The 71056-nt window shown below is 45.7% G+C and overlaps 6 protein-coding genes across 8 annotated transcripts; 3 read left to right on the top strand and 3 right to left on the bottom strand.

Moving 5' to 3' along the window:
- Positions 1 to 34680: 34680 nt before the first annotated feature.
- LOC123412274 (vegetative cell wall protein gp1-like) lies at positions 34681 to 36311 on the bottom strand. Its single transcript, XM_045105221.1, has 3 exons — positions 36069 to 36311; positions 35186 to 35965; positions 34681 to 35097 (listed from the first exon to the last, which is right to left on the bottom strand). Exons 1-2 carry the CDS (start codon positions 36250 to 36252, stop codon positions 35202 to 35204), a joined length of 948 nt encoding a protein of 315 aa, XP_044961156.1. The 5' UTR covers positions 36253 to 36311; the 3' UTR covers positions 34681 to 35097; positions 35186 to 35201.
- Positions 36312 to 40133: 3822 nt separating this feature from the next.
- On the bottom strand, positions 40134 to 42348 carry LOC123412275 (splicing factor 3A subunit 2-like). Of its 2 annotated transcripts, XM_045105224.1 has the most exons (4): positions 41353 to 42348; positions 41192 to 41275; positions 40895 to 41086; positions 40134 to 40802 (listed from the first exon to the last, which is right to left on the bottom strand). In XM_045105224.1, the coding sequence occupies exons 1-4, from the start codon at positions 41510 to 41512 to the stop codon at positions 40729 to 40731; spliced, it is 510 nt and encodes a 169-aa protein (XP_044961159.1). In that variant the 5' UTR covers positions 41513 to 42348; the 3' UTR covers positions 40134 to 40728. The 2 variants fall into 2 exon arrangements, with proteins under 2 accessions (XP_044961159.1, XP_044961158.1); XM_045105223.1 differs by having other exon boundaries at positions 40895 to 41275.
- A 149-nt stretch (positions 42349 to 42497) lies between these two features.
- Positions 42498 to 46495, top strand: LOC123412276 (probable LRR receptor-like serine/threonine-protein kinase At3g47570). The gene is made up of 2 exons (XM_045105225.1): positions 42498 to 45596; positions 45713 to 46495. The coding sequence occupies exons 1-2, from the start codon at positions 42857 to 42859 to the stop codon at positions 46063 to 46065; spliced, it is 3093 nt and encodes a 1030-aa protein (XP_044961160.1). The 5' UTR covers positions 42498 to 42856; the 3' UTR covers positions 46066 to 46495.
- A 789-nt stretch (positions 46496 to 47284) lies between these two features.
- On the top strand, positions 47285 to 49476 carry LOC123412273. The gene has a single exon (XM_045105220.1). It carries the CDS (start codon positions 47908 to 47910, stop codon positions 49237 to 49239), a length of 1332 nt encoding a protein of 443 aa, XP_044961155.1. The 5' UTR covers positions 47285 to 47907; the 3' UTR covers positions 49240 to 49476.
- Positions 49477 to 55749: 6273 nt separating this feature from the next.
- LOC123409734 lies at positions 55750 to 57516 on the top strand. Its single transcript, XM_045102594.1, has one exon. It carries the CDS (start codon positions 56120 to 56122, stop codon positions 57380 to 57382), a length of 1263 nt encoding a protein of 420 aa, XP_044958529.1. The 5' UTR covers positions 55750 to 56119; the 3' UTR covers positions 57383 to 57516.
- Positions 57517 to 57643: 127 nt separating this feature from the next.
- LOC123409735 (protein RMD5 homolog) lies at positions 57644 to 61321 on the bottom strand. Of its 2 annotated transcripts, none has more exons than XM_045102595.1 (2): positions 61086 to 61321; positions 57644 to 59103 (listed from the first exon to the last, which is right to left on the bottom strand). In XM_045102595.1, the coding sequence occupies exon 2, from the start codon at positions 59067 to 59069 to the stop codon at positions 57909 to 57911; it is 1161 nt and encodes a 386-aa protein (XP_044958530.1). In that variant the 5' UTR covers positions 59070 to 59103; positions 61086 to 61321; the 3' UTR covers positions 57644 to 57908. The 2 variants fall into 2 exon arrangements, with proteins under 2 accessions (XP_044958530.1, XP_044958531.1); XM_045102596.1 differs by lacking the exon at positions 61086 to 61321 and having other exon boundaries at positions 57644 to 58888; positions 58959 to 59051.
- Between the last annotated feature and the right edge of the window lie 9735 nt (positions 61322 to 71056).

Here is a 71056-nt window from a genome sequence, read left to right as displayed (position 1 = left end):
TGATGTGAACAATAATAAGAGTGCTCGTGCATTGGACTAAGCTCGAATCTGCAAGCAAACACAAAGGAGAAGACAAAGTAATATGGCTCTCTGACTGATAAATAGATATGCATGCGAGAGCCACTAAACATTGTAACCATAGTCTTCTACCTTGACCCAAAGAAAAAGAAAACTATTTACACGGGAAATCTCCCAACAAGCAAAAGAAGAACGAGAAATCTTTTTGGGTTTTCTCAAACTAGACAAACACATGAGAAGAAAACGAGAAAAATAAATAAACTAGCATGGATGATACAGTGGCAAAGTGTGAACACCGACTAACAAAGTGAAAGCGTAAGCAAGAATATAAAGTCGGTGAGAAACACGTACTCCCCCAAGCTTAGGCTTTTGGCCTAAGTTGGACTACTCCCAAGGAGGGAAATAACCATCTCCGGGGTACTCCGGAGTGTACTGAGGGTGCCACTGTTGTGTGAGCTCCTCTGGCTCCCACTGATAAACTGGCGTCTGGTACTCGACTGGTAGCTCGGGCACGGGCGCCTATGGTGGTGTTATGCCCCAATATGCGTAGATGTCCAAGGGAATAATAATGTACCTGCCTAGATGAAGATTGAACAAAGAAGGAGCAGACAAAGTAATAGTCTGACGAGTACCCTGACTAAATACGAGGTTATAAATCATCCTCTTATTTATATCTTTATCAAGAAAGTTATGGCGAACCATGCTATCATAATCAAGATATCTCTCAGGAAGAAGAATATGTTCTTCCTCATGCAGTCTAATAGGTATCTCAAACTGTCTAGCAAGACGGGTAGCATAGATACCTCCATAAACAACGCCTTTAGAACGGTTGGTGTTCAACCGTTGAGCTACTATAGCGCCCAAGCTATAAGTTTTATCATTATAAAGGGCTTCGCGCAAAACCGCAAGATCTGGGGAGCTAAGGGCCCCAGCTTTCCCATGGCCAATCAAACATTTTCTCATGAATAATGAGAAGTACCGAAGCACGGGAAAATGTATGCTAGCAGCTCTAGCGCAAGACACTCCTCTCTCCTCTCCTACAACAATAGTATCAATAAAAGCCTCCAAGTCCCGTGGACGAGGTTCATGAATATCCCCAACATAAGGTAATTTGAAAACATTGCAAAAATCCTGAAGTGACATGCGCTGGGGGATACTTATAACTTGAACCCAACCATAGGAGGGTTCTTCCTTGGATAGAAGTTAAAGCTTTGCATGAAAATATTAGTGAGGAGGAGGTATTGCGGACACTTATCTTCAACAAAGGCGGTAAGGCCTGCGTTCTCCACCAAGTAGTAAAATTCCTCATAAAGTCTGGCGGCGCGTAAGAACACATCACTTGGCCACTCGCACGCTCGAACTTCTGCAACTCGGGGGACCGGATACTTGGGTTTCTTCTTCTCCTTTTCATCATCCTTGGGGTCACGGCTTGAAGAGCCTCTTAAGAACCTCCTCATCTTTTCCTTTTTCTTTCTCTAAAAATTTCTGAAATTTTTAGTAACTCTAAGGAAAAGTGAACAAGACCCAACGAAACTCGTAGCAACTACTCCTACAAGTGCCTAGATGCCATATCACGCATCAAAACTACTTGGGACCAGCTAAATTTGGCATGCAAAGCTCAAGAACAGGGTCACCAAGGCAGCAAAAATATGCAACGAATAAGGCATTAGAGCAAAAACTAATTGGACCAATGGAGGAGTCACATACCAAGGAACAATTCCCACAAAACAGTTTGGTGAATGGGGCTTTGCACAAGGAGATCGAAAATTGCAGCAAGAAGAGCAAGAACACGGGTTTGAGTTGTGGAATGATTTTATCTGGAGGTAGGAGAAGGAGATGGGAGCTGGAATAAGTGGAGGGGGGACACGTGGGCCCCACAAGCCTGGTAGGCGCGGCCAGGGGTGCCCGCACCTCCTGGGCTTGTGGCCCACTAGTGCATCCCCCTGACTGGCTCTCCGTCTCCGAATTTTTCAAAAATTCCAGAAAAATTCATACTTGATTTTCAGGGCATTCGGAGAACTTTTATTTTCGGGACACTTTTCTACGGGACGCAAAAAGCAGAAAACAGGAGAAACTAAAGCTAAATCTATCATTTTTCTTCTAAGCAACCGAAGGTAAAGGTTTGGAACAGAGGGATGTGACTCTCAGATTCATCCATCTCATGGTCATCAAAAGAAATCCGTCAATGAGGTTGATCAAGTCTCCTTGACAAACTTTTTTTGAATCGCGTAAAAACGGAGAATTTTCGAATAGTCACTAGGTTACCTCAATGGGGATGTGCATATCCCCAACAAGAAAATCATGCTTCATCTTAACAGTAGGAATAGGGCATTCCAAGCTCCCAATAAGAATCGATGAAGTTTTTTCAATACAATTGATGCAATGTACTCGATATTGTTTCTTCGGAAAGTGCATTGTATGCTCATTACCATTGACATGGAAAGTGACATTGCCTTTGTTGCAATCAATAACAGCCCCTGCAGTGTTTAAAAAGGGTCTTCCAAGGATGACCGCCATGGCATCATCCTCGGGAATATCCAGAATAACAAAGTCTGTTAAGATAGTGATGTTAGCAACCACAACAGGCACATCCTCGCAAATGTCGATAGGGAAAGCAGTTGATTTGTCGGCCATTTGCAGAGAGATTTCAGATGGTGTCAACTTATCCAGTTCAAGCCTACAATAAAGAGAGAGAAGCATAACACTAACACCAGCTCCAAGATCGCATAAAGCGGTTCTAACATAGTTGCCTTTAATGGAGCAAGGTATAGTGGGCACTCCGGGATCACCTAGTTTCTTAGGAGTTCCACCCTTGAAGGTATAATTAGCGAGCATGGTGGAAATCTCAACCTCGGGTATCCTCCTCTTATTACTCACAATATCCTTCATGTACTTAGCATAAGGAGACATTTTGAGCATATCTGTCAAACGCATTTGCAGAAAGACATGTCTAATCATTTCAACAAATCGCTCAAAATCCTCATCATCCTTTTTCATGGATGGTTTGGGAGGAAAGGGCATGGGTTTCTGAACACATGGTTCCCTTTCTTTACCATGCTTCTTAGCAATGAAATCGTTCTTATCGTATCTCCTATTCTTAGGTTGTGGGTTATCAAGATCAACACTAGGTTCAATCTCCACATCATTATCATTGCTAGGTTGAGCATCACTATCTATATTATCATTAGGCTCATGTTCATCACCAGATTATGTTTCGGCATCAGAAACAGAGACATCGTTTGGACTCTCGGGTGTAACAGCAACATGGTTGCTAGCCTGCAAGTTTCTATCATTTTTCTTTTTCTTTCTAGGATGACTAGGTGCCTCAGTGCTAACTCCTTGAGAATCTTGTTCAATTCTCTTAAGATGACCCTCTGGATACAAAGGTTCCTGGGTCATTCTACCGCCTCTAGTGACGACTCTAACAGAATTTTCATTCATCTCATTGAGCAAGTCATTTTGAGCCTTAAGTACTTGTTCTACTTGAGTAGTAACCATAGAGGCATGTTTACTCAAAAGCTTAAGATCATTGACATTTCTATCCACACAAGCACTTAAATGACTAAGCATGCGAGCATTCTGTTCCAATTGTCTGCTAACATAATCAATGAAACTTTGTTGTTTGGCAACAAAGTTATCAAATTCATCCAGGCATAAGCTAGCAGGTTTATCAAAAGGAATATCACTCTCATTGAATCTACGAAGAGAATTTACCTCTACTACTTGTGTCGGGTTATCAAGACCATGGATCTCTTCGATAGGTGGTAGATTTTTGACATCTTCAGATTTAATGCCTTTCTCTCGCATAGGTTTCTTAGCTTCTTGCATATCTCCGGGACTGAGGAATAGAATACCTCTTTTCTTTGGAGTTGGCTTCGGAGGTGGTTCGGGAATAGTCCAAGCATTCTCATTGCACAAGATATTATTCAATAGAATCTCAGCTTGTTCCATAGTTCGTTCCCTGAAAACACAACCAGCACAACTATCTAGGTGGTCCTTAGAAGCACCGGTTAGTCCATTATAGAAGATATCAAGTATTTCATTCTTCTCAAGAGGGTGATTAGGCAAAGCATTCAGCAGCTGGACAAGCCTCCCCCAAGATTGTGGGAGACTCTCTTCTTCAACTTGCGCAAAGTTATATATTTCCTGCAAGGCAGCTTGTTTCTTATGGGCAGGGAAATATTTCTCAGAGAAGTAGTAGATCATATCCTGGGGACTACGCACACAACCAGGAGCAAGAGAAGTGAACCAAGTCTTAGCATCATCCTTTAGCGAGAAAGGAAACAACTTAAGGATATAGTAGTGGCGGATCTTTTCCTCACTCGTGAATAGGGTGGCTATATCGTGCAGCTTAGTAAGATGTGTTACAACCGTTTTAGACTCATAACCGTGAAAAGGATCAGATTCGACTAGAGTGATGTCGGGACCCTGATCCTAAGCCATAGGAATCCAGCCTGTAACACATCGCATCCCTTTGCGGTCTCACGCACGGTTAACTCCACGGCTGCAGCCTTACCTTAGCCGGGACCGTTTGCGTCTTTTGACTCACGTATGCAATAGTGTTGCTAGCATTCCAATGTCAAAGAACCCGGATCGACATGTCTAGTCATAAACAAAAGTGGCAGTACCGCACAAGGACAGGCATACATGACCCAACAAAGCAGGTGTCGGTCATCAGCGATCGTAGACGAGTCGTAGCAAGCTACAAGGACTCCATTACGTCGCATGACATTTCCCCGAAGGGGACAGACACAGCAGCTAAGAAGGACACATGCCGGTCAACCAATGTGTCCGGAGCAGTAGCGAACTACCAAGGCTCGTTGGATCACAAAGCGGCATTTCCTTGTAAGGAGTGCTACTAAAGTTCATGACTAGGTAATCGAACCCCATACATATCAAGTACGACACACGTACGCATGGCATACCGATATGTATAGATACATCGATGGCATCACAACATAACCATAAACATACAAGCTTTATTCCAGAGGCTCGGAAGAGCCGCACATATAATATTACACATTAAGGGTCTCACGACCCATAATAGCAGTCATTCAGTTACAAGCCAGCGGAAGAGTTTAAATTGTCTGAGTACAGACAGGGGCAACTAGAAGGCACATGGCCTGACTATACTACAGACCCAGCGTAGGGCTAGATCGTAGCTGGGACACCAGCTACTCGTCGTCGTCGATGTCTACGAAGAACCCTCCATTACGTTCATTAGCAACCTCTGCAACATTTATTAAGCAAACATGAGTACGAAGGTACTCAGCAAGACTTTAGGATAACTAACTACTCATGCAAGGTATCAAAAGGTATTGTGGGGTTTCATGCGGAAAGCCAGCATTTGACTCGTGGCTAGACAACTTGCATTTTTAAAAAAAATTGACAACTTGATTTCTCGCACACGAGTCCACTAACACCACAACAATACACTATCGTGGAATCATTCCGTCTCCATACGGAAATGCCGTCCACGACACTCACGCTTATCTTGACAATTTTATGAGTAGCCATTGAAGTTATCTATGAACAACATATGTCTCCAAGTAGTCCATATCCGCGGACGTGGCTATTCGAATAGATCATAACCCTGCAAGGGTGTACTTCGTCACACACGCTCTCACCACTTATCGCCATGTGCACGTCATGCACCTCGGCAACCTTCAAGCGGAAGCCCAGCGAGGGAGTCGGCCACGACCGTTAACCACACTAGCACCTAGTCCAGGTTTATCACCTATCTGAGAGTAACCCGTACGGAAGTCCAGCCGAGGTTTCCGCCACGTCCTCAAACGATGTGCGCAGGGTTCCCAAGCCCACCATCCAGGTGCCACTTGGTACACCATGCCACTGCCTACCGCATCACGGCCCACCTCTCAGGTCAGCACCATGCACGGCCTCCAGCATTACTATAAACACCAGAAACTACTTGCAACTCCTGGACCGAATACTAAGCGATTAATAGGCCGAGCGGGTCATATTTCAGGGCCCAGCATGTGGTAGTATCTAGTCTTGGATTACATACACAGAACTCAGTTCCTATGGACGGTTCCAATGAAACAACCCGCCATGTACTCCTACACAGCCTTTCACCGGTACCTTTACCAAATCAGGTTCAACACACAACCTATGCTTACCGAACACGTTCTCACAATTCTGTTCATCTCCCAGATGACAGACCATACACAACTCTAAGCATAGCATGCATAGCAGGATAAGGCACATCAAGGCGCAAGCAACTACCAGGTATGCTAGGTTGCAAGGTTCGGCTATTTACTGTGACAAGGTTAGGTCATGCAAAGGAAGTGGGTTCAACTAATCGTGGCAAAAGCAGTTGAAGCATTTGATCCTAATGCAATAAATAAGTGCAGGAGAAATAACATGGGAATTATCGAGATGATAAAAAGGGTTGCTTGCCTTGTTGCTCAGAGGAGGGACAATATCCGTCAGACGGATATTCGGTGGAATCCGGGGGTGCGGAGCCTACCGGAATGAATGGCAACAATCAATAACAATCATATGCAAACAGGATGATGCATGAACATGGCTTGAGAATGCAAGGTGATATACTAATATAATCAACATGTATTAGGTTTGAAGTTGATTTGAATCACATTCAATTATCAATTCAAACGGGGTATTCTCGAATACCGATTTAATTGATTTGACCTGATGCTCAGATCAACTTGATGTTAACATGCATGAGATGTCATGTTAGGGTACTGATTTGTAATTAGGACAGTGTGTGATCATGTCATTCATAATGAAATTTGAATATTCTTCCAAATTCCATTTAAAAAGTATTTATAACAATTGGATTAATCATTAATTTACATGTTTGGGTTCTGTAACCTTTTCAAACATGATTGAAAATAGCATATTCAGATTCCTTGAATTTTTCTGATACTTTTTCATATATAAATTATTTTCATTGGAGTTACAGATTAATTTCTATGAATTTTTGAAGTTTTAGACATTTCTAGAATTATTTCTATACTGGAAATTCTCTTTATTGCATCAGCCTGACGTCAGCAGGTCAGCCGACCTGTTCAGGTCAAACCTGACAAGGGGGACCCACTGGTCAGCCTCTCTAGGATTAATCCCGCGCTGACCAGCCCCTTAACTACGTTGACTTGGCCTTGGGCCCACTGTCAGCGAGAGTTTAAGCCCCTAAACTACTGGGTTACCTTGGCCACGTCGGCCCCCACCGTAGTATGACCGGCGGCGACCACGGGCGCGGCGAAGGGCTCGCCGGAGAGAGCTAGACGGCGCATCAGCCGTCGGTTTTGGGCGCAGAAAGGAGCTACGGGTAGCTGGTGCAATGCCGCATCTATCTGGGGTGGAGCTGGACCCGGTGGTCACTGGAATCCTTGCCGGCGACGAGGCCAGCGGCGGCTACGGCTCGGGCGTCGACGAGAGTGCCGATGCAGGGGGCTAGCGAGCTGGGAGAGAGGGCCTACGCCATCTACAGAGCTCGAGGAGCTCATTCCTGAGCTCGGCCTCGCGAGCCGAGTACCACATCGACGGCAATGACATGGCCGGCGACGAGGTCCTTCGGGCTCCGGTGGCTAACGTGGTTAGAGGAGGGGGAAGGCCTCGGGAAGAGGGGGAACAGGAAGAGGAGCTCACTGCGGATCTTGTGAGACTGCCGGCAGGGTCGGGGAGGACCAGGAGACGATAGATCGACGGCGGCCGGAGCTTCGGGGAGAGAGAGATCCGAGAGGGAAAGGGGATTGAGAGGCCTAGGGGAGAGGATAGAGACGCGGGGAGAAGGATAAGAAGACGCGGGCGTCGCGCTGGCGCTCCTGGAGGCCTCCAGCAGCAAGCAGGCAGGCAGGAGGTGGCCGGCGCGGCCGCCGTGCTCATCTTCTCCCCTGCCTTCTGGCAGGAGGAGGAAGATGACCGGGAAGCCCCTGGTGGGCTGGGCCCGCGACAAATAGAGGTAAGGGTTTTATTTCTCTTATTTCTTTCTATTTTGTTTCTGTTTTGCTGACTATTGTTTTGCTATTTATTTCAGCTCCAAAATGGTTGTAAAAACTATTTTAAACACACCTGAATATTTGTTGTAATATTCCCAACCATTTCCAAAGTTTTCAACATTTTTGAAAATTTAAAGTTTCTGTTTTCAAATTTAATACTTCAAACCAGTAGCTTTTGCATTTATTTAAAATGCTTAAAGTGTCAAGAAAATAGTTTTCTCCAATGCTCATTTACTTTCATGATTTATCAGAAAGTTTGAACTTTTCTTGAGGACATTTTGGGTTCATTGATTTTAACTAGTTTTTGAGATTTCCTTTATTTCAAGAGGTGGCTAGGGTTTGAGTTTTTCCCTCACCTCTTTCTTTGTTCTTGTTGGAAATTCTTAGATGCAAATGCAAAGAAGACATGAGCACAAGACTAACTTGCTTAAGGGTTAGGGATGTGACAAGTGATTAACTCAGGGTCGACAGAGAATTCATAATCCTTATCGGTCACAAAGATAGGCGAAGTAGAAAACTTCGGGTCGCATTTCATCCTAGCGTTCAAAGATTTTTCTTTCCACTTGCGCAGTAATTTCTCAAGATCATAGCAATCCTTACAAGAAAGAAAGTCCTCAGCTATATCTCCCTCCATAACATAACCCTCGGGCATATCAGGCAATTCATATCTAGGCGAGCTAGTTCTAACAGTTGAAATAGCAGGTTCTACTTCAATAATCTCAGCAGTTTCAGAAGTATCATCACATCTAGCAGCAACTCTAGCAATTTGTGCATCAAGGAAGGCACCTAGTGGCAAAGCAGTATCAAGCAAAGCATCATCACAAGAATCATGGATAGCAGAAGTAGCATCATCAGTTGAATTTCTAGCAGGAGGTCGTGTCGCAAACTTACTCATAATCGAAGGTGAATCAAGTGCAGAGCTAGATGACAGTTCCTTACCTTTCCTCCTAGTTGAGTGCAAGACTTTAGTTTTTGGATCTCTCGGATTCCTCATAGTGATCAGCAGACGTAAATCCCAAGTAACTCAGAGAATAGATCTATGCCTCCCCCGCAACGGCGCCAGAAAATAGTCTTGATAACCCACAAGTATAGGGGATCGCAACAGTTTTCGAGGGAGAGTATTCAACCCAAATTTGTTGATTCGACACAAGGGGAAGCCAAAGAATATTCTCGAGTATTAGAAGTTGAGTTGTCAATTCAACCACACCTGAAAGACTTAGTATCTGCAGCAAAGTATCAGTAGCAAAGTGGTGTGATAGCAACAGTAGCAACGGTAACAGTAGCAATAGTGACAGCAGTAGCGAGAGAGTAACAGTAGCAACAGTGACAGCAGTAGCGACAAAGTAACAGTAGCAAGGACCAGTAGAAAAAACTCGTAGGCATTGGATCAGTGATGGATAATTATGCCGCATAACATTCATCATGCAATAGTTATAACACGGGGAGATACGTAACTAGCTCGAGTTCGTTAATGTAATGTAGGCATGTATTCCGTATGTAGTCATACGTGCTTAGGGAAAAAAACTTGCATGACATCTATTGTCCATCCCTCCCATGGCAGCGGGGTCCTAATGGAAACTACGGTATATTAAGATTTTCCTTTTAATAGAGAACCGGAACAAAGCATTAGCACTTAGTGAATACATGAACTCCTCATACTATGGTCATCTCCGGGAGTGGTTCCGGCTATTGTCACTCCGGGGTTGCCGGGTCATAACACATAGTAGGTGACTACAACTTGCAAGATAGGATCAAGAACACACATATATTGACGAGAACATAATAGGTTCAGATCTGAAATCATGGCACTCGGGCCCTAGTGACAAGCATTAAGCATGGCAAAGTAGTAGCAACATCAATCTCAGAACATAGTGGATACTAGGGATCAATCCCCAGCAAAACTAACTCGATTACATGATAGATCTCATCCAACCCATCACCGTCCAGCAAGCCTACGATGAGATTACTCACGAACGGTGAAGTGCATCATGGAATTGGCGATGAAGGAAGGTTAGTGATGACGATGGCGACGATCTCCCCTCTCCGGAGCCCAAAATGGACTCCAGATCTGCCCTCTAGAGGAAGAACAGGTGGTGCCGGCGCCTCCATATCGTAAAACGCGATGTACTCTTCTCCTTGATTTTTTCCGGACGAAAGGGACTAAATAGAACTGGAGTTGGAGGCGGCGGAGCCCTGAGGGCCCCACAAGCGTGCTAGGCGCGGCCAGGGGGGCGCGCATGGTGGGCTTGTGGGCTCCTTGCTCCACTCCTCCGGTTCATTCTTGCGCCAGTATTTTTTATATATTCCACAAAAAATTCTTGTAAGTTTCGAGGTCATTCCGAGAACTTTTATTTCTCCGCAAAAACAACACCATGGCAATTCTGCTGAAAACAGCGTTAGTTCGGGTTAGTTCCATTCAAATCATGCAAATTATAGTCCAAAACAAGGCTAATAGAGTTTGGAAAAGTAGATACGACGAAGACGTATCATACCTCATCTCACACCTAAGGGTACACCACAAAAAACGGCATGTCAGAATGGAGAAATCGAACCTTGTTGGAGATGGTCCGATCAATGATGAGTTAATCGGATTTACCCTTGTCATTCTAGGGATACACTCTAGAAACTACAGCTTTCACACTTAACAGGGTACCATCAAAATCCGTAGACAAGACACCACATGAGATGTGGACTGGGAAGAGTCCTAGTTTGTCTGTTCTAAAGATTTGGAATTGTGAAGCATTTGTCAAGCGACTCATGTTGGACAAGCTTACACCCAAGTCAAATAAATGCATATTCGTGGGATATCTGAGGGAAACCTTGGGATACAGCTTCTACAACCGAGAAGAGAACAAAGTGTTTGTTGCTCGGAATGGGTTTTTCCTAGAGAAAGAGTTTCTCTATCCAGAGGCAGTGGGAGAACGGTGCGACTCGAAGAAATTCTAGAGACACTCGAGGACAACTGGGCTGGTGATGAGATCACATTGAAGTCGGTCAGGGAACCTGTAGTGGAGTCGGCACAGGAGCCAAGGAGGTTGGATAGATTGCGTAAAGTGTGTGATGTGTTGTTGCTAGAAAGCGATGGTAATCCTAGATTTTGAGGAATGCCTTGAGGCCATGAGATCCGAGTTAACGTCCATGGATGATAATCAAGTCTGGGACTTGGTCGATCCGCCGCCTGGCGTAACAACCATTGGTTGCAAATGGGTCTTTCAGAAGAAAACCAATCTGGATGGAAATGTTTAGATCCACAAAGCTCAGCTTGTCGCTAAAGGTTATGGACAATTTCCAGGAATTGACTACGACGAGACCTATTCACCGGTAGCGATGTTGAAGTCGGTGAGCATCATACTAGCTATAGCTGCATATTTTGATTATGACATATGGCAGATGGATGTCAAAACGACTTTCCTTCATGGAAATTTAAAGGAGGATGTATACATGATACAACCCAAAAGTTTTGTCAATCCAACTAATGCTGGTAAAATATGCAAGCTGAAGAGATCCATTTATGGATTGAGGCAAGCAGATCAAAGTTGGAATATTCATTTTGATGAAGTCATCGTTGACCTCTGTTTCATCAAGAACCAAGAGAACTATCGTTTATACAAGAAGTCTAGTGGGAGCTCGGTAGTATCTTTGATCTTGTATGTGGATGACATACTGCTGGGAATGATGTTTCCTTGCTGAATCACGCAAGGAATCATTGAACGGCAAGTTTTCAATGAAGGACCTCGGAGAGGCAATGTACATTTTAGGCATTAAGATCTGTAGAGATAAAATGAGGAGGCCGCTCTGCTTAAGCAAGAGCACGTACATAGACAAAGTGTTTAAGAGGTTCAACATGAGTGAGGCCAAGAAGGGGTTCTTGCCCGTCTCACATGGTATAAGGCTAAACAAGACTCGGAATCCTACGACTTCTGATGAGCAAAACCGGATGAGTAGGTTTTCCTATCCTTCGGCAATAGGATCCATCATTTATTGCATGCTATGTACACGATTTGATGTTACCTATGCAATGAGCTTAACAAGCAGATACCAGGCCAACCCAGGTGAGAGTCACTGGGTAGCAGTAAAATCTATCTTGAAGTACCTGAAAAGGACTAAATAGATATTCCTAGTTTATGGAGGTGAGGAGGAGCTCGGCGTAAAGGGTTATGTTGATGTTATTTTCCAAACCGACATGGATGATTGTCGATCGCAAACTGGATTCGTGTATGTCATGAATGGAGGAGCAGTGAGTTGGACGAGTTCCAAACAAGATACGATGGTCGACTCCACAACAAAGGCCGAATACATTGTGGCTTGTGAAACTACAAAGGAAGGTGTTTGGATTCGGAAGTTCCTGGAGGATCCCGGGATGGTCAAAAACGTTGGACCTTTATTGCAATAATTCACGTGCCATCGCACAGGCCAAGGAGCCAAGGCAACATCACAAGACCAGACACATAGACCGAAAGTATCACCTGATACAAAAGCTCATACAGAATGGTGTTACTAATTTATGCAAGATTCACATCGATGCAAATGTCTCTGATCGTTGACTAAGCCGCTTCCACAACCCAAGCATGAGGGGCAAGTTAGAGCTATGGGCATTCGATGTCTATTTGATTGATTCTAGTGCAAGTGGGAGACTGTTGGAGATATGTCCTAGAGGCAGTCATGTATGATGATATTTCCTATGTGTTTATGAATAAAGATAGTCCTTGGACATTATCAATGATGTGTATTAACAAGTGCGTGACTTGTTTGTGAGACTATACATTGTATGATGACTGTCCTAACTGGTCCCTAGTCGAAAGAGTTGTGTGGACGCTCAACCAACTAGACTAGCATATGATGCGGTGGATGGTTCGCTCTCACTGCCATGTAGCATTGGATGCTAGCAGTGATCTGGTCGGATTTGACGTAGTTGTATCCGAGTCGAGATAAGGTCTGAGTTGGACAGACCCAACTATGAGACGCAACGTTAGGTCATTTGTGAGTCTCTAGTACAACATATGTTCTATGTCCTAAGGCCTGAGCTGGCGCATGTGCTCGAGATAGTGACAGACTTGCTTTGGGCCGACCAAACGCTACTCCGTGACTGGGTAGTTACAAAGGTAGGTTTCGGGCTTGTCCAGACCCATGCTGCGAGACGTGGTCGAGCAAGATGGGATTTTCCCCTCTGATCAGGAGAGATATACTCTCGGCCCTCGGGTGATCTAACCTAGATAAGCATAGCCATGCGATGAGGATTATGAGGTAAGCCAAATATTGGTCAGATTCACCGGAACGAGAAAGAGGTCGTGCGGCAACAAGGATGACCATGTTGCCTTGAGCACGACAACGTATATTGTGTCGCAAAGGGAACAAAAGTATGAAGTACAGGTTCTCCTAACCAGCTTTGTTGGACACTTGGAGTCATCACGCCTTGCTAGAGGCCGCTACCGACTAGCCGAGTCGGACGTGGTCTGACTCGCGACCAAGTGAACGAGAAAATAAAGGATCGCGCGCTTAAGGAAGGAACACCTGGGCTTTAGGGTCCGTGCGAGGCCCAAGAATTGAGCATGCGCCGAACGCCTATACATAGTGGACGTGCGTCACACTTATTTAGTTGATCACTTCGGTGCAGTCATTACGGCTTTGCATGTGTTGAAACTAGCCATCTCCACTCACCACCGCCGACCGTGTGATCCGGACCTAGCAGTCCGCCGTATGGTGTTCCTCGTGCACGCACGGATACTGTTAGAGGTGATGCACCTGTGCCGCTCCGTCTAACCTGTATGAGGGATCTGGTGACCGTATGTTCGAGGGAGATCGGACGAGGAGGATACGGACCACGTGGACGCGCTGCCACATGTACTTTCGCTACACGGCACTTCACATCTAGTGGTAACGATCAGTGATCCATCTCCGTAGCATGTTCTTTGTTGTTCTTAGCGTAGGAAAATTTTAATTTTCATGTGATGCACCTATGCTAGAACCCAACAAAAAGTAAATAAATGTACTTTTGTTGAAATAATATTTTATAAAAATAGTTTTTGGTCCTATACACATGTCATCGTCATTGGGCAAGAGTTTGGGGTCAAGGAGAGGAGTTGTAGAGAGATGAATTATTTTGGTGATTTAAAACACAAGCAATCACATAAGCATGTTGCAGTCAAATAAATCATCACAAGTACTCAAAAAAACTTAATTGGTTCCAAATTTTCTAAAAACATAATGTGGCAAAGTGGTACAAACACAGGGTGTGGCATAAATGAGTTGGGTGGTCAATCATTTAAGCCTCTATCTTCCTATGTGTCCTATGAAAACAGGATCTCTAAAAATATGACTTGAGTATGATAAATCATAGAAGAATAAATGCTAGTTGAGTATGAGAACTTGTCAATAAGAAATGTGTTTAAATATGATTATCCCAACGAATCACAACATAGTTTATTGATTGTCAACAAAATTTATGCTTCGTACTCCAATATTTGTGAATGGAGCGTTACTTGTTTATGAGAATATATATGATAAAATGTTTGCTGCTATGCTAATATTCATGATGATCTCATGTCTGTATTCAATTTTTATCGACTTCTCCCTCTCAACTCATGTGGTCATTATTCTCGAGCTCGGCTTTCGCTTGAGGATAAGCGGGTTCTAAGCTTGGGGGAGTTGATACGTTCATTTTGCATCATGAATCTTTATTGATATTTGTCTTATTATTGTCCATTATTCCCTGTTATTATGTAATTCTTATGTCTTTTCTCTCTCAATATGCAAGGTACATTATGAAGAGGAAAGTATCTCAAAACTGGAATTCTCGACCGAGGAACCGAGAAAAAGGCACAAAAATCAAGTTGCTCCAAATGACCTGAAACTTCACGGAGATTGTTTTTGGGACATATAAGAAATTTTGGGCCAAAAATACACCGCAGAGGGGCATCCACCTAGACACAAGCCATCAGGCCGCCCCCCAGGCCGCGTCGTGATAGCTTGTGGGCGCGAGTTGGTCCTCCGATGCCCCTCTTCTCCTATATGGTGTGTTTTACCCTAGAAAAAATTGAGACATAAATTTTGGGACGAAGCACCGTCGTCTTGAGGCGGAAACCTAGGCAAAGGCCCTGTTGCTCTCCGACAGAGTGATTCTGACGGAGGGATTCCTCTTCGGGAGTGGGAAATGGAAGCCATCATCATAACCAACGCTTCCTCCTTCGTGGGAGATCCAATCTTCATCAACATATTCACCAGCACCATCTCATCTCCAACCATAGTTCATCTCATGTATTCAATCTTTGTCTCGAAACCTCAGATTGGTACCTGTGGGTTGCTAGTTGTCTTAATTACATCTTGTAGTTGATGCTAGTTGGATTACTTGGTGGAAGACATAAGGTTCAGATCCTTAATCATATTTGTTACACCTCTGATGTTGAACATGTTGATGAGGTATGAGTAGCTAATATTTTTCCTGAGGACATGGGAGAAGTCTGGTTATAAGTAATCGTATAAAGTTCGCATTTGTTTGATATTTTGATGATATGTATGTTGTTACTTCATTTGGTCGTGTCATGTGAACGTTGACTTCATGAAACTTCACCATGTTAAGGGACTAAAGGAAGTCATTGTGGAGTAACAACTAGATGATGGGTTGCGAGAGTGACAGAAGCTTAAACCCAGTTTATGCGTTAATTCATAACACTAGTAGAAAACAGGGCTACAGTTCGGCCCTGGCCAGCCCATTAGTCCGGGTTCTTCAAGAACCGGGACCAATGGGGGGTATTAGACCCGGTTCGTGAGCCCAGGGGGCCGGCCGGGGCCTTGTGGGCATTGGTCCCGGTTCGTGTGGAACCATTTGTCCCGGTTCAAGCCACGAACCGGGACCAATGGTCCTCGCTGCTGGCCCACAACCTTTAGTCCCAGTTCATGCCATGAACCGGGACAAATAACTTGCCTACATATATACCCACCGCCGCGGCAGAGCACTCCATAGTGCTCTGTTTTTGTCGAGCCGACGAGGGGGGCATTTGGGTGCTCTAGTTCACCTCCTATGCACATGAGGTGTTCGATGAAATGCCCGAGCCACACTAGTTAAGCTTTCTCCTCTCGAAACTCGACCTCCGAGCTCCATTTTCAACGAGACTTGTCTAGATTTAGCGGTCCGTCACGCCCCGTCCCCACCCCGTCTTCACCGCCGTTGATCGCCTGCGCCGATCTCGTCGCCGGCACCACCGTGGTGAGCCTCTTGTTCTTATCTTCTTTCTGAAAGAAAAATATTCTAACTTCAGATAGATACTTGTCTAATTTTCTTACTTTTATTATTCCTTGTTATTATATAGTGCGATGGTTTTGGTATCCGCCCCCGTCGGCCCTCGTCCTGTCTATGATTCAGATGTGGTATATATTATCTTTTCATAACTATTTTGTTCATTTATTGTTTATGACAATTATGATGACCAACGTGACATATATTTTTAATCTAGGAGGTATGTGAACCGAAAATTCCAACCCACCTAGAAATGCTTCTCGAGAAGTTAACTTTGGTTGAAAAATAAAACAAATACTTGAAGGAAAAATTGAAAATAATTGAGGATAAGAATATGGAAATGGAGTTGCATGTTGCCGAGGTCATTGACGATCGCAAGATGAAGATCGATGCGATGCGGTTGAAGATGGATGCAATGCGCTTGAAGATGGATGAAATGCGCTTGAAGATTAGGAATATTAGAAAATATGCCATTGATAAAGAGGCTTGGTATCATTATGTTGTTGGGTCAATTGCTACCTTACGTGCGATTTTGATCGCGTTTGTTGTTGCATTTAAATGTTTTACATAGTTGTATGTTGTTATGAGAGAACTTTATGAATTTATTTTTCAATAATAACATTTGATCACTATTGTGCTTTGGTTTTAATGTGATGATGAACTTTATATATACTTAATTTCATAATAGAGATGAACCGCCAATGGATGTACGATGACCGATGCACTTTGGAGTACATTACGAACCGGGACTAATGCCCGAGTCGAAAAGGGTTGTAAATTGATGATGTGGCTTTGAATGGTGCATTTTGAACACAGAAGAACTATGGAGTTCAAATAAGTTCAAAGAAATGAAATCCCTTTGTAACAAACGAGTTTCCGTATGAAACCCTCATACTTCGAAAGAGATTGTCCGTTTTGTACACGAAGTGCATCCAGTTTTTGTCGTAACCCTCTCAACTTTCTCGCACATGCTATGTTGGTGAAATGATGATACCATGCCAACTTGGAACCTTTTCAGAGTTCATTTCAAATGCTTTTCAATTTCATGGTCTTATAGCTCAAAATAATCAGTAAATGCATGAAAAATAACAAATGAAGTTAGAAAGGGTTGTAAATTGATGATATGGCTTTGAATGGTGCGTTTTGAACACAGAAAAACTATGGAGTTCAAATAAGTTCAAAAAATGAAATCCCTTTGTAACAGACGAGTTTCCATATGAAACCCTGATACTTCGAAAGAGATTGTCCGTTTTGTACACCAAGTGCATCCAGTTTTTCCCGTAACCCTCTCAACTTTCTCGCACATGCTATGTGGGTGAAATGATGATAACATGCCAACTTGGAACCTTTTCATAGTTCATTTCAAATGCTTTTCATTTTCATGGTCTTGTAGCTCAAAATAATCAATAAATGCATGAAAAATAACAAATGAAGTTAGAAAGCGTTGTAAATTGATGTTGTGGCTTTGAATGATGCATTTTGAACACAGAAAAACTATGGAGTTCAAATAAGTTCAAAAAAATGAAATCCCTTTGTAACAGACGAGTTTCCGTATGAAACCCTGATACTTCGAAAGAGATTGTCCGTTTTGTACACGAAGTGCATCCAGTTTTTGTCGTAACCCTCTCAACTTTCTCGCAGATGCTATGTGGGTGAAATGATGATACCATGCCAACTTGGAACCTTTTCAGAGTTCATTTCAAATGCTTTTCAATTTCATGGTCTTATAGCTCAAAATAATCAGTAAATGCATGAAAAATAACAAATGAAGTTAAAAAGGGTTGTAAATTGATGATGTGGCTTTGAATGGTGCATTTTGAACACAGGAAAACTATGGAGTTCAAATAAGTTCAAAAAATGAAATCCCTTTGTAACAGACGAGTTTTCATATGTAACCCTGATACTTCGAAAGAGATTGTCCGTTTTGTACACGAAGTACATCCAGTTTTTGCCGTAACCCTCTCAACTTTTTTGCACATGCTATGTGGGTGAAATGATGATACCATGCCAACTTGGAACCTTTTCAGAGTTCATTTCAAATGTTTTTCAATTTCATGGTCTTATAGCTCATAATAAACAGTAAATGCATGAAAAATAACCAATGAAGTCAGAAAGGGTTGTAAATGTATGATGTGGCTTTGAATGGTGCGTTTTGAACACAGAAAAACTATGGAGTTCAAATAAGTTCAAAAAAATGAAATCCCTTTGTAACAGACGAGTTTCCGTATGAAACCATGATGCTTCGAAAGAGATTGTCCGTTTTGTACACGAAGTGCATCCAGTTTTTGCTGTAACTCTCTCAACTTTCTCGCACATGCTATGTGGGTGAAATGATGATACCATGCCAACTTGGAACCTTTTCAGAGTTCATTTGAAATGCTTTTCAATTTCATGGTCTGATAGCTCAAAATAATCAGTAAATGCATGAAAATAACAAATGAAGTCAGAAAGGGTTGTAAATTGATGATGTGGCTTTGAATGGTGCATTTTGAATACAGAAAAACTATGGAGTTCAAATAAGTTCAAAAAAATGAAATCCCTTTGTAACAGACGAGTTTCCGTATGAAACCCTGATACTTCGAAAGAGATTGTCCGTTTTGTACACGAAGTGCATCCAGTTTTTGTCGTAACCCTCTCAACTTTCTCGCACATGCTATGTGGGTGAAATGATGATACCATGCCAACTTGGAACCTTTTCATAGTTCATTTCAAATGCAATAAAAAATCAGTAAATGCAAGAAGAATTATCAGTAAATGCAACTAAAATTATCAAAGTATTTTCTGTTAAAAAACATTAAAACCAAAAAGAATTTTCATAAAGAACTTTTTTTGTTAGAAACTTTAATGGCAAAAAGAATTATCATAAAATAAAATAAATAAGTAATTAGAAATAAAAAAAATAAGTATTTTGTTGTAAGGAGAAACAAAACAAAATAAGCTAACTAAAAAAATAAACAAAACAAAAATAAAGCAAAAAACAAAACAAAAATAATGGAAAAAATTAAAAAATAGATGTTCCTCTCCACGTTACAGCCGTGGTTGTGGCAGGCAACCGGTACCAATGCAAAAAAAGAAATAAAATAAATAAAGCAAAAAAGAAAACAAAAAAACTGGGAAAAAAATTGCCACCAACTGGGCCCCCACGGCCTGAATACGACTAGAAACCCATGCATGGGCCAGGATTCAGGCCCGCAGTAGGCCCAGAAGGCCCATCAGGTAAAGCATTACCAAGTAGGCCCGTAAGCCTGCAGTGGAGAGGAGCTCGAGAGGGGTGCGGCAGTGGGGCTTATAAACCACTGCGTGCCCCTCTCAACTAGCGAGGTGGGACTAAACTTTGGCCGCGACGCGGGCAGCACAGGGGCCTTTGGTACCGGTTTGTGGCACCAACCGGTACCAATGCCCACCCTTTAGTCCCGGTTGGTGCCACCAACCGGGACCAAAGGGAGGGAAGCGGCGGCCTTTGGTCCCGGTTGGTGGCACCAACCGGGACTAAAGGGGCATTGGTACCGGTTGGTGCCACGAACCGGTACCAATGGCTTTGCTATATAAGCCAGCGGTTGTGAAAATTTTGTCAATTTCTTCGATTCCTCCGACGACGCTGCCAGGCTGCCCGAGCTCGCCGTCGTCACCCCTGCACCCGACCACGCCGCCGTTGCCCGGCCAGACCACGCCGTCGTCGCCCCTGCCCCCCCCCCCCCCCCCGACCACGCCACGCGCCCTCGTCGTGCCTCTACCGCGCCCCTACCCGCCCCGTCGACGCCGTTGCCGCCCTTTCCCCCGTCGATCGCCATCGCCCCTACCCCGACCACGCCGCCGTCGCCGCCCTCTACACCGACGCCGGCGCCGTGCCTCTCCTTGGTCAGGCCGACGCCGCCCACCCTGTCCTCTCCTTTGTTCATATAAATGATGATTTATTTTTTGCATTTTTATAAAAATGTATATATGTATGTATGTTCTTTGTGCATATAAAAGTTAGATTTTTAGTACATTTGGTTACATTTTAGGTTAGTTTTATCTATATATGTTCTCTGATTTAGTACATTTTAGGTTAGTTTCATTTTTAGAAAAGTTTTATATATTTAGGAAAAGAAGGAAGAGAAGGAAGAATGAAGAAGGAAGAAGAAGAAAAAGTTTTATATATGCAAAAGTTACATTTTTAGAAAAGTATTATATATAGCTAGGAAGATAATGAAGAAGAAGAAATAGAATGAGAGGAGAAAAAGGAAAATAAGAAGAGGAAGAAAGGAGAAGAAGAGGATGAAGAAAGGAGAAGAAGAGGAGAAATAAATAAGAACAGGAAAAAAGAAGAAAAAGAAGAGGGGAAGAAGAAAGGAATAGAGGAGAAAGAAGAAAAAAATAGAAGATTTTTTTTCTTCTTTCTCCTCTATTCCTTTCTTCTTCTCCTTTTTTTCTTCTTTTTTTTCTTCGATTGCTTCTCTTCTATTCGTTTCTTCTTCTCCTCTTTTTATTTCTTCTTTTGTCTTCTTATTGTTTATTGGGTATGTCGTTGTCGATATACCCCTCCTGATCGAACTTCAACACGAGGGGGGTACCGATATACCCCCTCCCCGATAACATTATTTTCCCATGTATATGTATGTCGCGTCGTTGTCGATATAACCCCCTCCCGAATAACTTCGACATGAGGGGCGGTCGATATATATACCCACTCTCGACCGTGATAACTTATACCACGGGAGCACCCCCCCCCCCCTCGGCCCTCTCGCTCGACCAAAACTCTCGAGGACACCCAAACCCTAGAGAAAAAACGATGTTGGTCTCCTACCCCCTCCCGCCGCGCCCCTACCTGACAAACTCTCTCGAGGCCACCCAAATTTACCAAGTTAAAAGAGCGCTGTCGTCGAGGCCACCCCAAACCCTTGAAGCATTGTGTCGAGGCCACCCCAAACCCTTGAAGCGTTGTCTAGGCCACCCCAAACCCTAGAGAAGCAGCGTCGAGGCCACTAACATGATTCCTTATTGTGATTAGCTAGCTAGTTCTACGTTTGCCACTAATATATATCCATCTGTACCATGTTTGAAAAATAATTGACATGTTGTAAATATTTGCAGAAACTATGGATCACTCCCGAGACGAAGAGGAAGAAGCGATGTTGGGGGAGATAATCGCACAAGGAAGTGATGTCATTGCGTCGTGTCTCAGAGACACCGATGGTCTGGAAGGACCGGGTGAAGAAGAGGGCTATGTTCATGATGATCTGGAAGGACCGGGTGAAGAAGAGGGCATTCATGATGATCTGGAAGGACCGGGTGAAGAAGAGGGCGTTCATGATGATCTGGAAGGACCGGGTGAAGAAGAGGGCGTTCATGATGGCTCCGTTGACCGAACCGAGTCCGGCCAGGTATATATATATTAGTTAAGCCCGTGCTGACTAGTTAATTGATGCATTCATTGTTTTCATATGTACACATATTAATTAACTCTCGTCTTTCTTCTTTTTTCTCTAGCCCTCCGGATCGACCTCAACTTCGGTAAAGAAACGAGGCCCGAAGAAAAAGTTGCGCTCGGATGAAAGGTTTGAGATCACAGCAATCGCGTGCGATGGCAAGCCAATTGAACCCATCCGGACAAGGGATGCATTTCGTGCTCAGTGCGTGGTTCTTGTTACGGACAAGATCCCGATCAGTATTCAGCAATGGTTAAAGCCAAAGAAGGAAGACCCTGAGGTGCCGACGCCTTATGTCTCCGATAAACAGAAAGAAGATCTTTGGACAACGCTTAAGGAAAATTTCACCCTACCGCCAGAGGAGGATCCACAGAAGCCAGTTAAAGAGGAATTGATCAAGTCTCATTCTCTTAAGAAGATGGCAGAACTATTCAGGAGCTGGAAGAATGAGCTGAAAACGTTTGTCGACAAAGAAGAGACACCAGAATTCACCGGCCGGTTTGAGAAGATCAGAGATCAATGGCCCGCATTTGTGGCCCACAAGACATCGGAAAAGAGTAAGAAGATGTCAGCGACAAACAAGAAAAATGATGCGAAGAAGAAGCATCACCATCGCACGGGATCAGGTGGTTACCTCAAAGCCCGACCTTTGTGGGACAAGGCTGAGAATGAAGTGATTGCTAAAGGGGTCGAACCAGAGACATTGAGATGGCCAGACCGTTGCTAGACTTGGTTCTTCGGGGTTGGCGGAACCTTGGACCCTGTATCAGGAGAGTGCGTTTTGACGGAAGAGCAACTGCGAATACCCGTCAGGAAGCTTCAGCACTATATTGCCGCAGCACACGAAGGGCCGTTCATTCCAGACAGAGAGAATGACGAGCTCACAATGGCCATCGGGAATCCTGAGCACCCTGGACGGACACGAGGCACGCCAGGCTCCCTTCCGTGGAAGGCTGGGTTTTCAGACGTAGGAGGTTACAAAACCCAGGAGAGGAGGAAGAAAGCGGAGCATAGCCAACTGCACACGCTGCACGAAAGGGTACAAGGGCTAGAGGAATGAGAAGCAGATCGCAGCAAATGACCTGCCGAAGCTTCCCCTGAAGCTACCCCGCCATCTCAGCGGAGAAGCAGTGTGGCTTCCACCGAGCAGACTCAGCAGCTGGAGCCTATCTTCACGTGCTACCCCGTGGATGCTATCATAGAGTCTCAACATTGCTACCTTATGACGCAATGGATGACATTCAAAGTCAAGGCGGCTGTTGGCTCTGTTATACCTAATGAACCTCGCTCAACCTACCACGGCCAGCCGATTCCAGAAGGATATGCTAGGGTGATGGTGGATCAAATAACGGAAGGATTTGAGGACCTTGAGCTTGACCACCCTACGGGTGAAGGGGAGATTCGGCTGGGTTCTTCTCCGGAGACTCCATGCCTATGGCGGAAGGAGCTCATCCACCTCCCGAACTGGACGCCTTCGCCTCCTCCTCCTCCTCCGGAGAGTCAGGGCCCGCCTCCTCCGGCGAGTGATCAGGGCACTCAGCCTCCTTCTCCGACGCGTGACGGCACTCCGCCTCCTTCTCCGCCTGTGCCGGCGCGCCCGAGCATCCAGCTGCCTCCTCCTTCTCCGCCTCATCAACAAGGGTTGAAGAGACCCGCCTCCGCTCCGGCTCCTCCGGCACGTAGTCCTTCTCCTCCGCCTGGTAAGAAAGGAAAGAGAGTCGCAACCGCTCCGTCTGCTCCGACGTGTAGCAGTACAGCCAGAGGCAAGCAATACAAATACGGTCCTTCTCTGAAGCCTCTAGAGAAGTTACCATACGAGAGGAGCCCGGAGGAAAACGAGAAGATCGTGGAAGCCGAAGTGAAGAACTTCTTTGAAGGGGTGAAAGCAAAAAAACATCCACCTCCGGAGGAGAAGATAGATCCGATAAAAGCAAAGCGTACTCTGGCTGCCCTGAAGAAACCACCAAAGTCTCCGACGAAAGGCAACTATGAGCGCATTATTACAAAGTTATTTATCGAAGCGCAGCGGTCGGGAAGTACTGTCAGTGATCAAAGGTTAGCAGAACGACGAGCTGGGAAAAAAGTTGCCCAGCTCGGCGAACAAGCGAACCAATCGTTCCCCCCGCTCAACGTGTCTAGCGATATCGTCGCTAATCATCCGGGGATCTTGTTGCCCGGTACCAATCCTACAGATTACATGCCCGATGATGCACATTTTGATTTATTGGAGGTGGACGAACACAAATACGTGTATGGGAAGCCTCTTGTCAAAGATGAAAGATCTCTAACAACGATGATGCGAAGATTCCATGATTGGTACATGAAAACTTGCAAAGAGTCTAGGGGGAGTAATATTTTGACGCTGGGAGTTTGAAAGGAGCATGACCTCGTTGGACTTGAACTGTTGATGGTTCCATTTGAGGAGTTCTTCCCGTTTTTCAATCTAAAGGCCCTCGATAAATTAATGATCACTTGCTACTGCATGTAAGTAGTACTACTTCTGTCATTAAGTCTCTATATATAGGTCAGCTCTTTCATTGCATGTATTTTTAATTATCCTCACTATATTATATGCAGATTGAAGATCGTCGAATTGAATCGGTGATATTGGGTTCATTAACACAAATCTCCTAGATGCATTTATGATTAAATCTCAAGCCAAAGATACCGAGGCCAACCTGCTACAGTCGTTTGTATTGAATCAAAACAAAGCTATAATACTCTTCCCATACGAATTCCAGTGAGTGTTACTGTCTTGTGCATATTCGGTTTCCCTTATTAGTCAAGGTTACAGTAATGTAATTGATGAGTTATGCATGCGTGCGCAACTTCCACTATATTCTCCTAGAGATTAAGCTTGAGCAGGGACTAGTAACTGTCTTAGACTCGAGACAAAAAGATCCCAACGAGTATGCGGACATGACTGAAATTCTAGAGAAGTAAGTTAAATCGATCATTATCGCACCATATCGGCAACTTTGTTCATTTCCTGATATCAAGTAAGTGTTTTCTTTGTCTGACAGGGTTTGGAAAAAATTCACCGCAAAAACTCCGGGACTGCCGAAGAAGCTGCAATTTAGACACCCGAAAGTAAGTACTATAGTAGCATGTTCCACGCACCTCCTAGTGATTCAAGCGCTAGTTTCATCAATACCATTTAGCATGCTTGCTAACTATCAGTTTAATTGACCTCTATTTCTTGTAAAGTGGTTGTGGCAGGAACCAGGGAATGATTACTCTGGATACTACATTTGTGAGTCCATCCGCCACGTGACCTGTGAGCGGGGCTACTCTCACAAACAATATGACGTGCGTAAATAATAATATTCACAATTTTATTTTATTACCATCATTTGTGTTCAGTTTCATTTATTCATATATATGTATTGACCCCCTTCTTCAAATTAGATATATCGGATGCGGAATGAACTCCTACCAACAGATCGTATGTGAGGAATTCAAGAGGAATTGGCGGCATTCTTTCTTGACCACGTGATCGCTAAAGACGAAGAATACCATGTGAACCCTAACGAGTTGAATTTTAATTAGGAGATTATATTGTAAGAGATAATTATATTGTATATATGTAGCCAGTAGCGTCGGATAGATATACGAGAACTTGTTGTTCGACCAATCTCTCAGAGAAGGAGAGGTGGTCGATATCACTTCTCTTTGTATGCATATGTTCATGACGATCTTCTGTTTCCTTCATTTGCTTACTAGCTAGCGTGTCTAGTCCTCTCTATACGTATAGTATGCAGCGTCGACCAAGCACGGAGATAAGAGAGGACACTTCTCTCTATTCATTAGCTAGCTAACACAATATATGAAACACCTAAATTAACCCCCCAAAACCCCCTAAACCCCCCCCTTAAAAAACCCATCACCTGAAATGCTGACGCGTGGATGCCTTTTGGTCCCGGTTGGTGTCACCGGTTTTGCAAGGTAGCAAGTAACAAAAGTGAGCATAAACAGTTTTGCAATGCTTGAAAATGAGGCCTAGGCTCCGTACTTTTTCTAGTGCAATCTCTCAACAATGCTAATATAATTGGATCACATAACAATCCCTCAACGCGCGATAAAGAATCACTCAAAAGTTCCTACCTAGCGGAGAACATAAGAAGAAATTGTTGTAGGGTACGAAACCACCTCAAAGTTATTCTTTCTGATCAATCTTCCAAGCGTTCGTACTAAGATAAAAAGTTATCCTTTCCGATCGATCTATCCAGAGTTCATACTAAAATAACACCATAAAAAATCAGATTCATAATACTCAATCCAACACAAAGAACTTCAAGGAGAACACCAAGATTACTATCAGAGAACATAGTATGAAAACAAGCAATCAACCCCTATGCCTAGATTACCCCAATGTCACCTCGGGAATCCGCGAGTTGATGCCACAACATAAATCAAGTGAATCACTTGAATACCCAAATGTCACCACGGGTATCCGCATGCAAAACATATAGCATGTGCTCTCAAACCTGAATATTCAATACAACATAACGAGATCTTAAAGTGAAAGATTCACAAGAATAGCATGGGACAAACACCATATGATCCAACTATATTAACAAGGCCCGTGATATATCAAGATCATGACATCTCAAGAACACGAGAGAGAGAGAGAGAGAGAGAGAGAGATTAAACACATAGCTACTGGTACAAACCCTCAGCCCCAAGGGTGGACTACTCCCTCCTCGTCATGGCCTCCGCTGGGATGATGAAGATGGCCACCGGAGATGATCTCCCCCTCGGGCAGGGTGCCGAAACAGGCTCCCGGTTGGTTTTCATGGCTATAGAGGCTTACGTCGGCGGAACTTATCGTCTAGGGTTATTTCTGGAGGTTTCTATATTTATAGGATTTGTGGATGCTGGAATCATGCCAAGATGGGCCACGAGGTGCCAACTAGATATCAGCCGACGCCACGGGCTGGCGTGGCCTGGTGTCTACTGGGCACCAACCCCCCTGGTGGTTCTTTGCTCCAGTATTTCTCTTTTCTTCCAAAAAATCATCAAAAAGTTTCGTCCAATTCTGAGAACTTTTATTTCTGCACAAAAAACAACACCACGGTAGTTCTGCTGATAGTTCTAAATAAATCATATAAAGTGCAGCAAAACCATATAAAAGTATTGTAAACATAGGGAAACATGGCATGAATACTTCATAAATTATCGATACGCCGGTGGAGTCCTTTTGGCTCACCTCCGCGTCGCCAGCCGGCGGAATCCTCTGGCTTGCCTCCGCATCACCAGCCGACGGGGTCTTATGGCCCGCTCCAGCATCGCAAGCCGGTGGCTCCGCCTCCCCACAGAGGACAGAGCTTCCCCTCTTGCATCCACCTCACCCGCCATGTCGTCGGCAACAGGCTCCCCGAGTTGGAGCCGACCTCCTCGTCATCGTAACCGAGCAGGACGCCAAACTTGTCCTTCGGGATGGGTGAGCCGTCCTCCCCGTTGGCTAGAAAGTATACGTCTAGCGACGAGTAGCTCGCAATCTCGTTGGCCCACAGGCCAATGGCCTCGTCGCGTCGTGCCAAGTCGCTCCATGCCTCCGACCGCATGGTGGTCAGCTAGCCCAGGCTAATGTGTGGGTACCAAGAGAGGGTGAAGGCTAAAGACATATGGGCGCCGCTCCGTGTCACAAACGCCCCCCACGCGTCAAACCGGCCCACAACATTATCAAGCCACCTAGCCATTTGGCCGACGGGAATCTCCGCCGCCAGGTCGAGCCAGACAACCTTGATAAGGCCCTCACCTGTCGTCCAGAGCCGCCCAAGGACCACCTGTGTGTGGGTTACTCAGACCTTGCAGGCAAGGGCCACCTCCTTCATCACTCAGCCGATGCTCTTGCCCACCTCGCCCTGTCCCGACGCTCCGTGATGGCCCGGTCCGCCTATGGTTGGGTCTCTGTCCCATCGCGCGCATGGTGGCGGGTCCGTCCCTCGTAAATGGGTTGTATGTGACGTGTACCGGCCGATGCCGGACCCGAAGCAACGTCGCAAGACCCCAGGCGTCGGGGCACGGTCGGCTGGACGCCTGCCAGCTGTTCGTGTTGGCCGCTCGCATTCAACATGATGCCCGTCGATGCCCGGCAAACCCATCGACTTCAATAACGATTATCTCCGGGGGAAGCCGCTGGCCCCCCTCATGCGAAGGCCTCCGGACCCCAACGGCTTCGGGGCTACTAACAGGGATATGGCCCCTGGGTATTCCAAAACGGAGGAAACCCAACTCCAAGACATTTGGGGGCCGGCTGGCCCCCTAGGCCGGCTCATAGCACGCGGCCCATTCAACCTCCGCGCTATTGGCCGACTAGCCAAAATCGACCCGTCCAGCTGGCCCCAACGGCAGCCGACCGGTCAACCCCCGTCCCATCCACTCGTACTAGCGTACGACGATAAGACTAGAACCCGACAAGGGGCGTGCGCGGCTACAGGGTGCGTTGTTAGGTCTCACGTGGCTACAGGACCTCGTGACGCAAGAAGGGCGAGGCTACAGGAACCCGGTCACCCTGAGACCGACCGGGCGAGTCGGCCCTGTAGCACGCATGCACCTACCCACTCCTTGACGGTGGAGCGTGCTGACCACTATGGCGCATGGCCGGCAGGCCCCGCACGAGACAAGACCCAACAGTCGGCGGGCCCCACGGTCGGCTAGAGAAGCTGGCGGCACGGGCTTACCCTTTTTTCTCCCATTATTGTAACTATCCGGCTGCACTATAAAGCCAAATCTGAGTCCCTAGAGAGAAGAGCTGGTCACCTAGCGAACACTTGACACACACTGTTGGGGAACGTCGCATGGGAAACAAAAATTTTCCTACGCGCACGAAGACCTATCATGGTGATGTCCATCTACGAGAGGGGATGAGTGATCTACATACCCTTGTAGATCGTACAGCAGAAGCGTTAGAGAACGTGGTTGATGTAGTGGAACGTCCTCACGTCCCTCGATCCGCCCCGCGAACAATCCCGCGATCAGTCCCACGATCTAGTACCGAACGGACGGCACCTCCGCGTTCAGCACACGTACAGCTCGACGATGATCTCGGCCTTCTTGATCCAGCAAGAGAGACGGAGAGGTAGAAGAGTTCTCCGGCAGCGTGACGGCGCTCCGGAGGTTGGTGATGACCTTGTCTCAGCAGGGCTCCGCCCAAGCTCCGCAGAAACGCGATCTAGAGGAAAAACCGTGGAGGTATGTGGTCGGGCTGCCGTGGAAAAGTCGTCTCAAATCAGCCCTAAAACCTCTGTATATATAGGTGGGAGTGAGGGGGCCTTGCCTTGGGGTCCAAGGACCCTCAAGGGGGTCGGCCGATCCAAGGGGGAGGACTCTCCCCCCCCCCAAACCGAGTTGGACTAGGTTTGGTGGGAGGGAGTCCCCCTCCCTTCCCACTTCCTCCCTTTTTTTTCTTTTCCTCTTGATTTTTCTTCTCTTGGCGCATAGACCACTTGTGGGCTGTCCCACCAGCCCACTAAGGGCTGGTGTGTCTCCCCCAAGACCTATGGGCTTCCCCGGGGTGGGTTGCCCCCCCCCCCCCGGTGAACTCCCGGAACCCATTCGTCATTCCCGGTACATTCCCGGTAACTCCGAAAACCTTCCGGTAATCAAATGAGGTCATCCTATATATCAATCTTCGTTTCCGGACCATTCCGGAAACCCTCGTGACGTCTGTGATCTCATCCGGGACTCCGAACAACATTCGGTAACCAACCATATAACTCAAATACGCATAAAACAACGTCGAACCTTAAGTGTGCAGACCCTGCGGGTTCGAGAACTATGTAGACATGACCCGAGAGACTCCTCGGTCAATATCCAATAGCGGGACCTGGATGCCCATATTGGATCCTACAAATTCTATGAAGATCTTATCGTTTGAACCTCAGTGCCAAGGATTCGTATAATCCCGTATGTCATTCCCTTTGTCCTTTGGTATGTTACTTGCCCGAGATTCGATCGTCAGTATCCGCATACCTATTTCAATCTCGTTTACCAGCAAGTCTCTTTACTCGTTCCGTAATACAAGATCCCGCAACTTACACTAAGTTACATTGCTTGCAAGGCTTGTGTGTGATGTTGTATTACCGAGTGGGCCCCGAGATACCTCTCCGTCACACGGAGTGACAAATCCCAGTCTTGATCCATACTAACTCAACTAACACCCTCAGAGATACCTGTAGAGCATCTTTATAGTCACCCAGTTACGTTGCGACGTTTGATACACACAAAGCATTCCTCCGGTGTCAGTGAGTTATATGATCTCATGGTCATAGGAATAAATACTTGACACGCAGAAAACAGTAGCAACAAAATGACACGATCAACATGCTACGTCTATTAGTTTGGGTCTAGTCCATCACGTGATTCTCCCAATGACGTGATCCAGTTATCAAGCAACAACACCTTGTTCATAATCAGAAGACACTGACTATCATTGATCAACTGGCTAGCCAACTAGAGGCATGCTAGGGACGGTGTTTTGTCTATGTATCCACACATGTAAATGAGTCTTCATTCAATACAATTATAGCATGGATAATAAACTATTATCTTGATACAGGAATTATAATAATAACTATATTTATTATTGCCTCTAGGGCATAATTCCAACACACACCATATTCCCTCACGAACAGCTCAAGGAGCACCCTTTATTGTGACCACCTATAGTCAGTCCGACAGGACTATGGGTTTTACCTCCATCGGAGGGCCCTAAACCAGGGTAGATCCATGTCATGTGTCTCGCGCCTTCACCCGTTCCCAGACACCGCCAGCGCCCGTCGGCCCCTAACCACGATCTAAGCCACCGCCTGGCATCTGCCACGGAAATACCACGACAACTTGTTTCGCCAAAAGTGCCTGGTTGAAGGCTTGGGGGTCCCTAAACCACATCCCTCCAATCCTCTTCACTACGCACATCTTGTCCCATGTAATCCAGTGTACTTTCCTTTCACCATTTGTTTCACCGCACTAGAATTTTGAGGAGATCAAAGTCAGGTTCCGACACATCTTCTTCGTGAGTTGAAAACAGCTCATGGTGTAGGTTGGAGTAGACTGACACACGGATTTAATCAGAACCTCTCTGGCCGCCTTGGACAAACCTTGTCCCTTCCATATCGAGACCTTCCCTGTCGAGCTTTCCCTAACATACTTAAAATTACACCTCTTTCAATCTACCAACCAGTGTTGGTAAACCAAGGTACTTCTCACTCAAGCCTCCGATGTAACCCGGGTCGTTGCTCTTGTTGGAGGAAACGTCGACGCTCGTCGGCCACAAACCACGATCTAAGCCATCCACTGGCATCTGCCGCGGAAATACCAGGACATCTTGTTTCGCCAAAAGTGTCTGGTTGAACATTTCGGGATCCCTAAACCCAATCCCTCCAGTCCGCTTCGCTGCACACATCTTGTTGCATGCAATCCAGTGTACTTTCCTTTCACCATTTGCTACACCCCACCAGAATTTTGAGGAGATCGAAGTCAAGTTCCAGCACATCTTCTTTGTGAGTTGAAAACAGCTCATGGTGTAGGTTGGAGTAGACTATAACACAGATTTAATGAGAACCTCTCTCGCCGCCTTGGACAAACCTTGTCCCTTCTATCCCGAGACCTTCCCTGTTGAGCTTTCCCTAACATACTTAAAAGTACCCTCTTTCGATCTACCAACCAGTGTCGGTAGACCAAGGTACTTCTCACTCAAGCCTCCGACGTAACCCCACATGCTTGCTTAAGCCCAGCCTTGTCCTCCCAACCATACAAGTGATTTTTCAGTCTCTCACACACTCAATTTCCCATTCCCTTGTCCTACTTCCCCCGAACCAAACATGCTATAAATAAGACAGAAGCTACTCTCATTGAAGGAAACGCCACTCGTGCAAGCAACTGGGCCGTCTCACACACTAGATTCCCATTCCCTAGTCCAACTTACGTCGAACCAAACATGGTATAAACAAGACAGAAGCTTCTCTCGTTGAACGAAACGCCACTCATGCAAGCAACTGGGCCGTCCCATGACAGCTGTTTTTTAAAGGAGAAAAAGATGCACTCCTAGTGGATCCCTAAACCCCATCCCTCCAGTCCGCTTTGCTGCACACATCTTGTCCCATGCAATCCAGTGTACTTTCCTTTCACCATTTGCTGCACCCCACCAGAATCTCGAGGAGATCGAAGTTAGGTTTCGGTACATCTTCTTTGTGAGTTGAAAACAACTCATGGTGTCGGTTCGAGTAGAGTGTGATGTAGATTTAATGAGAACCTCTCTGACTGCCTTGGACAAACCTTGTCCCTTCCATCCCGAGACCTTCCATGTCGAGCTTTCCCTAACATACTTAAAAGTACCCTCTTTAGATCTACCAACGAGTGTTGGTAGACCAAGGTACTTCTCACTCAAGCCTCTGATGTAACCCCACACGCTTGCTTAAGCCCAGCCTTGTCCTCCCAACCATGCATACAAGTGATTTTTAGTCTCTCACAAACTCAATTCCCATTCCCTAGTCCAACTTCCCCTGAACCAAATAGGCTATAAACAAGACAAAAGTTGGTCTCGTTGAAGGAAACGCCACTCACGCAAGCAACTGGGCCGTCTCACACACTCAATTCCCATTCCTTAGTCCAACTTCCCCTGAACCAAAAAGGCTATAAACAAGACATAAATTGTTCTCGTTGAAGGAAATGCCACCCACGCAAACAACTGGGCCGTCTCACACACGAAATTCCCATTCCCTAGTCCAACTTCCCTCGAACCAAAGAGGCTATAAACAAGACAGAAGTTGCTCTCATTGAAGGAAATGCCACTCGCGCAAGCAACTGCCCGTCCCATGACAACAGTTTTTTTAAAGGAGAAAAAGACGCACTCTCAGTGGATCGATCCCGGTACCTCAAGAAAAGAAGACCCTCGCTGCTAGACACTCTACCCACATGGTGCTCATGGGTAGTAGTAGGGGGCGTCCTTCTTGAGGTAACAAGAGCCGGTTTTCTCACGTTTTTGTCTTCTTTTCTCTCTTTCTTTTTTTCTTCTCTTTTTTCTTCTTTTTCATTCTTTTTGTATTTATTTCTTCACTTCAATTTTTCATTTGGTTTCTTTTTTGTTTCTTATTTAGTTTTTGTTTTTTTAGTTTTCTATGTTTCTTTTGGTTTTTATTCTACACTTTTTGTGTATGTCAACAACACTTTTCAAACACACATTTAATACATGGCCAACATTTTTATGCATTTTTTGTATGCTTGATTAACAATTTTCAAATAAAAAGATTACCATTTTTCGAATACATGGTTTACATTTTTTGTATACACATTTAACATTTTTTAAACGCTTGACTAACATTATTCAAACACTTATTCAACATTTCTCAAATGCTTGATTAACATTTTTATATATATGACCAAATTTTTACATCATTTTTAATACAGGCTCAACGTTTTTTCTATGCACATTTAACATTGACAAAATGCTTGTTTAACTTTTTCCGATAATTGTTATTTTTTTTAAATTCTTGATTAACATTTTATATACATGATAAAAAAATCTCAGCATTTTCTTAATATATAATCAACAATTTTTCTTTACATGTTCAACATTTTTTGAATGCTTGATTAACATTTTTCATATATTTATTAAACATTTTCTGAATGCTTAATTAGCATTTTTCCAAATAGTTATTCAATATTTTTCGAATGCAGTATTTTTTCAATACTTGTTTAACATCTTCCAAATGTTTGTTTATATGTATTTTAGTAATATATATTTAGAATATATATACATATTAAAAAATAAAGCAAAATACGAAAATAGAAAATGTAAAAAATACAGAAAAAGAGGTTGTGGTTTCAAGCGCGGGGGGGGGGGGGGGGGGGGGGGGGGCTGGCCCATCTTGCTCGCCCACTTCAGCAAGTCGGAAGTTATGCTCGTCGAAGGCGAGGTATATGGGTGCCCCTTTCCAGCTTTGTGTTGGTAATCAAAGCCAACGTGCCTCCTTTCCACCTTTGTGTTGGTAATCAGAGCTCCATAGGATACTCTTCCATGGTTGAACACAAGGTTGATACTCCTTGCACATTTGTCTTACCACGAGCTAGGAATCTCCTTTCAGCGGCAAGCGGCAAACACCAGGCACAAAATTTACTCGTAACCTGCTAGCAACCCTTCATATTCTACCCCGTTGTTGGTCGCCTTGAAGAGGAACTAGACTGTGTACCATATCTTCTCATCAAGGGAAGACGCGAGCATGATTCCAACCCCTGCCCCATCTAGGGGGTGAATCGTAAACACACGGTACAAACGTTTTACTTATTTCTTCACCCTAATTATCTTCATCCCCCCTAAATTTCATGCCTTTCCCCTATATTATTCTTGTCCCCTATAATCTCCAACCAGGAGATTAGAGAGGGGGGGGGGGCTGGCCCATCTTGCTCTCCCCCCTTCAACGAGCCAGAAGTTACGCTCGTCGAAGGCGAGGTATAGGGATGCCCCTTTTCAGTTTTGTGTTGGTAATCAAAGCCAATGTGTGTCCTTTCCATTTTTGTGTTGGTAATCAAACCTTCATATGGTATGATTTGATGGTTGAACACAAGGTTTGATACTCCTTACACACTTGTGTTACCATGAGCTAGGAATCTTCTTTCAACATCAAGCGGCAAACCGGAGACGCAAAAGCTACTCGTAACCCCACCAACAACCCTTCATATTCTACCTTACTGTTGGTCGCCTTGAAGAGGAACTAGACCGCGTACCGTATATCCTCGCCAAGGGAGACACGAGCATGATTCCAGCCCCCGTTCCATCTAGAGTGACCGACCCAATAATCGTAAACACACGGGTACAGACGTTTTACGTACCCCTTCAATGCACATCAGGCATGTCGGGCTGCGAATCTGCCACGACGACAGCAATTTGCATTGAGGTAGATAAGGTGGCATCCTTGACCAACCTGCTTCATTGCCGGTGTTCTCATCTACAGCGTGCTAGCAGCGGGAACCACCATGGACCGAAACAAAGCTTTGATGTCATAATTTTTTGTTGAAGCTAGACAAGGAACACGAGGCATTTTGCACTTGCATGCAACTGATGCAACTTTTTTTCATTTTTTTTGCCTCTTCCTATTTAGTCTTCAATTACACAAGTAAAAGCATATATCGGAACATGGGCGACGGCATTGCCATCCCAATGCCACTCAATCCATTGACCCAACTATGCCATCATGCTTGCGTTTGATCGTGCCATCCCACGACGCGGTCACCACGGCCTTCTACGATGTGATATAGCTACACGCCATAACGAAACCTGGACAAGACGTGAACAACCTCACGCTACGTGGACAACTTATTCTTGTGAAACATAAGCTAAGTAAAAGTTAACAGGTGCAACGAGATTAAGTCTCTAACAAGGTAGACCCCCCGGAAGTGGATGAAGAACAAACCCTTGATGAACAAGGACGTTCTGGCTTGGATGAATCTGACAAAGCTGCAACGCAATGGAGTAATTGTTAGCTGCAATCAAAGAAGATGCGTGCGTGCAGGAAGCATCAAGTTATGCTGAGTTAGCGAGCTACCTGGGGTGACCGGAGGCTAGACGTCAGGAGCAGCCGGAGAGCACTGTGCAGACTGGCCGGTTACAGCTTTAGGCCTACATGGTGGATCACGATCTTGGTGTTTAACATCTTCAGATATGCCCTTGGGAGGCTTGACAGGTACAGGTTCAGGTTTGCTACGTGAACCATTGGTTACAGCCCTACGCGTCCTAATTCCTGGATCAAGAACCGGGTGTTTAACATCTTCGGAGATGCGGATGCCTTTGGAAGGCTTGATAGGTACAGGTTCAAGTGTGCTACATGAACCATTGGTTACAGCGCTACGCGTCCTAATTCCTGGATCAGGAACCGGGTGTCTAGGATCTTCCAAGATGCCCTTGGAAGGCTTGACAGGTACAGGTTCAGGTGTGCTACATGAACCATTGATTGCAGCGCTACGCGTCCTAATTCCTGGATCAGGAACCGGGTGTTTAGGATCTTCCAAGATGCCCTTGGGAGGCTTGACAGGTACAGGTTCAGGTGTGCTATATGAACCATTGGTTACAACGCTAGGCGTCCTAATTCCTGGATCAAGAACCGGGTGTCCAGGATCTTCGGAGATGCCGTTGGGAGGCTTGACAGGTACAGGTTCAAGTGTGCTGGATGAACCATGATCAGGAGTTTGGTATGCGCTAAGATCTTGATGGGCGTTCAGACAAAGCTTGTGAGTGTGAGTTATATCTCTAACGGCTCGAGGTGGACGTGGACCCCCATGAAGTGGCTGAAGAGCAGTCTCTTCCCGATATGTACGTGGACCCCCAGCTGCAACGCAGTGTAGAGTACTAGCCGTTAGCTTGTTCTAAAAGAGATAAAAACCGATAGGTGGAACCAAAGGAGATGCGTGCTTGCAGGAAGAAGCATTAACCTGTGGTGACCGGAGGCTGAACGGCCGGAGCAGCGGGAGGGGTATCAGCTCCTGGAGCTGCCGGCAGAACGCCTGTGGCCGTGACGGAGGAGGAGAAGAAAGCGCAGAACGCCTGTGGCTGTGGCTTCCCGCGGGACATGAGCAGCAACAGGGAGCGCAGAGACAACCGGGGAGCAAGCGCCATCTTTCTCTTGATCGGTGCTAGCTACTATGCCCTTGGGAGGCTTGACAGGGACAAGTTGATCGGTGAGGAGTGCCTCCTGGCCCTGGCATTGTATGTTTATATATACACAGTCTCGCGTTTCAGAGTGGACTTTCTAACCCGTGATATCTCACGCTAGCTCATGGAGGTGCGCACCCAGCTTAATTACAGCCACGACCTTGACCTTCTCCGACGACTCCACGCACTTTGTGTCCATCACAAGTGGGAGGCATGCGTTCATACAAAACACTCTACTAACTCTGCCACTAGCCCGGTAGATACAATGCATTCGGAGGCTTGTAGGTATCTTGACGTGTTGACAGGTCAGTCCCGACTCCCGAGACTACGCCAAATATCTTAGCGCGCGGCATAAGCAGGTTCCAATCCAATAATGCCGCGAGTTTTTCATGTCGAAAATAAGCTTGATTTACACATCAAACACATTAAGGAGGTGTTTGGCACAGCGCAAGGTAACGGGACTGGTAATGGAATCAGGTAGCAGCGGGACCGTGATGTAACAGGACCATTTGCTTTTCTGTTTGTTTCATGCATGTAAAGGTATCAAGTTACAAGACTGCGTTTGAAAGATATGTGTAATCAGATTACATCACAGAATCAAACCGGCGCTAGCTTTACACATACATCAGTGAACATCATTTCAAAACCATCTATTTCGCATAGAACTTTTAAAAGCATTTTACATGAATAAACATAAATACTTCCCTACAAATTCTTAGGCAGGATTTAAACACACTTCAAAATAAAACAAAATGCCAGAATTGAAGAACACTCCAGAGTTATAAATGAGGATATTAAACCATAGATACAAATTCAGAATTAACATCATTTTTCAAGTCAAGACTCTTGCAAACCAGCTTCATCATCAACCCTGGAATGTTCCTTCAATCTCGCCGCACCAGTCTTGAAAAATAATGTTCATTTTCATCAACCCTGGCTATTTCTCTAATTTGCCAATAAGCATGGGTTGGATAAGAAATGATTAGCAAAAGTATTAATCATACAAATACACCACTGTAGCTATAACATACAACTACAATAAGTAGGTTATTGTCATTGTTGTCGACTAGATAGACAAATATAAATCAGCCATTCTCAGGTGTAATGCACGCATATGGATTATTATGCAAGAACCAAAAAAAATGAAAAGCACTGTCATATATTTTGGATTACTAACACAAACATCAATGTTGTATACTGCAAGAACATACAATGTTGTATACTGCAAGAACATATAATCTGATAAATATTCAGGCCACGAAATATATTCGGACATTAACATAGTTGTCGGCTGCAGCAGGCCCAACAATAAAAGAACTGGCCAGCAGCCCTTAGCCCTTAAGGCCCTGTTTGGAACCATAATAGATTATGATAATCTGGATTATGAAGATAAATTATATAATCTGGTTTATAAAAATAATCTAGGTGAACATGTTTGGAGGTCAGATTATATAAACTGTAATCTAGGTTTTACATTGCATAATGACCTGTCTACCCTCTGTTTTATTTTAAAAGAGGAGGGTAGCGGTGGTAGAAATGTTATTATCTCCAACTTTACAAGGGTAATGGGTCATTAGCAATTCATAAACTGATTTTAGCTGGTATAGAGTAGATTATGAGTTTTTAATAATCTATCCATCTAGTTTTTATAATCTACACTATAAGTTGTCTTGTTTGGAAACATAATAGATTATAAAAAATGGATTATATAATCTAGGTGGTTCCAAACAGGGCCTAAATCAATGTTCAACATCTAATATAAATTCTAAAGGACAAAAGTCATATGCAGAATTTTTTATCCAACTCAAACAGAGGTATATTTTCTATCCTTCATTAGGAGATGTAGTACATCTGAAAAGTCCAGATGTTCATATTTGCAAGGGGTAACTTTATAAACAAGAATTAATAATGATGTTGATACTATGGTCACAGAGTAAATGGTCTATATGATGAAGAAGATTGACTCTGTAGCTAGCTCGAATATAGCCATATCTTTTTTTTATCATTGAGAACATTGTTAGGAGATCTTGTACTTTTCAGTTAATGTGGTCCCAAAAGATTGAAGTTTGAAAATTGAATTTTGCTTGCGAAAAGAAATTAATGTCGAATCAAGTGTATGGTTAGCACTAGACATATGTGTAGTATTTTTTACTCTATTGATTATTGACGTATTCGCAAAACACAAATGTAATATCAAACCATACAGCTTATAGATCTGCATCAGAGAGGAAAATCACTTATTGGACCAGGCAGACAAGTCCCTCAAGGTCCATGCGGCTGGGAAAGGTGAAAAGTCCACGTGTGTATGGTAAGGAAGGAATTGGACTAGGAGTCCAACTCCTTCCCCTTGGTGCGCCCCTAGGGCTTGGAGGGCTGGCTACCACGCTCCTCCACCTTTATATAGAGGGGAGGGAGCGCCTCCAAGAGAGGACACACCGGCCCCTTGGCGCCTCCCTCTCTTTCGTTGCTCCGTTGCTCCTCCGTACTCGTTCTAGTAGTGCTTAGTGAAGTCCTCCTAGACTAGCTCCACCACCATCTCCATCACGACATCATGCTGCCGAAGAACCCATCTACTACTCCGCCCTCGTTCATTGGATCAAGGAGACGGAGACGTCATCGAGCTGCACGTGTGATGAACGCGGAGGTATCGCCCGTTCGACACTTGATTGGGACGGATCACGATTGGATCGTAGAGACGTACGACTACACCAATCGTGTTTTTAACGCTTCTGCTTAACGGTCTACAAGGATACATAGACACACACTTTCCTCTCTTTGCTATTGATCTTCATAAATAAATCTTGAGTGTTCGTTGGAAAATTTTGGTTTTCCATGCAACGTTTCCCACCAATCCTTGTCGGTGGCCGTTGGCTCCTATAGCCAGCCAGGGTAGGCATTATGGAGTGGGCGAGGTTTGGGGCATGCGGTGCTCTGCTACCGTGGAAAGTGGCAGGGTGTCATTCAACGACCACGAAAGAGTCGAAGCTTCTGATGTGTAGAGGGGTGGAACTGAACCGAAAGAAGGAAAAAGAAAAGAAGATACATTTGTGTTATATCGAGGCGAGAGGATAAAATGACGGAGTGGGACCTGCACAGTTTATGAAATCCATAAGAAACATCTACTCCCTCCGTTCCTAAATATAAGTCTTTTAAGCGATTTCACTAAGGGTCTACATACGGAGCAAAATGATTGAATCTATACTCTAAAGTATGTCTATATACATCCGTATATAGTCCATTAGTGAAATCTCTACAAAGACTTATAGTTAGGAACGGAGGGAGTAGTAGTCATCTACCAATGAAAAAATTAGCGCACCATAGCAAAACAGCGTCACCTTAAGAATATGCTATTAGTGTTCAATAGTGTGTTATTAGATACCATACATTAATTTATTTTAGTGAGGCATCAGAACGCTATATCGTGCTATTAGCAGTATTATAGCGTGCTATATTTTCCAGTAGTCTAAAGTCTAAACACACTACAAAATCGGAATTGAAACGTGTTAACAAAATCAGGAATGAACCATAAAAAAATAATCGGGCGCACGTATCGCTCATGAAAGAGCTCACGGACGCATAAGAGGCGCCGGAGCTTAGCCGCTTTAATTCTTTTATATATATTATTATAGAGTATTATATTATATATTTCTCAAGACGACTACAATGACATAACCTGGGGGTGGGGTTCCATTTGTTTGCTCAATACAACCCTCCAGATTGAAAGCACTTCGTTGTATACTTGTATATGTTGACTATGGACAATTAAGATGAATGTGAATGTATGTGTGTGTATCAAATGTAATGCACCTTTTTAGATGAATGTGTCTGCTGAGAGGCAGTGAAGCTGGGGCTCAACCATGATTCTTTTCCTTAACAGCATGTATTGAGATTACAAAATCGCAGCAGTAACTAGCCAGTAACCACCGATATTTTTCTCATCTCACAATACGAGGATCCATCGCAACAAAATTATGAGGCAATACACAGCCCAGTATGGGCAGAAACCAGGGAAAGCAGCCCAGATTTTCTCGTACGCGATACAATATTAGTACTCCCTTCGTTCCTAAATATAAGTCTTTCTAGCGGTTTCATTAGGAGACTGCATACGGATGTATATATACATATTTTAGAACATAGAATCATTCATTTTACTTCGAATGTAGTCTCTTAGTGAAATCTCTTAAAAGACTTATATTTAGAAACGGAGGGAATAGGTTGCATGGATGTTACTCGTTCGTATCGGCTTGGATGCTCCTGGGTGCACTGCGTCTATTATGGCCTACGTGGTGGCGGATCACACACCGGATGTAGAGGATCGTCTAACAAGCCCTCAGATACACGTTCAGATGGGCTGGCTGAACCATGATCAGGAGTTGGGTACTTGGGGTTGTCCAGGGTGCACTGGGCAGGCTCTTCTATTACGGGGCTAAGACTTTTACGTCATGGATCAGGAACTGGGTGAATAACAGCCTCTTCGGGAACAGGGAGCTTGCGGCTTGACCGATCTGGCAGAGCTGCAACGCAATGGAGCAGTAACTGTTAGCTGGGATCAAAAGAGAGACGCATGCGTGCAGGAAGCATTAATTTGTTCGGGTTGGCGAGCTACCTGGAGGCTGAACGTCGGGGGCAGACGGAGTACTGTAAGTTCCTGCAGCCTGTGGGGGGACAGCGGAGGAGCAGAAGGAGACCTTGTCGCTTGAACTGTCGGGAATTGGGTACTTGGGATGCTCCCGGGTGCACCGCGCAGGCTCGTTGGTTACGGCCATAGTTGATGGATCAGGAACTGGGTGTCGAGGATCTTCGAAGATGCCATCAGACACAGGTTCACATGTCCTACGTGAACCATGATCAGGAGCTGGGTATGCACGACTAGGATCTTGTGGGGCGTTCAGACAAGCCTTACGTGGACGCGAACGTGGACCCCCAGGGATCGGGTGATGAACAAACTCCTCGACAGGGAGCTTGGGGCATGAACGGCCTGGCGGAGCTGCAAAACACAATGGAGTAGCCGTTAGCAATGGAACCGGAGGAGGAAGCAGTAACCTGTGCGGGTTAGCATGCTACCTGGGGGCTGGACGGCCGGAGGAGTATCAATGGCTCCTGGGGCAGCCGGCGGAACACCCGTGGCGACGGCGGAGGAGGAGAAGAAAGAGCTCAGCCGTGGCTTCCCGTGGGACATGAGCGGCATCAGGGAGCGCAGAGACGACCGGGGAGCAAGCGCCATCCTCTCTAGCTAGCTAGCTTGGCAGGGCAGGGCTTGATGGATGAGGCTTGAGGAATGCCTCCTGGCCGGCTGGCCCCGGGATTTGTATGTTTATATATGCGTTCCAGAGAGGACTTCCGTATCTCACGTATGTACGCGCGCGCACCCAGCCATGCATGCACACTTGTGTTCATCAAGTGGAAGGCATGTGTTCAAACACTCTTATCTACTCTGCCACTAGCCGGTTACTACTAGATGCACCATTGACATTCGTTCATACCGTGCAGGTATGCCCTACGCCCGTACCATTGACATTCTGCAGGCAAGTTGCTGGTCTGGTCATGGCAGCGCGTGCAGACTTTGAAGCGGCCATTCTTCGGGCAAGTTGCTGTGCCGCTGGCTGGGTCAATGCAGTGCGCATAGAGACATAGAGTCGTCTCAGTCTGAAAAAGGTGCATGTGAAAATGCATGGATTTGACAAACGGAGGATGAGGTTCACACTATTGAAATGAACGGCCAGGGCCTCTCTGGATGGCAAGTGGAGAGAACACATGCGTATGAAATGAAAATATAGGAATTTGACAGGTAGTCAGGTACACGCGTACATCACAGAACACTGTAAAACCCATAAAAGTTGCCCAAGAAAGAGCACTAGAACAGTGCATCGGTCATATGTGAATGAGTGTAAGAAAGAGATTCGGGAGATATTAGAATTTCTACGAAAATAAGGCATTTGAAATCAACCCAAACAACATTTGTGGGCCAAATCCGTAATACTGAGATCTTCCGAATATAAGAAGAACCTACTTATCTCTTGTTATTCTTGCACACATGAGACAAATACTCACAGCTTTTAAATGCCATAAATTCTGCATTCCCTACATCTATTTATTTATTTATTTATTTTCACTCTTTTTTAATATCGAACTGTGTGTTCACTATTCTTCAAGACGAAGTGTGCATTCACTCTGTAGTCAGGCAACACACGCTCCAGGGGAGGGTGGTTGGGTCAATGTGATGTAAGCAGAGGTTCGAGGCATCATCCTGTCCCTGACACATGAAGGATCAAATCGCTTAGCGTCCAAATGCGTGCTCACAATATAAATACTATTCCACAAGTGTGAACTTGAACAACTACTTCCAAGTTGCAACTATTTTTGTCAGCAAATAGTTTGAATGAACACCATATCTGATCTAAAAGCATGTTGTGATGCATCATCCCTGTTCCCACCATATTGATCGCTGAACCGTGCTATTTTGAGCGGTTAACCACCGTCACGCACCACAGCTGAGTACTTAAGCACTCTCCTGCAAATGAAACCTTTCATCTCCAAACTCCATAGCTGTAGCCTGTGAACAACAACAATGACATCTTCGGGTATTTTGTTTCCAGGCATTATTTGGTTCCTATGCCTCTTTAGCTTCATTTGCAGCCTACCACTAGCCGTCTGCAATGAAACAAAAAATGATAGACAAGCCCTCCTATGCTTCAAGTCCCAGCTCACGGGTCCAGCAGGAGTTTTAGCTTCATGGAGCAACACGTCCTTGGACGTTTGCGAGTGGCATGGGATCACCTGCAGCATTGTGTCCCCTCGTCGTGTGATTGTGTTGGACCTTGAGTCACAAGGCATCTCAGGCTCCATATCACCCTGCGTTGCCAACCTGACCTCTCTTACAAGGCTGCAGTTGTCAAACAATGGCTTCATTGGTGGCATACCATCCGAGCTTGGCCTCCTGAGCCAGCTCCGTGATCTCAACCTCAGCAAGAACACTTTGGAAGGTAACATACCATCATCTTTGGGTAGCATCCGTTCTCTTACGTATGTCGACCTTGGGGTGAATGCTTTAACAGGGTTCATCCCGGAGTCACTAGCAAATAGTTCATCACTCCAAGTACTTTCGCTCATGCGCAATAATCTTACTGGAAACCTACCAAAGGTTCTCTTCAACACATCGTCTCTTATTAAAATTTTCCTCCAACAGAACAACCTTGTTGGTTCTATACCTGCTGTTATTGCCACCTCTCCGCCTATTGAATACCTCGATTTAAGGCATAATCATATTTCAGGAAAAATACCTTCCTCAATAGGAAAACTTTCATCCCTTGTTGATCTTCGTATTACAGAGAATAATTTAGTAGGGAGTATACCAGACAGCTTAGGTAATATCTCAACACTGAAGATATTGACCTTAACTGGCAACAAATTGTCTGGGACAGTCCCACCATCTCTCTTCACTATGTCATCTCTGACATTTCTTGGCCTAGCAAACAACTCTCTTGTTGGAAGGTTACCCTCCAATATTGGCTACACACTCCCAAATATTCAGGGTTTAATCCTCTCGTCAAACAAGTTTGATGGCCCAATCCCAGCTTCTCTTCCCAGAGCTTACAACCTTCGTCAGCTTTACCTATATAATAACAGCCTAACTGGGTTCATACCCTTCTTTGGGTCATTGCCAAATTTGACGGAACTTGGTTTGTCATACAACCAGCTAGAAGCGGGAAACTGGGGATTTGTCTCTTCACTGGCAAACTGTACCAGGTTGACTAAGCTGATGTTGAATGGGAACAGTCTTCAAGGCAAGGTGCCAAGTTCAATAGGTAATCTTTCTGATAGTCTCGAGTGGCTGTGGCTAAGGGAAAACCAAATTTCTGGGCCTATACCACCGGAGATTGGCAATCTTAAGAGCCTCAACAGGTTGTACATGGATTACAATCTTATCACTGGAAATATACCACCAACAATTGGTAATTTGCACAGCTTGGTCCATCTATCCCTTGCACATAACAAACTGTCAGGGCAAATCCCGGATACTATTGGTGATCTGGTTAAGCTAAATTCTCTGAAATTGGATGGGAACAACATTAGCGGAAGGATACCTGAAAGTATAGGACGTTGTACTCAACTCCAAATACTCAACCTTGCTCACAACTCGCTAGAAGGGAATATACCAAGTGAAATCATCAAAATTTCTTCTCTTTCTGAAGAGTTGGACTTGTCACACAATTACCTATCTGGAGGGATACCAGTGGAAGTTGGCAATCTCATTAATGTGAACAAAATTAGCATATCAAATAACAGGTTGTCTGGCAACATCCCATCCACTCTTGGCCAGTGTGTGGTTCTGGAGTACCTAGATATTTCTAGGAACAAGTTGTCCGGAAAGATTCCACAGTTCCTCACATCCTTAAGTTCGCTGCAAAATCTCAACTTATCCTTCAATAATTTTGGAGGGGAGGTTCCGAGAGGTGGTATTTTTTACAATGCTAGTGCTGTGTCAATTGAAGGAAATGATGATTTGTGTACCAGCATTCCAACAGGGGGTATACCTCTTTGTTCCATGCTAGTTGAAAGAAAAGGAAAACAAAATTCCTCGGCTCTGATCCTACGGATAGTAATTCCAACTGTTGCTGCTGTTATATTAATTTTGTCATGTATTGCAACAATTTACTGGAGGAAGAGGATGCAAGCAAATCCACATTTGCAGGAAATTGGTGAGCATATGAGGAAGATATCGTATAAAGACATTGTAAGGTCAACAAATAGCTTTTCTCAAGCAAACCTAATTGGATCAGGATCATTTGGAGTGGTTTATAAGGGCAGTTTGAAGCTTCAGAAAGATCAAGTTGCCATCAAGATTTTCAACCTTAACAATTATGGAGCAAATCGGAGCTTTATTGCAGAATGTGAAGCCCTGCGAAATGTCCGTCACCGAAATCTTGTAAAGATCATCACTTCATGTTCTTCTGTGGATTCTACTGGGGCAGATTTCAAGGCCCTGGTGTTCCAATACATGCCGAATGGGAACCTAGAAATGTGGCTACATCCTGAAGACCTTGAACATGGTGAGAGACATATCCTGACTTTAAGCCAAAGGATCAATATTGGCTTGGATGTAGCATTTGCTTTGGATTATCTTCATAACCAATGTGCATCTCCATTGATACATTGTGACCTAAAGCCAAGCAATATTCTTTTGGATGTTGACATGGTTGCATATGTCACTGACTTTGGCCTGGCAAGGTTTGTATTCACCCCAACAAATGCAGATAGTTCAACAAGTCTGGCCTGCCTAAAAGGATCCATCGGATACATCCCACCAGGTGAGATTAAGCATATCCTCAGTAGTCAGTATGTTAGAATGTTGGTTCAGTTTGTTCTTTACAGAGTTGTACAAATACTGTAGATTCTCTAACTGTGTTTGTAAATGTAAATGCAGAGTATGGAATGAGCAAAGAGATATCAACCAAGGGTGATGTCTACAGTTTTGGAGTGCTTCTGTTACAAATGATAACAGGGCAAAGTCCAACTGACGGAAAATTCAGCGATGGTGCAAGCCTTCACGAATTTGTTCGTAGAGCATTTCCAGATAATATCTGTGGGGTTGTTGATCCAGCATTGCTACAAGATGACAGAAACACACCGGAAGTGATGGAGAAATGTGTCATTCCAATGGTCAGAATAGGCCTCTCTTGCTCCATGACATCGCCGAAAGACCGGCCGGACATGGGACAAGTTTCTGCCGAGATCCTTAGAATCAAGCATCTGGCCTCACACATGGATGTTAGATGAAGCAAAGGATCGGCAGGATAGTAGCTAGCGACAGAAATTCATGTAAAAAGGAACAATGATGTGCTATCTAATCTGCCTTTGCCATTCTTGAGTTCAGTTAGTGACACATGCAGACAGTACCCTTCTCTTTTTGCCATAGCATTTCGTTTCATGTTTGTATTTTCCCTTAGTTGTACAAGTGAGCAGTATTTGTACAAGCACAGACTGAACGATCAGAGCTAGACCGATTTGTGCAGTCAGAGTAAATATTTGGGAAGCTAACTTGGAACCGGATAGAGGATTAACCCTCGATTTTGAACATGGCTTTGGCTTGAACACAAAGTTCAACTGAACAGGCCAGAGTTAATGGGGTCAAGAACCAAACCTATGCCCTATCCGTGGAGAAGAACACCCCATATCAAACTATCAAAGCAGATAGGCATGGCACAGCGTGTACCTGGTTGTCGCAGAACCCTAGTTTGCCGCGCCCCTTGATCCCGACTGCCGCTCCTTGTGACTTGCCACCCGCTGCTTATAGCGCAAGTTGTGGCTGTGGCTGAAAAGAATACCAGGTAGAAGCAAGTACTTAAGGAGGCAATGTGGTCTGAACTCTGAAACTGCCTTACACGATTAAGTACTTTAGTTAATCTTAATACAACAGACTCTTGCCTTACAAGATTAAGGAGGCAAGGAGTATCTTGCTAGCAGTCTATTCTGTTGCCACATCCTTACCCACACTATTGCCTTACAAGATTAAAGTGTCATTTCCCACCAATACAACAGACTCTAGCAAAGTACTCCCTCCGTAAACTAATATACGGGCGTTTACATCACTACTTTAGTTATCTAAACGTTTTTATATTAGTTTACAGAGGGGAGTACATGTAAAAGAAAGAGCTCATAAACTGCATGAAAATCATAGCCAATAATGGCACCAGTTTTCTGCAATCAGCGGGAAGAGACATTGCAGCCTTGGTGAAAAATTAGAAGATGTCAACTATATAAGCAATAACTGCTTGACTCTCAAGGCCTCTACAGGATGCAAACCAGAACCAAATTTCAGTAGTGAGCCGGCTGCTGGCTCATTGGAAACAAATCAGGAAAATGTTTATTCTTCTGAGACCTAAACTCCAATTAGCTCCGATTGATCATGAGATCAGCGAACCAGGCAATTAGTTAGCTGGTAGTACTAGCACATTATGGTGGGAGACTGGGAGGGAGGGAGGGGTCTCACCTCCGTCGTCGAAGGGATCTTGGATCTTGGTGCGGGCGGCGGCGGCGGCGGCGGCGGCGAGCTCCATTCCGTCCTGGGCCTGGAGATGCGGGCCGATGTGACCCGCAGACGTTTGGCCCGCTCCTCGGTTGCCCAGGCCCCGCAGAACGCCACGTCCGACGCGCCCGCCGTGCTGGAATCGGAAACCCTCCTGGACGATGGCGCATTGATTGCGCCGGAGCAGAAACCGGATTCACCAAATCCCAAACCACCCCCGCCGTGATCGGAACGATTTGCTCTGCCGCGCTACTACGTTTCAGTCACCTGCCTTTTTGGGCTAATCACGGCCCGAAGCACGTTTTTAAACTTTCAATCCGCGGTCAGCAGCCAGCAGCATCATTTTGTTTGGAGCTAAGCTGGACTAATGCCAGGTTACAGAGCTTAATAGGCCTAGTGCCGCCTAGCTACTAGATTGGCAATCATGGCAGGCAGCCGCCGCGTCCGGGAGAGTCCGCGTCCGCCCCCGGCGTTGCGACCTACAGTAGTACGTATATATATACCAGCCGCCTCGCCGGAGAGCGGCAAGGAGCTAGCCAAACCAAGGGTGTCTGATCTGATCGGAGGAGCAGAGCAGATCACCGCAGCCGACGATGGCGCGCCGCAAGGTCGCCATGAGGCTCGTCGAGAACGCCCCGGCGCGAGCCAGGACGCACGCCAAGAGGGCCAAGGGGCTCCAGAAGAAGGCGCTGGAGCTCGCCACGCTCTGCGGGGTCCCGGTCGGGTTTGTCTGCAGCGGTGCCGGCGCCGGGGCTCCGCCGCTCGAGTGGGAGTCAGAGGAGGGCGTGCTCGAGAGGTACCGCCGCGCCGTCCCGCCGGAGGCCCGCGCGGGGCACGCGCACCGGGCCTACCTCGAGACGGAGCTGGCCAAGCGGAGGGCCAAGCTCGCCAGGGCGCGGCACGGCTGCCCCGCCGCGCTCGCGGACTGGGACGAGGCGCTCAACGACATGACGCTGGACGAGGCGCGGGAGCTGCTCGAGGCCATCGACGCGGCGCTCCGGGCCACGGGGGATAGGATGGAGGCGCTGGGCTTGCCTGCCGACAGCGGCCACGGCGCGCTCGATGTGCAGGTCGCGCCGGAGTCTTCCGATGAGACCGTCATCCCGGAGCAGCTCGGGCACGGTGGCGGCGTGCCATGGGCCGAAGGCTACCCTGTCGACATGGCCGACGCCGCGGGCTTCCAGCAGCTTCAGATGGTGCCGTTCGACGGCGGGGTCAGCGACGGCCTACTCGAGCGATTCCCACGGGAACATGGCTTCCAGATGCAGCCAGGGGGCAGCGGCTTCCAATGCGTCGGCGGCAACTACTCGGGCAGCGGCGATGGCATGATCGCGCCGGGCCTCGCCAATGCTGACTACAACTACTCGGGCTGCGGCGACCGGATGCTCGCTCCGGACTTCGCCAATGGTGGCTACAAGTACAACTACTCGGGCGGCGGCGACGGGATGCTCACGCTGGACTCCGCCAATGCTGTCTGCAACTACACGGGCGGCGGCAACGGGATGCTCGTGCCAGGCTTCGCCAATGCTGTCTGCAACTACTCGGCCGGCTGCGACCAGATGCTCGCGCCGGGCTCCGGCAACGCTGGTTACCACTGGCCTGATCTTACCATGTGGAACACCGACCAGGTGTGGGACGCAGCCATGCCACCTGGGTACTACCCTGGCTTCGCCGACAGCACTCTGGCGCCTGAGCACTGCTCCACCGAGGTCGGCACCGGCGCCGACTACGTGAACACGCTACCATCTGGGTACGGCTATCCCATGGGCATGGGCGACAACTTCACCAATCTGGAGAACAACTACACGGCGGCGCATTGGCAGGCCGAGGCGTTCCAGCGCTCCGACGCCAGCGACAGCACCAGCACCAGCACCAGCACCGGCGAGCTGCTGTCAGCTGCATCATCGCCTCATTATCTCTACTAAGATGGCACGGGAGACTGTTAATTTGGTCCAGGAGGAAGAAAGCTTTCTGTTACTAGTAGGGGGGTAAAATGCAGTCGATGTTTCGTACCTAGCTAGGATATTTGTATTATTAGGTCCATGATTTCTCAAGCATTTGAAGTCAGGGTTTTGCAGATTTTTACAGCTTTTCTGTCTCAGGTCCATGATTTTGTACGGAATTCAAAACCTCATATACCATCAGTTACTATACGGAATTCAGAACGTGTTAAACTGTCCAAAAACTATTACATATACAAAAACTGAAAATTCGCAATGATATATGTAGTGTTCAAAAATTAAATGCCATGTTACATGCAAAAAAAATGCCGATGTATATTACAATCCCAAAAAAATCATGCATTGTAAAATTGCCATGCAAATGTAGAGAGACAAAACTTGAAGGAAAATTCCCATGATATAGAGAAAAATCACAAAACGCAAAAAGGCGTAAGTTTGCCATGATAGTGTTCGAACATTATTCGGCAAGAAAGAAAATTGTCGTGGTACATTAATTTAATTTTCCATGGTCCATAAAAGAAAAAAATACGCATTTGCCATGATCTTGTATACTAAATTTTGCATGGTGCATATACTAAATTTGCCATGGTCCATGTGCTAAATTTGCAAATGTTTATGATAATGATTTCTTTAGAAAATTTCAAACAAATATATAATTGACATGCAAAAAAGTACAAAGCATTTTACATATGGCAAAAAGATTGTCCTGGTACAAAAAATAAATTTGTAATGGTTCGTATACTAAATTTGCCATGGTCCATTAACGGTAATTTTACATAAATGTCATGGTAAATATAGTAATTTGGAAAATGCGTATGAATTTTTTGATAGAGAAGTGCAAGAAAATGTAAAATGGTCTGGTGAGAAAATACAAAAACATTTTACATATGGCAACAAGGATTTATTTCTTTGGAAAACAATGAAAATTTTAAGAAGGTGCCATGTGTGCATGGAAATTTTAAGAACTTTGCTCTCGAAAACAAAGGCAAAATTGCGGATTTCCCATGTACAGAAGATAAATTTGCCACAGGTCCAGTAGCTGCCACGCTATCTACAATAAAAATGCCATGGTAGAGAGAGCTTGCCATGGTAAAAATACAATATTTTCCCATGGTCCAATTCAAAAAGATTATTTGCATTTGCCATGTGATGATGTGAAGATGGAAACATGCTACTTGCCCAATGATGGCCTGCAAGTGCACATGGTTGATGTACCACTTTCGTGATAAGTAAGTGTCAAATCCAAAGAAAGCTGATAGGAAAGCACTACAAACCTCGTAACTACGTTGTCATTTTACGCAGTTACGTACGCACCCAAACCATAGTTTGTAAATAGCCTAAGTTTGTAAATAGCCTATTATAGCAAGTTGCAAGGAAGACGAATAAGGAATAGTGTTTACCTAAACTACAAACAAGAAATAAAATGCAAAAAATTAAAAGGGACTGAACTAAGTGAAATTGTGCTTGTGTAATAGCATTCTCGAGGAAGTTGGAGTCATCACAAGTAGTGTGCTAACAACACATGATTGATATGACTCTATTTGTATCACTAAGCCACTTGTATATGATTTCACGTGGCACAGTCAATACACTACAAGAAATATGTCAACTAACGACCTTCAATATTGGTCACCGAATGGTCGTTGATTTTCATTTGCGACCTTTTTACGACCAAAAACAAATGGTCGAAAGCTGAGGGTCTCTAATGAACTATAACGACCTTTTTGCTGGATTGGTCATAGGGTTTTACGACCAAACGAAAGCATTGAAATTATTTTGGTCACTAGCAATCTGCTCACGCCACGTCGGATCTGACATGGCAAGCTGACGTGGCATAGAATCAGCCCGGTCCAATTCGTTGTTTTAAATGGGCCGAGCCCATTAATCCAGCCCATTTAATATATTTTTTCTTTTTATTTTGCTTAGCTGCATGGGCCTGGCCCAATAATCCCCAACATTTTAGCCTTTTTATTTTGGGTTGTGGCCTTTTACTTTCTATTGATTTTCTTTTTTAGCCATTTTATTTTTGTACTGGTCCAACTAGTCACATTGGTCCCACATGTCATGCTGATCTCATAATTCATATCGACACCATAAGTTTTGTAATTTGTCAAACAATTTGTGAGGTTTTCATTTCATAGGTATACAAATCACATACGAAATCAATATTTTGAACAGATCACAGAACAAATAAAATTCGTCCAAAAAAACACTAAATTAGTCTATTACAATCTTTACACTACTACAACTCAAATATGCCTACTACAGTCTACTATTACAATACATGATATGCTACTCTTTGCATATAGGCTTCACGACTTCACGCTTGGCTTCACATTTCACCTATGCAAAAAATAAGAACAAAATAGTAGCCAATGAGGGAACAAAATAGTATAATATGTACAGGTTGACGGTACTAATCGATGAGAACCTTTGGAAGAAGACATTAAAGCTGAGGATGGAACCTAATTAATCATGTTATTATGGAAAACACAACACGTAAATAGTATGACTAACACTAACCAATATGTCTTTATGGAGTGACTAAAATATTCTCACTAGCTAGGATTTTTTAATGTATAGTATACTAACATGTGAAACTTTAATTAAATTGATCATAGAAATAAATAAAAAACTATAAGAATGAGTTCATTCAGGCATGTCAAATTTTAAGCACCAGCAAAACAGATCTGAAAAACGAGACCATGATCATCATGCATCAGGATTTTTAATGGGAAATGGTAATTGTTGTCTACAAAATCATGATCATCATGCATCAGGTTGACAAATATTCATTAGAATACACACCAACATGAGGCATGGGCTACACCAACAAAAGTTATAGTACTAGTTCGACCCGGCCAAAGAGCACAGTTGCGGCAGCAAGGTCACGACAAATACAATAGCTAAACTAAGCAAGCACAAACACATCAGGTACGAAACTGTTGCATCAACCATGGAAACAATGAAAGGATCCGACGAATTTCCATCAAACCGTGTCCTGGCAGGACTAACGAGCTCTTGAATATTACAAAGATACGCAAAATAATTACATACAGCGGAACTAGCACCCAGCAAGCATTTACAAGACACATATTACATTCACAAAAATCCTTGTTTAGGTCTAATTTTCTTGTTCTAAACTTGCTAGGAAATAGTGCTGATTTGGAGATGCTGAAATGTTTCTAAGTCTGAAATCTGTTATATTTTGTTGTTGTCTTTCCATGAGTTTATCTGGTGATCTGTATCTTTTTTGAGGTTGGTGCAATGGAGTTAGTTGTAGACTTTAGTATTCTCTAGCATGCTGTCAATTTTCATGTCATTTGAAGTCCTGTAGCTTATGGTTTTGCTGCTCTCAATATGCCTTCAGATTGAAAACTGCACTGTCATAAACTGGTATTTTCACTAAGTCTGAAACTGTGTGTGAGATGTCATTTTGTGAGTTTTTTTCCTAGTGATCCATGCTACCATGCTAGGTATTATTAGTTGTATGTTGTAGAGCATCTTGACCTCTATTGCCACGTGCCTTGGTTGAGCATATTTGATTTGTGTAGCTCCTAGTTGTGGGGTGTAGAAAATGCTATGTGGCTGATTTTGGCAGATTATATTGATTTCTTGTTTAGCTCGTAGTTGTTGAACCGTTGCTCCGTTTTGATCGTGTCTTATATGAAACTTGCTTAGAATCTCATGTAGTTTCATATTATCTTACTGGTAGTATGTTTTGAAATGCTTGTGACCGTCGTTGCACACATTATTGCATTCATGCCATCATATCTTGCGGTGTTCGTATCTTTTGAACCGTAGCTCCGTTGGAGATGTTCTCTATGTGTAACTTGATTGTAACGACGCGTAGAATCACGTGAACCTATTTATTTTGCTGTTTAACAAATATTAAAACATGTTAGTTCAGATCTAGACAAAATTGTAAATTAACATGTGAGGTCGTTTCGGAGATGCTATATGTCATTTCCGACCTCATTTAAAATGCCTAGATAGGTAGAATAATTATGCTTCACCTCTTGCCATGTTTAACCATATTTAATATTGTCATGTACCTAGTTGGGATAGAACCAATAATTCGTATATGGAGTTTCGTCAATATGCAACTCGTTGCATATTGAACTTCACTTAATGTGTAGTATTTGGTTGTTGTGAATTGTCATGACATGTCTTGCATATATTCAACCGTTCATGCATCATATGTGTTGTGCATCATGTGGTGGATATCGTGTGTTGTTGTTTGTTTCCGGTTTCCTTCGTCTCGCTAGAGTTCCGCAAGCGTGTCGGAATGTGAGGACCCGTTCGACTACATCGGTTCGTCTGCTTCACGGAGTCATTCTTCTTCCAAGCGGGATCTCAGGCAAGATGACCATTTCCCCAGATACCATTACTATCATTTTCATGCTAGTTTTACCGATTCTATCGTTATGTCTCGCTGCCTACCACATGTTAAATATCAGCCTCACAACATTGCCATGAAAACCTTCAACATGTTCACAACCTAGCAAACCACTAATTGGCTATGTTACTGCTTGCTTAACCTTGTGTTAGCGTTGCTAGTTGCAGGTGCAATTGCTTCCATGTGATAACATGGGTTCCTTGTTATATCACCATATTAAATGATATTTAATTTAATGCATCTATATACTTGGTAAAAGGTGAAAGGCTTGGCCTTTCTAGCCTGGTGTTTTGTTCCACCTTTGCCCCCTTAGTTTTGGCTACCGGTGTTATGTTCCATAATTGAACGCTCCTGTGGCCCGACGAGGACGTCGGTTCCTCTGAGTGGTGGTATATGTGATAGTCTGGCTTATTAGGGATGATAGACTACTCATATCAATAAGGTATTCCTTCTTTTCCGGAAGCCCATTCGACCCATGTTAAGCGTGCTCGGCTTGGAGTAGTTCTAGGATGGATGACCGACCGGGAAGTTCATCCCGGATGCGCATGAGTGAGGACAAAGTACGCAGAAAAGACTAGTATTGATATGTGGGGCCAGTCTAGATCCCGCCAGGAGTAATGACCACTCGCAGGTGTGTCTGGGGCATTACAAGCATGGCGCCCAAGACGTCATCGGCACCCGCGCCGACTGTGGCACGAGGGCATGGTCGAGCCACCCTGCAAGGTGCGCGTTGCCGTCCACCAGCTCAGCATGCTCCCGGCGATGAGAGGCGGGCGCGACGTCCTTGGCAACGAGCAGCCACGCCAGCGCGAGCTGACGAGGGACGAGTGCTCTTCCTGATGGGATCGAGTCCCGCACGCTCCGACGCCGCGCGAAGGCGGAGGAGCACACGAGCGCCTGCACGGGGCCGGAAGAGCTTATGGCCAGCTCAGGGCGCGTGCGGGGAGACCAGCGAAGCCGGAGTTCAGCGGCCTTAGACAGCGGCTCGTGGTGGTAGCCGTGCAGGCGGAGGAGCTCGTCGTGGCAGCAGAATGATTGGAGAAGGAGGGGAATCGTTAGGGGAGGCTGAGGGGGAGGTGTGCCGGTGAGTGGCAGCGTGGGAGGAAGGGGGCGCTGGAGTTATCGAAATTGGTCGATGACGGAGGCGGCAGAAAGGGGTTCGAAAGGAGTGTGCGGCGGAAGGAATGGTTGGAGCTGCACACGATGAATGTGGACCTTGTTGGATAACGCGTGCACTCTACACAATCAAATCATGTGGCTGCATAATTAAGCATTTAGGTTGTAATATGGACACTGATCTGCGCCCGCGCGCCGGCCGAAATTTTTGGCTGATCGCACGCGATCAGCCAGATTCGCTAGATCGAATCTTGCTTGACCGTCAAACCTGTCCATGCAGAAAAATCGTCGATGGTAGAAAAACAAGCAACGATGTAGCAAATTTCGGCAATGGATGCAGCAAAAACATGATTGTAGCAAAAAATATCAACATGGTCGTAACAAAAAAAAAACGATGATGATGATGCGTGGTAGCAAAACAAAATATGTGTTGTAGCAAAATAATCCGATGAACTCAGGTTGCAACTCTGACGAACGTATATGCAGCCTTTTTAGTGAATGATTATAGCAAAAATTGATACCGGATGTAGCAAAAATCAACATCGATTCTGATAAAAAAAACACAGGTTGTAACGAAAAAATCAGACGAACTCGGGTTGTATCCAAATGTGAGTGCAGTTTTTCTAGTGAACAATTATAACAAATTTAGACGCTGATTGTAACAAATTTAAACGGTCGTTCACATGAAAAATGCTGCATGCCTAGTCCTCCACACGCACGGGGTCGCGAAGGTTCGGCCGCCGGCTATAAGCGTTTCCCTTGTACACACGCATGGAGTAATATTGTGGCAGTTTCTTTAATGAAAATCGGCGGGTGAGGCCGTTGTATGGAAAACCAAGCGCCGGCGCTCGCCGTGCCGGAACAGGAAACCCTCCACTATGAAGTCGCATTAATTGCGCCAAGTACAAATCGGATCCACCAAATCCCAACCCGCCAGGATCGTAAACGGTTTGCCGCCCTACGCTGCTAGCACCTGCCTTTTCTGGCTAATCACAATCGCGGCTGACGTTTCAATCCGCAGCCAGCAGCCAGCAGCAGCATCATTTGTTTGGCGCTAAGCTGGACTGCTAATGCCAGATTACGGAGCTTAATAGGCCTACTGCCGCCTACTCCCGCCTAGCTACTAGGCAGCACTCATGGCAGGCAGCCGCCGCGTTCGGGAGAGTCCGCGTCCACCTCCGCCCCCGGCGTCGCGTGCTCTACCTATATACTCTGGAATTAGTAGTCGCACCGCCGGAGAGCTGCAAGGAGCTAGCGAAGGCAGGGGACGGCATCTGATCGGAGGAGCAGAGGAGGGAAGCAGAGCACGCACGCGCACCGCAGCCAGCGATGCCGCGCCGCAAGGTCGAGAACGCGCCGGCGCGAGCCAGGACGCACGCCAAGAAGACCAAGGGGCTCGAGAAGATGGCGTTGGAGCTCGCCACGCTCTGCGGGGTCCCGGTCGGGCTCGTCTGCAGCGGTGCCGGCGCCGGAGCTCCGCCGCTCCAGTGGGAGTCGGAGGAGGGCGTGCTCGAGAGGTACCGCCGCGCCGTCCCGCCGGAGGCCCGCGCGGGGCACACGCACCGGGCCTACCTCGAGACGGAGCTGGCCAAGCGGAGGGCCAAGCTCGCCAGGGCGCGGCACGGCTGCCCCGCCGCGCTCGCGGACTGGGACGAGGCGCTCAACGACATGACGCTGGACGACGCGCGGGAGCTGCTCGATGCCATCGACGAGGCGCTGCGGGCCACGGGGGACAGGATGGAGGCGCTGGGCTTGCCTTCCGACCGCGGCCACGGCCACGGCGCGCTCGGTGAGCAGGTCGCGCCGGACTCTTCCGACGACATCGTCATGCCGCATCTCCTCGGGCACGGTGGCGGCGTGACCTGGACCGGAGGCGACCCCGTTGGCATGGCCGACGCCGCGGGCTTCCAGCTGCTGCAGATGGTGCCGTATCACGACGGGAACAACGACGGCCTACTCGAGCAATTCCCACGGGAACATGGCTTCCAGATGCAACCAGGGTGCGGCGGCTTCCAATGCGCCAGCGGCAACTACTCGGGCGGCGGCGACGAAGGGATGCTCGCGCTGGGCCTCGGCAACGCTGGCTACAACTACTCGGGCGGCGGCGACAAGATGCTCGCGCCGGGCTTCGGCAACGCTGGCTACAACTACTCGGCCGGCGGCGGCGACAAGATGCTCGCGCCGGGCTTCGGCAACGCTGGCTACAACTACTCGGTCAGCGGCGGCGACAAGATGCTCGCGCCGGGCTTCGACACAGCTGACTACAAGTGGCCCGGTCTGACCATGTGGCATACCGACGAGGTGTGCGAGGCAGCCATGCCACCTGGGTACTACCCTGGCTTCGCTGACGGCACTCTGGCGCCTGAGCACTGCTCCGCCGAGGTCGGCACCGGCGGCGACTACGTGAACACGCTACCATCTGGGTACGGCTACCCCATGGGCATGGGCGACAACTTCACCAATCTGGAGAGCAACTACACGGCGGCGCATTGGCAGGCCGAGGCGTTCCAGCGCTCCGACACCAGCACCAGCACCGGCACCGGCACCGGCAAGCTGCTGTCAGCTGCATCATCGCCTCGTTATCTCTTCTGAACATCTTAGGTCTCAGCAATCGAAGTAGTTTTGCGGTTTTTTGCATATTTCATCTGTGCATCAGGGCCTATGATTTTGTACGGAATTCGAAACCTCATATACAATCTGTTACTATGTGAGAATTTTCGCGAAAACGATATGATCTCCCATGTCGAATACATGCATGTTTGTCTTGCATACATACTAACATGGTTTCAAGGACAATCATTTTGCGTTTGGTACTCCGTAACTAAACAGTCTGGCACAAAAACGTGTAGAAAATTTACCAACCTACCTGACTTTATCACCAAATACACCATGAACATACAGGATCCCAACGACAGACTAAGCCAGCAGTGAAACTTATTTCTGTATTCTGTCCCAAGAGATATTTCCAACACACTGGAATTTGCTACTGTACAGATGAACACCCAGGATTAAATAAAGATACAAGATTATAGTACAGGCAGAGTTATCGTATGGGTGAAACAGAAACACCAAGAAAGGGCTTGTACAAACAGAATTTGATCTGGGAAAAACGAAACACTTAGAAATGAAGCTGCTTGCACTGCGAAGCTACCGCCTCCGAGGGGCAGTAAGGGCACTTGAAAGGTCTGGAGCTGCTCTTTGATAGCTTCGTGATCGACTGCTTTGATACGGCGTGTCCACAGGGCATCAGCATCGGAGGGTTCTCGTCGCTCGACTGCTCCCGGAGCACCGGGCATACGAAGACTGAGTGGTACTGGAACTCTGGTCCGATGTCTATGGGGACTGGAAGCTGTTTCATGGTCTGCCACTCCTGCTTCTTGGCAGCCATTACCGTGGTTAGCTTCAACAAGGTTGGTAGCCCTTGAAAACCAGCTGATACGGTTACACTCAGTGGGCTATCGCTAGGCTGACCTAAGAGGCTGCAGAACTGATGGATTAGCTCCTCGGCTAGCTTCTCCCAATGCGTCGATGAGACAAACTCAGCATATGGGGACTGTTCAAGCCGGTCAACCCAGATCAGGCAAGCCATTAGCTTCTGGATCTCTGCCTTGTTTAAGGAGGCAAAGGGCACCAAGTGAGTCCTTGCATATTGTAAAGCATCATCTCTCCTTCCTTTGGTGAGTATCTCAACAAACTGAAGAGAATGGAGCTTCAACTCGAGCATTGAGCTATTCTGCAACAGCTTATCATGGTTATTGGCAGCCCAAGTGAGCGCAGGCTCAAGGTTTCTTGCTTTCATCGCTTCAAGTATTCCATACATCTCCTGGAATGGCAATTTCAGGTAAGTCTCGTCTGATTCACCGCACTCATGGACAAAGGAGTCTCCGAGATCAAAGAGGCCCTGGCGATAGAAATGATTCGCTATTATCTTATTTACTGTGCTGTCCTCAAAATCCACATTTCTGTATGCCTTTGATACATCTGTATTAAAAGACTTCTCGAGAACCTTGAGATATTTGCTCAGTGCAACATTCAATTCCTTTTGACAGCCTTCAAGTTGGTTCAGTGTCACCATTTCGTTCAGCTTGGCCTTCAATTCTGCAAGGATGGATGAATGGTCACAACTGTCCATGGAATCTGTGTCCATCATCTGCATCTTGGATATTACCTGCTTAACTTCATTCACTATCTGATCAATGGCTTCCTGAACTTTTGTAGAAGACAACACGCGCTTTTCAACAACTCGGTCAAAGGCCTCTCTTAGACTGTCAAGCTCCATTGTAGGACACCCAACTAAGTTGCACGGTTTGGCACTGCATGTCCATGTCAAAAAATCACATATAAATAAATAAGTTGTTGAGAGAACTACCATGAAACAAAGAAAGAAAAAAAGGCATATAACAATGTCTAACTGCTGATAAAACAGAACACAGAAGTTAAAGCATAGGTTTCAAACATCAATAATGTAAACAAACCTATGGTGATCAACAAGATACAAGAAACACAATCAGCATCACCAAAACATTGAAGACATTATCTAACACTCAAATTTATCTGACTCATGCTACACCACACTAAAAGTGTAAAATGTTGGTCAAATACTACCAGTATCTTAGGAACCCATTTGCAAGACACAGTACTATTCTGAAACGACACCCTACAGAATATGTTGCTTAAATGATCACACATTCTCCTGAAGCTGCAGCGCTAGAGTAGACAAATAGAAGCCAATACCATGTTATCATCGCAAGTCATAACCCTGTTCTCATACTTCACAAACACTAAGAATGTCTGGGGTTACTACCTCAGGGGAGCCAGAAACAAAATTCACAATGAATCACCATTCAAAACTTCATACCTATGCTGGTCACAATAAGCCAGTGGGTTCCATGAAATCAATTTGTTAAAATGCCACATGCGTAAGAAAGAAAAAAATGTATAGCATCGTTCTTGAGGGCATGGATGCAAACAAACATTTTTTACGGGTAAAGGTGAGCTTTATTACCAAGTGGGTTGGGCAAATCACCCTTTACATGGTCAGCAAACTGTGCCGGTACATCATAGTCCCATAAAAGAGCTTCACCAGTGTGCAAAGGAAGCTTTAGCTTGGCCAAGTCATGAGCAGCACTATTTGCTTCACGAAGACAGCAAGAAGAGCGCAAACAGTAGTCATGTACCACAAAACAAACAGAAGCCACAGGAAAGTCTATCATAGTCACAGAAAGAGGCGGAGCTACGCGTTCAGGCCAGCAGGGGCCATGGCAACCCTCCCCCCCCCCCCCCCCCCCCCCAGCCTTGGTAAAAGTCATGAAGAACAAAAATTTAGGGGGTGCTTAGATTAGAAAAGATCCTGCCTAGCTCCGCCACTAGTCATAGACTTACTGTCATGCTCTTGCTGAATGCCCCATGTCACAAGAAAAGTTTTGTAACCTCAGATCAGGGTCTTAACCTTGTAAACCCACTACCAAGCGATAGATGGACATGTGCACTTGTTAAATTCCATTTATGGCTCGTCGTCCAAAAGTAATCACAGTAGCTTGTACCCATCTAGTAGGAGACGCGTGAGCCATTCAAAATGTTTAGTTCTTGAGTTAATAATATACCCCCTCCGATCCAAATTAATTGACGCAGCCTCTCTGCATCAATCAATTCAGATGGGGGGGGGGGAGTAATTAACAAGTTATCTGGTGTTGAACACAATACAATAATCCCATCCATCAAATCAACTGCATCAAATCCAACTGGGCATGCAAGCCTAGTTCATAAAGAGCATTTACATCGCGAGAAAACAGAATCAATACCAAAGCCACTTCACTTTCCAATCCCACTAAAGGCTCAATTCAGATACCTTCGGCACGCTATCCACAAAGAGGACACACATGACACATGTACGGCGTATAAAGATTGGTGGCAAGTGGCGCCCTCACTAGTCACTACAGACCAGTGATCCGTGAGCCAAGCTACGACACGCAATCAGCAATCAGCGGGTTTTGCGAGCTTGTCTGTAAGGGCGTGCAAGCTCGCTCGCTCGCTCGATCCGAGACAGGGACCTGACTTGGAGGAGCATGGAGGCTCGGTCGAACCCCCAAAGAATTTACAAAACCAAGTGCTACAAACAATTCCGCGACAAACAGGGTGGGATATAAGAGCAACCCAAGCAAGCATGCTAGGGTTCGTCGCCGACGAAACGGGATAATTACAGGGGCGGATCCAGGTGCCGTACGGGCACAACTCAAAATTAGTGGAAGCTCGGTGGTTTCTACCGATCAGATGGATGGTGGTGGAAGGATCGTACCTGAAAAATCCAACCTCCGAGATTGCGGAACGGGGACGGCGACGCGCGGGGTGAGGCGGCCGGGGTGGGCGTCGGCCGGGGCGGCACGGCGGCACAGCGGTGGCGTTCTGTGGGGGAGATTTCGCTTAGTGCCGCATTGGAGCGTTGGGTAGGACAGGGGGGCTGGGAGGGAGGGGGAGGAAGAGGGGGAGAGAAAGGTACCGGACGGGACGGCGTCCAGGAGAAGTCCTACCGTGGAGATGGATTCCCAGCTTGTCTGGGGATTTGGGTGGTGTTTCTTTCCCACGGACTAATTTTTTCTTAGTCTCAGCGACTAAAGAAAAAAGTTCTTTTAATAAAGTCTTTTTGTAGTCTTTTAAGAAAAAGTCCCTCCTATTTCTTTACCTAGAAACTAAAAGAGACTTTTTAGTCTAGTTCCTGGGTAAGAAACATCATCTTGGATGACATAGGTTTTTCATTTTTCATTCAAAAGAAAACATGGTACTGACCATACTGGTACTGACTAGTACTAATATTATGAGGTATTTTATATTTTTAAACTATGGACTTTAGTTTAATTTAGTTTAGTTTAAAATTTCATCTTTTCAGTGCCCCTAATTTTCATTCTAGGGACTTTACAATTAATCATCCATCGCTTTTCCTACTCCGATGACGATGACAGGAAGACTCTCAGTTGCAATGGAAGCTAGAGTCCTTGCTTACAAGCAAACAAATTGGGTAACTGGTATCTCACTCCTACAGTACGTATTGCGACATAAATTGCGTTGTATCAAACATGATCAGTTTGAAACTTTGAATACAATGATAGAACGGCAAATTCCATCTCACCAACAAACTGAAGTGCAACAAAAATAATTTCTACCTAGAGATTATCTTACACATGAGCCAATAACTGTCATTACTTTATTTTTTTCAAACGGAGGCGAAAAAGTTACCTAATCCATTAGTTAAGCAGAAGAGAATTACTCAGTTAATTAAATAGAAAACAAGGTGAAAACCATCACGAACCGCTGAGCGGCACATGTTAACTGATGTTACTTTAGTTATCCAATGATTGGACAAGAAAAGATTCCCCAATAATGTCAGCCCCAAGGGCATTCTAACAAAAGCATAAGCTACATCTTGCTATGAAGTACATATGAGAGCAACAACACAACCAGAGGGGACTCAGCAGATCCAGCGGCGGAACTCCACCTCCCAACCTCCCAACCCTTCCAACCCTAGCCGCCCCCCGGCCTCACTCCCTCCCCCTCCCTTCCTTGTCGTCGCGTGAGGCAGCCGTCGGGCAAGCCCGGGGCGCCAAGGATCGTGGGGCGGGGCCTTGGCTGCCCTGCCTCTGCGTGGGGAACCCCGGATCTGGAGTGGCGGCTCCATGGGCGAGGCACGACAAGCTAGCAGCCGTGCAGGCGGTGGATCTGGTGTCCGGACCGCGTGGGCGACGGGATCCGGTGGTCGTTGGCGGTCGGCGGCGACTTCTGCGATGGCCGGTGCGCGCGATCTGGCGCATCCCCTCCTCCCCTGTTCCTGTTCGGCGTGCGGGCTAGCCTGGTCGGGCCGCGCTTCCTTGGGTCACCGGTTCTGTACAAGAGGCGTTGCTGGTGGCGGGAATCTAGTTCGGGCAAAATCCCTGGCTGGCCATGGCCGGTCGCGTCGACGGCGACGCCTGAGGGCGTCGTTCCCCTCCTTGGATGCGTCGGTATGGACTGATCCCCTCCCCCTAGGTCTCCCGGGCGAAAGCCCTAACTTCGTTGGGCGGCGGCGGCGCTGGCGCTCACGGCGTCATTCCCTTCTTGAAGGCACCGCTTTGGGAACCTTGGGGCTGGGTGGCGCTTATGGGTGGTGGGCGACGGCGGTGGTGCGGCCCTATCCTAGCATGGATCTGCGTCCGCTGCTTGGAGATGGACTCGCGTAGGTGGAGGTCGTCGTGTGGCGTCATGATGGCGTTGATGGCGGAGGCACCTGCCAAGGCTGTCACCTCAATCTGTTGTGAAGATGAACCTTTGGAACATGATGGCGGTGACACGTGTGAGTGCGTCAGACCAGTTTGTGCCCCGGACCCGGTATGTGGCTCGGTCAGGGCCTTCAGCTTTAGATGTCAGGCTTAGGTGAGAGGTCTGGGTATTTGGCCCAGCTTGCACCCCTTCATCATATGGATATGAGTAGCAGCAGATGTTGCTAAGATGGCGGATTCAGACATATTGTTGTACTACTTTGTAAGGTCCTCAGGAGTAATCAATAAAATGGTCGCATGCATCTCCCAGATGCAAAGACTGGGGTCATCCTCCTTTTCTAAAAAAAACAGCACAACCAGAGGGAAAATGATGTTAAAATAAAAAGGGAAAAAAATCATGTAGTAGTGTTACATTAAGAAAATCACTTCTTCTTCGGTACAACCCCCCAAACACAAGGACGGCTGAGATTAAACGATACCCCTTCGGGCAGGATTGTCTTTTCCCCCCGTCCCGACGTACGCGCGTCAGCCCGACGGGCGCCAGCTGACGAAACAGCGACGTACAAGAGCCCCGTATACACGCCGTACCCGCGTCCCACACCGCTGCGACGTGGCGTCGCCACGCCGGTCTGACTGCGGTCAATCCGTCGGTTCCCAAGACCACGACATTAATTCCGCGCTGCGTCGTCAGTTCACGTCGGTTCCCGACGCCGCCGCCATTAATCCCGCGCTGCCTCGCCAGTCCGCGTCGGTTCCCGAAGCCGCCGCCATTAACCACCGCATCGCCAGCTCGCCGCGTCGGTTCCCGAAGCCGCCGCTATTAACCACCGCGTCAGCGTCGTCAGATGCCGCCATTAGCCCGTTGGTTTGACGGCTCCCGAGGCGACGCCATTAATGGCGGCCCCATCGTCAGAACCCAGTTGCATCGGTTCCCGAGGCGACGCCATTAATGGCGGCCCCATCGTCAGAACCCAGTTGCATCGGTTCCCGAGGCCGTCGCCGCTAGCCCGTTGGTTCGACGGCTCCCGAGGCGACGCGCATTCACTCCGGGGGAGTTACGCCGGCCAGCTTCCCCGTCGCCTCCCCTCCCGTCGCGGCGCTATATATACCCGTCGTCCCGCGGCTCGTCGGCACACCCGTCGCTCCCCTGCTCTCATTCTCTCCCCCGCTCTCCGTCGTTTCGCCGCAGGTCCCCATCGCCCCGAAGCTCTCCCCCTTCCTTCCCAGTTCTACGACGACCCGGCGATGGACCATGCCGGCGGCAGCAGCTCCGGCGGCGGCGCGCCGGAGAGCAACCCCGCCAGGCTACCGCCTTGCAAAACCTTGGAGGATTTGCAAGGACAGCTATCCGACGCTGACGAACCCCGCGACGCCGGAGCAGCTCCGGGTCCACCCCGGCGGCCGCTACAACACCCACGGTCGGCACGCCTTCTGGGATGGGAAGAGCTACAACGACGTCATCAGGCGTTGCCGGCAGGCGGCGACAGTGGCGAGGGTGTACCGCGTCGCCGTCGGGCGGCGATCCCCCACCCACCTTCGGCGGCCTCGGTGGCGGCCCCGGCTGTCCCGGCGGAGTACGAGGTGCCGCTGGAGCAGTTCATCCTCCGCGAGGACGGCGACCCCGACGACTCGCCAGGGCGGCAGCGGCGGCGAGGGAAGAGGCGGAGATCGCGGCGGCGATCCAGGCGACGGCGGCAGCGGCGGCAAACCCGCCGCCTGACGACGACGTCGACTGGGATGCCCTCGCCGAGAACTCCGACGACGACGACGACGGCGGGGACGGCGACGGCGCGGTGGACGGGCCCGCCGTCGTCTACCTCGACTCCGATTAGATTAGGATTTTTAGAATTTAGTAATGTTTAATTAAATTTTATTTTTAGTTTTTTAATTATGTTCGAATGTAATCGGGAACTATGAAATTTTATCTAAGTTTATTATGAATCTAAATTCATTGTTTACATTGTTATTACTATTATTATTATTTATTTGAAATATTTAAATTGTTTACATTAGTTAACTAAATATTTTAATTTAAAAAAATGAAAAAAAAGAAAAAAATAACTTATAATATTTCTTAAACGATATAAACATTCGTGAAATCATATTAAGACGTAAAAAAATTCTTAAACGATATAAACATTCATGAAATTATTTTAAATAAGTTTTCTTAAATAATATATAAATAACTTATAATCTTTCTTAAACATGAAGTACATGCAATGATGCCACGCAAAATTTCAACAAAATCGGAGACCAAACGCACGTTGTGTCACGTCCGGCATGTGTTTGTGCCGGTTTTTGAATGGAAATTTATGAAAAAAAGCACGGATTGTCAGAAAATTCTAAAATTTGACGTGCCGCCTTGTGAAGTTCATTCTGAAGCGTGGAAAAAAATTGAAATTTTTTCATGAAGGATAGTTGCAAGATGGTGTTGGAGCACCCCTTCCGTCCATACTGACACCCATGGGTTGCACATGAAGTACATACATGCATTCATGAAATTCATCCAACTTTTGCCGGCACTTGAGAATGGACATGCAATGATGTCACGCAAAATTTCAACGAAATCGAAGATCAAACGCACGTTGCGTCACGTCCGGCATCTGTTTGTGCCAGTTTTTGAATGGAAATTCATAAAAAAAGCACGGATTGTCAGAAAATTCTAAAATTTGGCGTGCCTCCTTGTGAAGTTCATCGTGAATCGTGGAAAAAAATAAAAATTTCATGAAGGGTAGTTGCAAGATGGCGTTGTAGCACCCCTTCCGTCCATACCGACACCCATGGGTTGCACATGAAGTACATGCATGCATTCATGAAATTCACCCAACTTTTTCCGGCACCTGAGAATGGACATGCAATGATGCCACGCAAAATTTCAACGAAATCGGAGACCAAACGCACCTTGCGTCACGTGTGCCATCTGTTTGTGCCGGTTTTTGAATGGAAATTCATTAAAAAAGCACGGATTGTCACAAAATTCTAAAATTTGACGTGTCTCCTTGTGAAGTTCATCGTGAATCGTGGAAAAAAAATTAAAAAAAATAATGAAGGATAGTTGCAAGATGGCGTTGTAGCAGTCCTTCCGTCCATACCGACACCCATGGGTTGCACATGAAGTACATGCATGCATTCATGAAATTCACCCAACTTTTGCCGGCACCTGAGAATGGACACTCAATGATGCCACGCAAAATTTCAACGAAATCGGAGACCAAACGCACGTTGCGTCACGTCCGACATCTCTTTGTGCCGGTTTTCGAATGGAAATTCATAAAAAAAGCACGGATTGTCAGAAAATTCTAAAATTTGACGTGCCTCCTTGTGAAGTTCATCGTGAATCGTGGAAAAAAATAAAAAAAATTCATGAAGGGTAGTTGCAAGATGGCGTTGTAGCACCCCTTCCGTCCATACCGACGCCCATGGGTTGCACATGAAGTACATGCATGCATTCATGAAATTCACCCAACTTTTGCCGGCACCTGAGAATGGACATGCAATGATGCCACACAAAATTTTAACGAAATCGGAGACCAAACGCACGTTGCGTCACGTCCGGCATCTGTTTGTGCCGATTTTTGAATGGAAATTCATAAAAAAAGCACGGATTGTCATAAAATTCTAAAATTTGACGCGCCTCTTTGTGAAGTTCATCGTGAATCATGGAAAAAAAGATAAAAAAAATTCATGAAGGGTAGTTGCAAGATGGCATTGTAGCATCCCTTCCGTCCATACCGACACCCGTAGTTTGCACATGAAGTACATGCATGCATTCATGAAATTCACCCAACTTTTCCGGCACCTGAGAATGGACATGCAATGATACCATGCAAAATTTCAACGAAATCGGAGACCAAACGCACGTTGCGTCACGTCCGACATTTGTTTGTGCCGGTTTTTGAATGGAAATTCATAAAAAAAAGCACGGGTTGTCAGAAAATTCTAAAATTTGACGTGCCGCCTTGTGAAGTTCATCCTGAAGCGTGAAAAAAATGAAATTTTTTCATGAAGGGTAGTTGCAAGATGGCGTTGTAGCACCCCTTCCGTCCATACCAACACCCATGTGTTGCACATGAAGTACATGCATGCATTCATCAAATTTACCCAACTTTTGCCGGCACCTGAGAGTCGACATGCAATGATGCCACGCAAAATTTCAACGAAATCGGATACCAAACGCACGTTGCGTCACGTCCAACATCTCTTTGTGCCAGTTTTCGAATGGAAATTCATAAAAAAGCAGGGATTGTCAGAAAATTCTAAAATTTGACGTGCCTCCTTGTGAAGTTCATCCTGAAGCGTGGAAAAAAAATGAAATTTTTTCATGAAGGGTAGTTGCAAGATGGCGTTGTAGCACCCCTTCCGTCCATACCGACACCCATGGGTTGCACATGAAGTACATGCATGCATTAATGAAATTCACCCAACTTTTGCTGGCACCTGAGAATGGACATGCAATGATGCCACGCAAAATTTCAATGAAATTGGAGACCAAACGCACGTTGCGTCACGTCCGGCATCTGTTTGTGCCGGTTTTTGAATGGCAATTCATAAAAAAAAGCACGGATTGTCAGAAAATTCTAAAATTTGACGTGCCGCCTTGTGAAGTTCATCGTGAAGCGTGGAATTGTTTTTGAAAAATTGGAGCAGATATTGCAAAAGCAAATGCAACCGGATCTGTGCAGTATCCGGATGTATCCACATGGCCTATTAAAACCTACGACATGCCTCAACAAGAAGATGTGTGAGTATGTAGTTGAATATAACGTTGATGTATTATATGTGTGTTATGCATAATTATTTATTGTTAATTACATGTATCAGGAACTCATGTGGATTATTTGTTCTTCATTGCTTTAAAAATTGGAATGACGATACATGGGATCGATCTTTTTCACAGGTACAAAACTAATATTAGTACTCTTTACTATGAACATTTATAGTGGACTAAAATAATTTGTGTGTTGCTTTGCAGAGATCAATTGATGGTTCGAGGGAGCTAATGATAGGGCAATTGATTTTTGCTATGAAGAACACACTTGGGGAAATTAAAGACAAAGTTATTAGGATTGCAAGGAGAAAAAAATAGATGACATCAGAGGAGATTCATGCGTGTTTGAGTTTACTACGGGAGTAGATGATTTTATCATATTTTGTGTTTAAACATTTTATACATAATAGTAATTATATAGTTTTAGTAATATATAAATATTACGCTTTGTTGTTGAAAATTCTATCAACTGTGCTATGTTCTGGTGCATACAGTCGGCGCGACGTTTTCTGCGTTGGCGTGGCGTCGGTACATGCAGTCGACGCGATGGGTTTAATCCGAAAAACGACGGGGTCAACGTCCCCCGCGTGATGTCGGCGCATGCAGTCCCAGCGTCGTCTTTTTTTGCACGAAAAAACCAACGTCATTCTGCGTTCTCGTGGCGTCGGGGGATGCAGTCGGCGCGACGTTTGTTTGCCCAGAAACAACGGGGTCGGCTGCCCCGCGCAGTCGGCGCAACGGGGTTAACTGCCGCGTGACGTCGGCGCATGTGGTCGATGTGACGGATTTTCACCCAGAACACACAACGCCGTCATGGCGTCGGTACATGCATTTTTTGCATTTTTAAAATAGCACAATCGATGTCGGCTGAAGTGCTCGTAGTATTGTCTTATATAAAATACGTATTATCTTAAATAAAAAAAAACATATGCATATTGTCTTATGTAACACAGTATTATTATAGATATAAAAATCTAAAGATTACAATAACACCGCTTCTGTCCTCAACCTCAATTACTGCATGAAATAAATTATAGGTTATAAGAAAATAATTACCGAAACGAAACAAAATAAGTAAAATAACAAACATATACGTACTCTCGATTTTGGTTGCAAGTGGCCTTGTTATGACCTGGAAGTCTGCATAGTTTACATAGACGTCCGCTTTTCTCATTAAATGCTTTTGGTCTTCCATTTTTGGTCACCTCAGGAGCATTCTTACCCTGACCTCTAATATTCTGTTTAGGTGCCCCTTTGGTGGACACCTTCACTGGATCACGAATAAGAATATGATTCTGCTTAGGCTGAAATTCATCATTACTCACAAAGCTTTGCTGACTGGGTTCTTCATTATTCAAGATGTCCTTATTCGCTATAACTTCTTTCATTGCTGCCAGCATCTTGTCGAATAAGAATGGGTTATGACATGCGATATGAGCAACTTCTGCAGATACACTGCTCAACGTACTATATCTAGCTCTAGCCTCCTTACCCGTCCAACCCCATGAAAACAGATCGCTGGTGCGCTTCACGGGCAATCCAGATCTTGCTTTCTTCGTGAACCGTCGCAGGATACAACACTTAGGTATTGCAGGTAAGTTGAGTGCATTCAAAACATGAAGAATATGCTTGCAAGGAAGGCCTTTGCGAGTCATACTTCGACAACTGCACTTTATAGTTTCTGCAGAGTTACCTGGTGCGTAGTCCACATTAAACCTATGATCCCTGTTATTTTTCCAAGCAACCACGAATCTGTGACTGTCTGCTCCTCTTAATCTATCAATTACCTCAAGCTGATGTACCTTTTTTAAATCTTCCTGCAAGATGTAAAAGTTTGCCTTCGTGAATGCTTTGGCAGCAAACACCTCAATGGTCTTACACTGAGTCACTGCTACTGGTAGAGTCTGTGAGGCCACGCAATCGTCATGCGATTCATTCTCGCGCAGGCGCATGATGCAATTCTCATAGTGTACAATCATATCAACAATTGTCATACCGTAGTCCAGATGTAGGTGCAGGCATGAGTTCAGGCTCTCGCTCCTCTGATTACTACGCATACCAAGAAATAACCCACCAGACAAATATGATGCAGCCCAAAGCTTCTTCTTCCTGTACATCCTATGAAGCCATGTTTTTGTTTTCTCAGTCTGCCATTTCTGAACAAACGTGGCCCATCTCTCCTCGAAAATTGCATGTGTGGTGGCGTAGTACAAGAGTGACCTGAATTCCTTCAATGACTTGTGATGGAGGTGTTTCTGCATGTTTTTTTCAATATGCCATGAACATAGACGATGCCACACGTCAGGAAGCACCTTCCTGATAGCCCTTATCATCGCTGCATCTCCATCAGTAATTACAGACTGGGGCTTCTTCTGGCAGTTAGCTTTCAAAAACGTCCCTAGTAGCCAAACATATGTACCTTCAGTCTCATCTGAAACAATGGCGCATGCAAAAACCGTAGTGCAACGGTGATTGTTGAGACCAACAAAAGGGATAAATGGCATTCCATACCTATTCATCTTGTACGTACTGTCGAACACAGTAACATCACCATAGTCAAGATAATCCCGACGTGATTGCGAATCACACCAGAACAGGTTGTTCAGCCTACCTTCAGCGTCAATGGTATGCTCAAAGAAGAAATCCGGATCCTTGTCCTTTCTAGCCAACATGATTCCTATAGCAGTGTCTGTTGGAAATATGCCCTAGAGGCAATAATAAATTAGTTATTATTATATTTCTTAGTTCATGATAATTGTTTATTATCCATGCTATAATTGTATTGATTGGAAACACAATACTTGTGTGGATACATAGACAAAACACTGTCCCTAGTAAGCCTCTAGTTGACTAGCTCGTTGATCAAAGATGGTCAAGGTTTCCTGGCCATAGGCAAGTGTTGTCACTTGATAACGGGATCACATCATTAGGAGAATCATGTGATGGACTAGACCCAAACTAATAGACGTAGCATGTTGATCGTGTCATTTTGTTGCTACTGTTTTCTGCGTGTCAAGTATTTGTTCCTATGACCATGAGATCATATAACTCACGGACACCGGAGGAATGCTTTGTGTGTATCAAACGTCGCAACGTAACTGGGTGACTATAAAGATGCTCTACAGGTATCTCCGAAGGTGTTCGTTGAGTTAGTATGGATCAAGACTGGGATTTGTCACTCCGTGTGACGGAGAGGTATCTCGGGGCCCACTCGGTAATACAACATCACACACAAGCCTTGCAAGCAATGTG

The sequence above is a fragment of the Hordeum vulgare genome, chromosome 7H (genome assembly GCF_904849725.1).
Source record: "Hordeum vulgare subsp. vulgare chromosome 7H, MorexV3_pseudomolecules_assembly, whole genome shotgun sequence".
Lineage (NCBI taxonomy): Eukaryota > Viridiplantae > Streptophyta > Magnoliopsida > Poales > Poaceae > Hordeum > Hordeum vulgare.
This window is presented reverse-complemented; position numbering and strand designations above follow the sequence as displayed.

What these genes read in the sequence shown, in the direction of transcription:
- LOC123409735 (XM_045102595.1), bottom strand. Translation starts at nt 59,069, where the DNA reads ATGGAGCTTGACAGTCTAAGAGAGGCCTTTGACCGAGTTGTTGAAAAG.
- LOC123412275 (XM_045105223.1), bottom strand. Translation starts at nt 41,512, where the DNA reads ATGGCGCTTGCTCCCCGGTCGTCTCTGCGCTCCCTGATGCCGCTCATG. An exon ending in TCCGGCCGTCCAGCCCCCAG is followed by an intron (nt 41,276 to 41,352) that starts GTAGCATGCTAA and finishes TGTGTTTTGCAG; the next exon opens with CTCCGCCAGGCCGTTCATGC. An exon ending in CCCCGACGTTCAGCCTCCAG is followed by an intron (nt 40,803 to 40,894) that starts GTAGCTCGCCAA and finishes ATTGCGTTGCAG; the next exon opens with CTCTGCCAGATCGGTCAAGC.
- LOC123412276 (XM_045105225.1), top strand. Translation starts at nt 42,857, where the DNA reads ATGACATCTTCGGGTATTTTGTTTCCAGGCATTATTTGGTTCCTATGC. An exon ending in CATCGGATACATCCCACCAG is followed by an intron (nt 45,597 to 45,712) that starts GTGAGATTAAGC and finishes ATGTAAATGCAG; the next exon opens with AGTATGGAATGAGCAAAGAG.
- LOC123412273 (XM_045105220.1), top strand. Translation starts at nt 47,908, where the DNA reads ATGGCGCGCCGCAAGGTCGCCATGAGGCTCGTCGAGAACGCCCCGGCG.
- LOC123409734 (XM_045102594.1), top strand. Translation starts at nt 56,120, where the DNA reads ATGCCGCGCCGCAAGGTCGAGAACGCGCCGGCGCGAGCCAGGACGCAC.
- LOC123412274 (XM_045105221.1), bottom strand. Translation starts at nt 36,252, where the DNA reads ATGGCGCTTGCTCCCCGGTTGTCTCTGCGCTCCCTGTTGCTGCTCATG. An exon ending in TCAGCCTCCGGTCACCACAG is followed by an intron (nt 35,966 to 36,068) that starts GTTAATGCTTCT and finishes ACTGCGTTGCAG; the next exon opens with CTGGGGGTCCACGTACATAT.